Source organism: Anastrepha ludens, chromosome 5 (assembly GCF_028408465.1).
Source record: "Anastrepha ludens isolate Willacy chromosome 5, idAnaLude1.1, whole genome shotgun sequence".
Classification (NCBI taxonomy): Eukaryota; Metazoa; Arthropoda; class Insecta; order Diptera; family Tephritidae; genus Anastrepha; species Anastrepha ludens.
The window spans coordinates 45,917,173-45,989,261 of NC_071501.1; the positions used below are offsets into that span (position 1 = coordinate 45,917,173).

At 36.1% G+C, this 72,089-nt stretch overlaps 3 protein-coding genes across 3 annotated transcripts in view; 1 reads left to right on the forward strand and 2 right to left on the reverse strand.

The window, feature by feature from the left end:
- The window catches only part of LOC128864692 (uncharacterized), a 5,362-nt gene extending 3,112 nt beyond the window's left edge, over window positions 1–2,250 (reverse strand). The window contains exons 1-3 of the mRNA XM_054104444.1: window positions 1,665–2,250; window positions 1,295–1,605; window positions 218–1,222 (exon numbers count right to left, since the gene is read on the reverse strand). Coding sequence (XP_053960419.1) covers window positions 218–1,222; window positions 1,295–1,605; window positions 1,665–2,250 — 1,902 coding nt within the window. The remainder of the gene's footprint in view (window positions 1–217; window positions 1,223–1,294; window positions 1,606–1,664) is intronic.
- Window positions 2,251–17,839: 15,589 nt separating this feature from the next.
- Window positions 17,840–18,330, reverse strand: LOC128863413 (uncharacterized). Its single transcript, XM_054102547.1, has 2 exons — window positions 17,997–18,330; window positions 17,840–17,937 (listed from the first exon to the last, which is right to left on the reverse strand). The coding sequence occupies exons 1-2, from the start codon at window positions 18,321–18,323 to the stop codon at window positions 17,929–17,931; spliced, it is 336 nt and encodes a 111-aa protein (XP_053958522.1). The 5' UTR covers window positions 18,324–18,330; the 3' UTR covers window positions 17,840–17,928.
- A 39,001-nt stretch (window positions 18,331–57,331) lies between these two features.
- LOC128863853 (uncharacterized) lies at window positions 57,332–60,429 on the forward strand. Its single transcript, XM_054103225.1, has 5 exons — window positions 57,332–58,732; window positions 58,797–59,090; window positions 59,145–59,260; window positions 59,323–59,410; window positions 59,501–60,429. Exons 1-5 carry the CDS (start codon window positions 58,627–58,629, stop codon window positions 59,674–59,676), a joined length of 780 nt encoding a protein of 259 aa, XP_053959200.1. The 5' UTR covers window positions 57,332–58,626; the 3' UTR covers window positions 59,677–60,429.
- Window positions 60,430–72,089: the final 11,660 nt, after the last annotated feature.

Here is a 72,089-nt window from a genome sequence, read left to right on the forward strand (position 1 = left end):
CAGCTGTATCATTAACAACAAACAAATTTTGACAAAAAGTCCAACCTTCTTCGTAATCAAATGCCGTTTCCCAAGTCGATGGGTCAAACTCTAAAAACGTTGTTAACAAACCAAAGCGGTTGAAAAATTTCTTCGTATTTTCTGAAACGAAATCTTTCAAAGTGTAATTTTCAAATGTTGATAAATTAGTATATGTTCGACCGTTTTTTAATTTCACAACTGGCTCTTTGGATTGTAATTTTTCAACCATTTGGCGTTTCTCTTCGTGAGACACATCTGAATCGAAGAAGGCTAGGGCTACCAATTCTTCCGACAAATACCATAAATGATGAGTCAATTTTTTTGTAACTGCCTTTGAGATTGCAGAATCAGTTTGATCGTATTGAACAGCAGCCTTAACGAAGTTCAAATCTTGGAGAGGAGCAGCTATAGCATTCGTACATCTGAACCATGGCTTGATATAAAGTTTGATGAGAAAAATGCAAATATCGCGCAAACCATTCGCTTCTCTTTTTGTAAGCTGAAATTGTTGTCGAAATAAGAAAATCTTCAAGCAATAAATAGCTTTTGCCATCCATCGAGCGTTACTCGTTGGTCCTGGTGTACGGAAGTTGAACGGTCCTGCTCCAAGAAATGTAAGAACCAATTCGAGAAACTCTTTATAATCGTCTCGAATTTGATTCTTTGTCAACTGATCAAAACAAAATTTTTTGATGTTCTCTTGTTCAACTTGATCAATTTGCAAAAGAACCATTTTTTCGTTGAGACCACTGCAAAACGAATCCAAATCGTAACTTGTCCAAGACTTGGCAAATCTTTCAAAAATTAGAACTTCTGGTGCCGAGCTAGGTGATAATTTGACCTCAAAAACGCTCGACAGAAGAATCTCGTAAACATGATGTCGACACGATAAATTTAACAACTGACGCTTTAGTTTCTTTTCCAAGAGTACACTAGCTCCTTTTTCTGTGCCGGTATTACTTGAAGTTGTGTCAAAACATTTGCCTTGCACGTACTCCGCAATGTTCCATTTAACTAATGTCTCGTGAACCGCAGCAGCAATGTGTTCTCCACTTGACGATTCAATTTTCGGTGCTCCGAGGAACTTGGATGTCCCATTGTAGCTCACAAGAACTGCTATGCGCTCAACTTTGAGTCTACCAATCAAATCTTGTAGTAGTTTGCCATCCCAATGAACAACTAATGATCCAACGGTATTTATCTAAAAAATTTATTTTAAAATGAAAAATTGAAAACCCAATAAAAATTAAATATAAGCTGAAGTTTTAATTACGTTGTCGGGAAACCGAGCCATCACATCTTTTGTATCTTCCAATCGGTTGATAGCTAACTCTTCAGCCCGTATTCCAAATGCTTCAGCAGCTGCAATGAGGATATGCACGGCCATACCATCCGAAACTTTAGCATTATCAAGTGCAGCAGCCAATCTTGCTGTGATGAATTCTTTTCGGCCTCTTTTTTTGGCGGATGTTGCGTTACCAGCTACTTTCTCTGGTTCCCAGTCATCGTCAATCGGTTCATTTTCTTCATCAATCGTTTCACAAAATGGCATTTCAGCATCTTCATCATCACAATTCACGACATCTGAAAAAATTCACAATCAAATATGATTTTTGAAATTATGACATATTGCAATAAATTACCTGAAGGTCTAGCCATCTCTTCCTCGCGTTTTCTTTTACGCGCTTCTTCTTTTTCTTGTCGTTCTTGCGTACGTTTTTCTCGCCCATATAACTTCATATCGACACCAACCATGCAGCCTGGACGACCTTTTTGTCTTTGCAATTTTAAAAATTCTCTGTCCTCTTCAATTCGAATTTTTTCCAACGCATCACCGATGGCAATATCAAACAAATCATCAAGATTTTGAGTAAATTGTTCGGCAACTTGCTTTTGTGCATTTGACCTTTTATCTGGGACAGTTCTTTGTATGTTTTTCCATTGGTCGTAAACTTTCATCAGCTTTTTCACACACTTATCATCATTAATAATTGGAATGCGAGCTTGTTGCCAAAATATTACAGCTGCACTTATGGTCAATTTTGCACTGTCTTTTGCAGTAAGTCCAACAAATCGCATATTATGGAACATCACTTGTAACACTTGTTTGATGCACGGAAGTTTGGCGCCCGTGATCTGATGTGCAGTGTTGCCGATCAAATCAATGTTATTCAAATTTTTCACAGATCTTCTACTTGAATGACTTGAGGTCGATGGTTTATCCGACATGGTGATATTTTTTTTGCCATATGTTCCAAATAAACTTCGCAGAAAGCACTTGATGTGTGATGCAGCACTTATACGACACAGGGATAAACTTTTTGTCAAAATATCAAAGTTGCTTTGAAGCCGCTGCGCATAATATCATTTATGGGAGAGAAGACTCGCGCGGCCACCTACCGGCGTGGCGCCGAGTCGCACACGACCCTTGCGCGGGGTTGGCTGACATGCATGACGATTTAGTGGAAAAGGGAAAAATACGTATATATTTGAAAAAATGTAGGATTGAAAAAAAAATATAATTACATATATTTAAAAAAAACCCAACAAAAAACGATACGAAATCGACTATATTTTCATTTGACATGCTGTAAATTTAAATGAAAAATGTTCCTGTTAGGTGGTTTTTTTGTAAAATATATTTGAAATGAAATGTAATAATATTTATTCAATGTAATTTAATAAAAAAAAGCAACAACCATGAGCAAAAAAATACAGAATAAAGTAAAAAAGTGAAAAAATCGTCTTTTTTACACCTATTAGTGGATCTTTCAGATATAAGCGATTTCCGGGTCCATCAAATGAAGCCCGATCGGCTTCAAACTTTGCAGTTATTTTTTTTATACCAAAAGGAAAAAAATTAGACCCGGTGAACGATGATCTAGTAACTTTCCCAAAATAAGGACACCCCTAGTGGCGAAAGGAAAAGGATAAAGCGTTGTTCAAGTGGAAGGCCTTGTAAATTAAAAAGGAATGCTTCTATTAGTAACAATATGAAAGGCCGAACTCGTAAAACTGTTTCCTGTCAAGATGTTACAGAAAAAACATTTAGAAGAAGAGCAATTGAAATAGCAAATAATTGCAATAACAATGTTGAGTTGTTAGAATTAGCACTAAAATATGCTAAAAAAGCAGCAAATGCACCTTTTGCTGCTGATCAAAGTATTGAACCTACTTGTGACACATTGCAACATACAAAGGATTCAGGACTAGCATTTTATTTAGAAAATAATTTTACTAAATATCAATACTGCGGATTAAGAGCAGATGCAATGCTACGCAATTGTTTTATTTATCCACCTTATAAGGTTATCGATCATGCAAAAAAGGATTGCTTGGTAGAGTTTTCAGTAATATCAAATAAAGAGATACAAGTATCCTTGCAAACAATTTTAAATAAAACTAGCGAATTAATCACATATGATTGGAACGAAAACAGTTTAGAAATGGAAGTATCTATCGGATTTGATAGCTCTTCTGGCCATTTGAGTCCACACCAAAACTCTGAAAATGGAGATGCCGATTTTACTTGTGCCCAGCAGTCATTGTTCACAAGCTGTTTTAATATAATTCAAGTTAAAAGTAGTTCAGACGAAAATTGTACGTGGATCAATCCTACACCTCAAAGTGTTCGATTTACTAGACCTTTACGAATGTGTTTTGAAAAAGAGGATGATGCAGCTATACATAAAGAATATGAGCGCTTACGAAATGAAATTAAGAACTTAAAAATACACAAATTTAAATTGAATAATCGAAAGCGCGTTTGTGTAAAATACCAAGTTCATTTAACATTATTTGATGGCAAATGCGTGAACAGTATTGTGGATAATCCAGCCTCCTCCAGATGTCCAATATGTTTGTGTGCAGCACACCAATTTGGAAATCTTCAAAACGATTTTACTCCAAACGAAACATCCTTATCTTTCGGCCTAGGCTTGCTACATGCCGAAATCAAATTATTTGAATTTTTAAAAAACTTAAGTTATCGCATGCCATTTAAACAGTGGGATATTGCTTCTAATTTACGAGGTTAGTGTTAATACTAAGATAAATTAATTTTCACACTATTCGTGAATGAATTAACTAATGAATTACAAACTCGATATTTATTATGATATAAATATTCTATCTATAAATGGTATAAAACGCGTATAAATATTTACTTCTTATACATTATTATATGAAATATAATTTTATTTACATTTTAACTTTAATAGATGAATTTAATTTAAGAAAACAAAAAATTCAAAGCATTCTTTTCGATAATTTCGGAGTAAAAGTCGATCTGTGTCTGCAAGGTCACGGTACAAGCAATACAGGAAATGTTGCTCGAAAATGTCTAAGACAACCCGAAAAATTTGGGAAATGTTTGGAGCTCGGTGGAGAATATGTCAAAAAATTAACAAGTATTTTACTGTGCTTTAAAACCAAAAAAAAAATTGACTTGGATAAATTAGAAAAACTTTGCTTTAAAACGTATGAAGACCACTACACAATATATCCATGGGCCAGACTAAGTCCAACAGTACATAAACTTTTAAGGCATGGATGTGAAATTGCCCGTCAATTTAGTCTTCCTATTTCATATTATTCCGAGGATTCAAGCGAGGCGTGGCATAAACACAACCGTAGAAACATGCAAGATCATGCTCGACAAAGCAGCTGCGTAAACAGAATTACCGATGTCTTTAATTACGCAATATACTATTCTGACCCAAAAATATCGCTAACGTTCCTCAATAATCGATTAAAATTTCAAAAGTTAATGGAAATCCCTAATGATCTGGAGGAGTACATTTTAAGGTAACATACCTAAGCTTAAGAATGTAATTTTTTCAAAGATTATAACTTCTAAAGAATTATATAAGATAGTTTTGAGAGAAAATTCAATTTTATGTATATTTTTAATATTTTTTTCAGTAGTACCAGCGAAATAGGGGATTTAGAAGATTAGTCATAACAAAAATTTTGAAGTATTTATAAGAATTTTGTTGATATTTTGATCGCATATTAAGCATTGTGGTTCAGTTTTGGATAATAACGAAAAACAAATTAAAAATGAAAAAATCAACATCTTTAAAGTATCATAACTTTGGGTCTGTAGCACCTACAGACATGAAAAAACTATCAAATTAAAGCTTTTTAACTGAACTTTAAGAAAATGTCATCATTTTTTTCCAGAACTTCCATTTCACTAATACTTTTCTTAAAAAAAGAAAAAAGGGCTAATAAATCGTCACTTTGGGAGAATTTTTTAACTGTTTCTTTATTAGAAACAAAAAATTCTATAATTTTCCATAAAAGTATATTTAATTACCTTTCAAATGATATATCAAACATATCCGTAGCTCTTCTCTAAGAGGCGGAAATTAGATATGTCCCTCGCAACCCCGTTTGAGACTACTGTGCGTCATATAGAGCTGATTGCAAAATTTGTCACACTTTGTAAACTTAATATAGTATAACTCCATAATTTTTTCTAACAATAAAAAACAAATGTATACTTAACAAAACTTAGTTTTAAGAGCCTGGACTTAATATGCCCAGCAGTTATAATGTCCGTTTCTAAATATTTTTATTTCCCAGAAATGTTAATATTTTCTTCTTTAGTTATAAATTCTCTTAACTCATATTAAACGATCTCTATATAGTTATAATAAATATAAATTAATTTTAACTTAAGCCGAAGGCCCTGGCAGCCAGTGCTTTAGTACTTAAGTGGAACAATTATTTATAATTGTTTTTCTTTTAAATAAATAAATAAAAAAAAGTTTGATCTAAATGTACGGAATTAAGAAGTTTCTGTTTGCAAATCTTTTTTTTTTTTTTTTTGAATACTTTCACTATCTAATGGAAGATTAAGCCGTGTCTTAAATACTAAAACATCTGGAACGGATGGTCGTGGAAAAATGGCTGGTTCATCTAGAAAAACAGATGAAGAAAAAATTAAAGTGGTGCGAGAACATATTCTGAGCTTTTCAGCATGTGAGAGCCATTACACGACATCACATCACACTTCAGGTCGAAAGTATCTAAGTGCTGACTTAGATATTCGAAAAATGTACGAGCTGTATCTTATGAAAATAATACATTACGTGTGAAGGAGTGGACTTACATTCAATACGGAGTTCAACTTAAATTTTCATACTCCTCGTAAAGACATGTGCCAAAAGTGTGATTCGCTAAAATTAAAAATGTAAGCATACAGTAATGAAGAGGAGAAGTTGCATCTCATGGAAATTCATGATTCACATCTTAACAGTGTCGAACAGGCTAGAAAAAGTTTAACAGATGACATACAAAAAGCAAAAGGTAGCCCGAGTGAATATTACGGATTCACATTTGATCTACAGCAAGCACTTTCTTACCCAAAACTTTCTGCTTCGGTAGCTTATTATAAGCGCACATATGTACATACATGTTGCGTATGTATCATATACAATTTAGGGTTTCATAATTTTCACTGCATTTTAAAGCACATTCAGGACATTACCACTCAAAAGCATGTCATAGCTTACAGTTATGCCTGCTCAGGACAACATCGTAACATTAACATATGCAGCTTTAATTCTGTTAAAAATTGATCAGTCATCTGATAATAATGTTGAAACAGTTGATCGTAAATTTATGGTATCCGGCCATTCTTTTTTGCCAAATGATTGCGATTTTGGTTTGATAGAAACTAAAATTAAGAAATCGAATTATTTATACATGCCTGAGGCATTATTATAATTTAATAAAGGTATACATACATACAGATGTAAAAAGTAGTAGTACAAATGGCTCAGAAAGATTTCATTTCGACAAAACAACTAAAAGAATCAGCGAATAATATAAAGAAAAATACCAATGGAGAAGCTGTTTTATAAAACTTCCTGGGATGACAATTCCGAATTCAAAGTATAAGATCTCTCACCTAAAAGAGGAAGACCTCGAATATATAAGCAGGTTGATTTGCTTCCATTATACACGACCATTAGACCAATAAACGAAGAAATACGTAAAGATATGATGAATTTATATTTCCCACCACAAACTCTTAATATCCCTCAATACTAATAAATAATTTACTTAGTTACAATGAAATGAGTTTGAATAAAATGTTAATTACTAATAAAGCACAGATCAATGCATGGTTTTTGACACGACTGAAAGAGACAAACAATTATCAAACATAATCCAAGTTGTTGAATGCTTGATACACATTTTTGAGCCTGCAAACGCAAATGCAATTATTGAGAACAACGAAATAAATTTGGATCAAAGCAACGCTTATTCAGATTTTCTTTCTACATTATATACCTATTGGAGGAAAAACAATAACACAGATGTAAATGCGCGCGGAAATGATCATGCAGCTGCTTTATGTTCTTATGGAAATACAACATATAGCGTAAAAGATTGTTCAGATAAGATAAAAGAAATGCGTCCTCAAATAATTTGGGATTTTAAATTGGCAACTCCGTTGATTGACGTCTTAACTGCGTTTAGGATGACATGGGACGAATGTCGATTGTCTGCTGCACGTTTTAGACTGAAGTTAAATGGACAAAATGTTGAAAAGGGTATAACAGCTTTTGGTTTAACGAATGTTCACCTAACACTTTTGACAGGATTGACATATAAACCTGAGCGGAGAGCTAAGCCGTTAACACTAGCTATTGCTTTATCTGCCGAAAAAAAGATGCACGACAAATTGATGAAAGCATTCAAAGAATCAATAAGAATGTTACCGATGGGAGAATCAATAGCAGAATGTTTACGTGACGCTTCGGGACCTGATGAATGTAGAAGTTTGTTCTGTTCGTTAGGGGACTTGTTGCTTTGTTTAGGATCAAGGAGCTCAAACAAAATTTATTTTCCATTGCTCTTCTTTTGCAAAGCTTGGACTCCCGGAAAAGAAGTTGATTTTTCTGGAATAAAGGGATTTAAATTTTATAACAGTACTTTTTTGAAATTTAAATGGTCAAAAAAAGCTGATATTGGCACAACAAAATTATCGCAAATTGTTTTTCACGCAATGTTTGGAACTTCTACTGAAGATTTTGGAATTTTGAATGGAAACCAAAGTGAATGGAATACACGAAAAGAATTGGATGCCGTTTTCACAAAAAAGTTGAATAAGGACGAAATGTTCACTCCAATTCATTTCAAATACATTTCTAAATTGGCTTCAGCATCAATGACAAAAGGAGGGGCCACAGCACAACCAATGCTGATTAACAAGATTGTGTTTGCTGATACTCGAAAACGGAGTTTTTCTAGTGCATTTTTAAACTATTTGGAAAGTGGTTCAAGACATAGTGGTACATACATATGCGCAAATGTATATAAATTCACAAATTTACATTTGCATATGCCATCTTCCTGTACACCTGGTAATGAATCGTTTTCTATAGAGGAATTTGATTCAGTTGAAGGGGTCAACAACGTTTTACAGACGCCAGACAGACAGACATAACATATGTATATAATTTTGGATGATTTGGAAAAATTCAAATATATAGGTCATATTAAAAAGCTACCTAACATTCTTTGCTTCTAATCACCAACAAATTCTTATCGACTGCTGCTAAATTTACAGAATCAGCCCCTTACTGTTAACTTTTGGTGAAAAATGTGGCTGTGGTATACCACGCGCGCAAAACGAGTACCCCTCGAAATTCCATACGTTCCTGTCATTGAGACTTCTCTATATTTAACGTTCTCTGATACTGCTTTGCCAAATAGTCTGACGGCGTTGGAAATAAAGTCCATGTGGAATTTTTCGAAAATAATACAAAGACCGGACACAACGGAAAAATGTGTGGCATTTGCGAAGGAAAACGACCTTGTGTTGCGTTCCAGGCTCTGTCGCACGCACAGGACCCAAATGAAACTACAAGTTAGAGGGAACGATTCTTTGGGTACCTTTAGGTGCACTAAGGGAGAGTGCAAGAGGAAATCAGGAGTGTCCAGAGCTACTGAAATGTGGTTCGAGCAATGCAAGATATCGCTGCCACACATTTTTTATCTTATGTATGCATATGCGCACCGGTGGTCGCACGAAAACGTCCGCTTTGAAAATTATTTGGAAGGATCGTGTTTATCGACAGCCACCATTTGCGACTGGTATAATTACTGCCGTGAGGCGGTAAGTTTATACCAGATTGACAGGCAGGAGTCGGTGGGTAGGATTGGGGGTTCAGGAAAAGAAGTACAAATTGACGAAAGTAAATTTGGCAAGCGGAAGTATAATAAAGATAATAAGGTATATGAATTTGTAATAAAGTATGCACTTTTTTTATAAGTATGTTTAAAGTTAGGAAGAAGAGTGGCGAGCCGCTCGGTCCTTGGCATTATTGAGGATGATAGCGAGGATCTCCGCCTAGAAGTGTGTACAGACAACATATGTATGTACGTTCCGCGGATGTGCTCATACCTTTAATTAGAAAGCACGTCAAAGAAGGCTCTATAATACATACAGACTTCTGGAGAGCGTATGACTGCTTGGCTAATTATGGGTACGAGCACAACAAAGTAAACCACAGCGACCCCGAAGATGGTACTCACACGCAAAGAATTGAGTCCCAATGGCACGTAGTGAAGAGATTTTTCCCATAAAGAAAACTACAACCACCGTTTGTTTTACAGATATTATGGTCGAATTTTTGTGGAGAAAATCTGTAAATAAAAAGCATGAGGACCCATTTGTAAAACTGATCGAAGCAATAAAATACACTTATAAAGCGTAGTTTTTGGTTTTTCATTATTTTATTGTGAGATACCTTTAATATAATTGTTCTTAAGTTTCGACGAGCTAAATACATACATACATATGTATATATGTATTCGCGAGGAAATTGTAAGAGTAGCGAATGAAAGATAGCGTAATGAAGCCAGTTGCAAAATCGCTGGCCGACTCTCAATGCTAAAGGCACGGAACTTCTACTAAGAAGAGATAAGCACAGTCTTAACACACTGATTTTAGTTATTACGGGGCGCTGCCTAATCGGTAGGCACGCCCAAAGAATGAGAATGCAAACACGTGACTCCTGCAGAAGTTGTATAGATGAGGACGAGGAAGAGATGATTCCGCACCTTCTGTGCCACTGTTCTGCTCTATATCCAGACATAGACTCGCCATTTTGGGTGGACAATACTTTAATGAAGGCTTTGTCGAAATCTTTGAAAAGTACACATTAGTTTAAGGAGGGATAAGGGCTAGTTCCCCACGCGGCATCACAATGGGCCATGAGCCTGAGTGTGTGGACATCTGCTCCAACCTAACCTAACAGTGTGGAAATAGTTTGTTATTTGTTTTTGTAACCTATGTATGTAGTAATTTTTCCAAAAAATTGTAAGTTTTTTTTATTAATTCCCTTTAAATGCTGTGAATAAATATGAATCAGTACAAAGAAGAAGTCAAAGATAAACAAAAAGAGTGTTATTTTTTTGCTATTGACGCAAAATAAAATGACGCGCAAATTCAATGAGCAGTCATCGCACTTACGCCGTCAACGAATCACCGATTGCTTCCTTTAAATTCAGTTTGATATTGACAAATTCTTTGCATTTCCTTATTTGTCTTTTTTTCATCAAAAAATAATTATAACGTTACATGAGCCACTTCTCAGCCAAGATATGATCCACCAACAGCCAAGACACAGTCTGCCCTAGCGGTGAATAGTTCAGTCACACTATTTACCATCATCATGCCTTTCTCTTGAGCATTAATTTGCAATAGTGGCGAATAGTAGCGGGTTGCAGGACACACTAAAAATGTACGTTACTTGCAAGCTACTGGAAAAGTGATTTTCTGTCAGCCTTGGTGGAGGCTACAAATTATTGCGTAACTATGAAATTTTATTTATTTATTTATTTTTACAAGAGTTACAATTATAAATAACTGTCACACGTAAGTACTAAAAGAAATCAAATGAACTTTAGTTTGAGAAAATTTTTTGATTGGCGTCGCGTGATTTTCAATTGTTCTCGAGCTTATAAATTTCTTGAAACATTTCCATAATTAAAAATCAGCAGACCGTTCGTCCGTGCGGGTGTAATTTAAAAAATAGTGATGTGAAGCTATTTTCCTTCCCACAGGAGACTATCCAAGCGGAAAAATGGAGGCAGAATTTGCACATTGCCAGGACCGAGAATCTTCCACCCAAATGTTTGTATTAAACATTTTGAGCCGTATGATTCGTTTCAGAATTATGATTCAATGATAAAATTTATTTATTAAATAGGGCATGATGATGACTCTATGTACAGTTGTACAATTCCAAAGAAACAATGGAGCTGTTGCATGGGAGGCTGTTTCGAAGAAAAGCGTCACACATTGTACGCCTTTCCTCGGCGCGGAGAGGCTCGAAATAGTTGGGCCCTGGCTTGCAACGTACAACCAATAGACACAGATAGGCTATATGTTTGTAAGCGCCACTTTAATCAAGACTAAGTAACTAGATTTAAAGTTTTAGATGGGGCTGTTCCTTCTTTAAGATTAGAGCCAGTTAGTAGAAGTCGCTCACCTTGTACTGTATCTGATGGGGTTTGCCCGTCCGTTGCCAAAGTATACATACGTAAATCGTACAGTAGGTGTAGGAGACCATTTTACATTAGAAGAATTCGCACAATATTCCATGCTAGAGGAAACAAGGCAGGTTCCCAAAAACAAAAACATCTGTGAGGACTTAGGAATCACTAGCAGTCGCGAACGGTTTGCTCAGGCTGCTCGGTTTTATCGGAGCAACGAAATTAAATTTAAGAAAAGAATTGAGGAATTAGAAGCTGCAGCAAAAATATAAATATTTGTGTAGTCGTGCAGTACTTGCGGAACTCAAGCAGTGATGCTGAAATGAAAAATCGATATAGTGAGAGGAATAGATATTGGTTCAAAATATTAATTTTATGTCCTCCAAAGCATATGCGTTTATGCGTGACGATCTAGGTTTTGCTTTGCCCCATAAGTCGTCTCTTTCGCGTTGGCGCCCCATCAAATATGTTGTTCCGTGGCTCGATGCCAATGTCTTAAATAATTTAGAGAGAATTGTTTCAACTATGTCCGACACCGAACGCATAAGCGTTCTATTATTCGATGAAATCATCATCAAATCAGGCTTGAGCTATAATAAAGCTAAAGATGTTATCGATGGGTTCGTAGACCATGGGGAAGGCCAAGGCGAAAATAAAATTGGGAATAAATGTTCATCTTCTATGGTAAAGGGATTGTGCTCCAAATGGAAATACGTGTTTTCGTATTATATCCATTTCCATCCGTTGTCCATTTTGGGAAAAATATCGCATAACTAAAAAAAATGGGGTTAAATTTGAAAGGTATAGTTGCGGTCAAGGGACCTCCAACACTAGTATCTTTAACACTTTAGGAATTTCTGAGAAGTGCCCCTTTTTCCTGCACGAAGACACAAAGATTTTTTGCATGTACGATTATTGTCACTTAATAAAGTCCGTCCGAAATACCTTAATGAAATATGACATCTTAACATCAGATGGAGTGACAAGCTTCAAGGTGATAAAAAAATATGTATGTATGTATATATGTACGCCGAGGTGCATGCGTATGGGATTTAATTGGAAATTTAACTTGTAAGCGAATACACGAAAAGTAATAGAGTATTCAGTCTTAAGCTGAACGTGTAAATTTAGAAGTGAAGTCAAGCTAGTGTCTTGCCATTTGTTTCTGTTCGAACTCAGAGAGTTATTGTAAGAGATTTCTTTAAATTTTATTCTAAGAAAATTCGTAATAATATTAAGAAATTTCGCCATTTTGTTTAACACTTGCAGACCCTCAAAATAGCCCAATTATCTATTGTCCTTTTTGTGGATGAACGGCACATACAGTCAGTCACATTTAAAGTCGGGCAGATGCATGCGAAAACTTCTAGTCATAATATCTATGTTTTGATGAAAGAAAACACGTTCTACCTTTTTCTGTTTTTTCACAAAAATTGTTTTATTTAAAAACAACAAAAAAAATATATTCCAAGTTGCTTTATAAAATGTTAATGTATAAAAAACTGAAAAAGGCCACTTCTCTGTCTCACATTTAAAGTCGGGCAAACCATGTTTTGCAAATATGCATACCGTTATTTCTAAATTTTCTATATTTGTATTAAAAGTTATTGTTCATTATTGCCTTGTCAATCATTGGGTGAGTTTATAAAAGTATTTTGCAAAATGCCGCGTATTGTTAAACAGTCTACATTGGAGGAACGCAAAATAGCAATTCAACTGCACTTAGACGGAAAATCTGAGCGAGAAATATCGAAATTGATACAAAAAAGTAAGTCAACAGTGCACGATATTATTGCTAGATACAATGAAAATGGTTTCATTGCAAATAAGCATCGTGGAACCCGTCCAAAGAAGCTTTCCTCCAAAGATGAGAGCATGGTGCTAAGGGAAGTGAAGAAAAATTCCTTCATTTCTGCCCCAAAATAAACTGCGATGGTTAAAAACGCTTCTGGGGTAGAGGTAAATCCCGAAACAATAAGAAGACTTCTTCGAAAAAATGATTTTCACGGCCGAGTTGCGCGGAAGAAGCCCCTAATAAGCAAGAAAACCCAGAATGACCGGCTTGTTTTTGCTCGCCAATATATGGCTAAGGATTTCGATTTTTGGAGCACTGGAAGTGGGGGAAAAAATAACAATTTCATGGTTTTAATTTTCATTCTTTAGGTATTATTTACTGACGAAAGTAAATTTAATTTATTTGGATGTGATGGAAGGGGTAAAGTGTGGCGCAAACCAAACAAAGAGCTGGAAGGCAAGAATTTAAGAAAAACGGTTAAACTCGGTGGTGGATCTGTAATGGTTTGGGGATGCATGGCGGCGTCAGGAGTTGGAAAATTGCATTTCATTGATGGAATAATGAATAAACACGTTTATTTAACAATTTTGAAACAAAATTTGAAAGAAAGCGTGAGAAAACTAGGCATCGAAAGTAATTTTCAATTCTACCAGGACAATGATCCCAAACATTCCGCATATGACGTCAAGAGCTGGTTGTTATATAGCTGTCCAAAGGTAATAAAAACCCCTGCACAAAGTCCCGACCTCAATGCCATTGAGCATTTGTGGGACGAATTAGGTCGCCGGATGCAGGAAAGGCAGTGTACATCAATTCAACTCTTGAAAATTGCTCTGCAGGAAGAATGGAATAAAATAAGCCCTGATGTTTGCAAAAAGTTAGTGGAATCGATGCCAAGCCGGCTACAAGCTGTTGAAAAGCAAAAAGGTGGAGCAACGAAGTATTAATTTTGCGTTGTGTACAAATTTTTTCGATTTTTTATGTCGTGCCCGACTTTGAATGTGAGTCTGAAAAGTGACCTTATTTAAGTTAAGCCTTCGTGTATATTTTATAAGAGACTTTGGAATATATTTTTTTTGTTGCTTTTAAATAAAACACTTTTTGTGAAAAAACAGAAAAAGGTAGAACGTGTTTTCTTTCATCAAAACGTAGATATTATGACTAGAAGTTTTCGTATGCATCTGCCCGACTTTGAATGTGAGTGACTGTATAGGTTAGTATTGTATTTTTGTATATTTTCTTTTTCTTGTGCAGGTGTTTTCAATAAGTTCTTTATTAAGTTTTTTTATTATAAGAAACATTATTGTACTAAAAAATATTTTCATTTTTATGTCGTAATTTTTATCAAAAGCTTGTTCGACAAAATCATTTGTAATGAGTCGGTCATCTTCATTCATTGCTCTGAAAGCTGACTCTAGACTACTTATGTATGTAGGTATGTGCTCCACCGTACTGCTGCTAGGTTTACTTTCATTTATGTAGGTGATTTACCCAGGAATCGTCTGCATCTTTGAGGGAATTGCTGGTCATATCGTCTTCATATATACCCAGCGAAGTTTTCAAGACCATCACATTCGAGGTCATGAAACTCTGCTGACTTTACATCGATCGGTCATTGCTCGCAAATAATGTTTTTCAGCATTAAACCTGTAGAAGTAAAAATTAATTAATATGTTATATGTGAAAAACCAAATATTATTACCTGTAAGTCAGCATAAACAGCAACAACATTTCCAGATTTGATGTAGCATCTTCTTCCACATTTGTTGCATTTGTTATCACACCTTCATTTCGTCCAAGTAAGTATCCTCGAAGACGACACTTGAACTCTTGTTGGTCCGGGTGATCATGCAAGCCACCTTTGACTTGAATGATTCCAATTAAATTTCCCAGCACATCCTGGTTCAAATGGTATGTCAAAATGTACCTTATTTTGTATCGGCTTTGAACTCTTTCGTACAACAACTTCAGCGCACTGATCGACTGCGTGATACCTGGAAGTAATTATGCGTATGTAATTATTATGCAAAATTTGCTGCAGAGTGAAATAAATATGTAATATTTTATTTATTTTAGGTACTGGCATAAATATGTTAGGTTTACCCTTTTTAAATGGCAGTAAAGTATTTCTTCCTATCTTCCACCATGTTTTTCACCATTTCTGCAATGCCATCTAATATCTGAACTTGCTCGATAATCGCTTGGCCGTATGCGTGGCAGCGTGTTCTTGAGTCAACACGTGGTATCCTGACGTTCGTCACATGAAACCAGTCCTTAGTCTAGACCTGATATAATTTTACATATAAATTCATTTTACATATAAAAATATGTATGTAAACCTTACTACTTTCCACACTTTCTTGCTGAAATTTTATGAGTTATTGTCAAATCTTTGGAGGTGTATGACAATAAACCAAAAATTATTTGTTTCTTTACAGCTTTCCTTTTAGCATGAACCTTGGTCCAGAATGTGATTACGCAGTAGTTTCAGCATGTGAGGAACGTCTGTAAACACGAAAATTTGCTGCACATCACAAACAAACCTTTTTGTATTCTCGGCGCAATCGACGCCCCACGATGTCCCAAACGAGTTCGATTCCGGCCCAAACCATGACTGATCCTCCATTAAACAACAGGCTGAGTGAAGCTTTGTACAGAACGCTTTCCCCGACGACACCGAACTCGATTTCTTCGGTTATTACCATGCAGGCAAAATCGAGACTCATCGGAAAGTAAAACGTTATACCATTGCCAACATCGGCACACGGACAGGATTTCTAGCTCGCAAACCGCTCGCATGGAGGCGGTTCAGCACCGTATAGCGAGCGATGTTACGGGGTCGTCGACGCTGCCGCTGATGTTGTTGATGTCGACGGTTTGCAAAAGCCTGAGCAATAACGTTTGCAGGAACACCCGGTTCTCGATGAGCACGTCTAACGATTGCCCGATCGTCTCGTGGAGTCGTCACCCGACGTCGATCTTGTCCTGCTTGTCGTCCGTACCCACTGGTTTCCGAAAAACGCGTATAGGCACGAGACACCACTGATGGGCTAACGCCCAGTCTGTTGCCGATATCCCGATACGAGTATCTTTGTTCCACCAAGGTGGGCACACTGCATTATAAATTTACTGCATTACAAATAGCAGTAATCAGTAAAATTTTACTGACAATGAAGTTTAATTTGCATTACCAGTTAACTTTGACTGATTACTGAAAAAAATTTGCAGTAAAAATATTTTTTTACTGATTACTGAAAAAAATTGCAGTCAAAATATTTTTTTACTGATTACTGAAAAAAATTGCAGCAAAATTACTGATAATATAATTTGATTTGCATTATCAGTATAATATTTACTGTTTATGGGAAGTCAAAATGTAATACACTCTCATCACGAAATTCAATCATTTATGTACTCAATAATTCTTTCTTTTTTTTGGTTTCTCTTATTTTCCTAAATAACAAATAACGTATTTTTAAAATATAATACCCCATTACCGTCATCTGCACCTGCAGAACGGTTGTTTTCATTCGCTGGAATTGTAAATCGGTCCAGAAGGCAAAAACTCAGCGATGCAAATTTTGAAATGCTTGTGTTAAGAAAGGCTAATAGCTAATAGCAAATCAAATTATATTAACAGTATTTTTACTGCAATTTTTTTCAGTAATCAGTAAAAAAATATTTTTACTGCAAATTTTTTTCAGTAATCAGTAAAAGTTTACTGGTAATGAAAATTAAATTGCAATATCAGTAAAATATTATATTATATTTACTGCATTTTTACTGTTACTGCAAAGTGCCCACCTAGTAGACGTCTAGTAGACGAGCGACTTCTGTCTCAAATAAATGCCGTCGAGGCATGATCGGAAATATTTTTGTTTGAAAACCATTTTGAATACATAATTTTATCTTGACAAATGATTGGTTTTGAAAAAAACTATTTTTTGGACGTACATTTAGTCAGTAGAAAATTTAATAAATTTATTGCACGAATTCCGTAGATCGAGTACTGAATAATAGGGTGGTTCGAATTCCAACAAATTTTTCAAATCAAATTCTAGTAGTGCGGAAAAGTTGCTATGGAGTAACACAAGTATTTTGGTAAAAAAAAAATTGAAATCGGTTAATATCTTCTGTTCGCGCAACTCACTTAAAGTTTTGAAAATTTTGTCGAAAAATTTTTTTAGAATTATGTTTTAAATGTCGTTTTCCAAAGTTTTACTTATTATTATGTTTAAATTTAATTATTTATAAGGATTAGTTTGTATTTAAACAGTTTATTCATGCATTCTATAAGGCTTTTCACGCTTAGCTTTCCCCAGGATCAACGACGAGGACGTGGTGAAAAATCTGATCCCACTTTTTTTTTTTGTTTTTTTTTAATATTTTATGTTTTTTTTGTTTTTTTTTATATTTTATAATTTTTTTTGTTTTTTTTAATATTTTATGTTTTTTTTGTTTTTTTAAATATTTGTTTTTTGTTTTTTTTAATTTTTTGTTTGCTACTATCATTAAAAAAATTTACGATCGTGAAGATTTGTACAGTGAACTCTCTTTATGCGTTAATTACAAACTGGGATTTGTGATCAAATTTAGGCAAACTAGAACGAGAAAATAAAGTTGACCGTATGTGACCATCCCTATTTTGATAACCACATACCTTGTTCGACGCTTCAGTGACAAGCTTAACAGTTCGCTCTACCGCTTGAGTGTGGCATGGAAAGCTTGACAAGTTCCATTGAGAGATAGATGGTTGGTTATCAATGGAAGATAACAGATCTGCATTTAAGACATTTCTTAGTACTGGAGGAGGTGATAGTATTGTAGAAGACCAGTCGATCATTTCATAGTAATTAGTGGCATTAAAGTTCAGTTTTGGCAAAATGAATGAGTGCACCGAATTCTTCGCAGTAGAAGTTGTCTCTCTGGCTTTTAAAATCCTTTGTACCCCAATCTTACGTACATTCCGATTTTCATCTGTGACCATAGATAAAAGCAAATTTTCGGGATGCGCGAAATAAGCATTGTGTTGTATCACAGGATCAACTACTCTCAGAAGATGTTCTGGTAAGTACCGAGAATTTTTAATCATAGTGAAGACATGTCTCGCACCATCTGCAATTGAATCGTTCAGTTTTATTTGAAACCACATAGGTAAATACACTTTCTTTATAAATGTAACTATGTGAACTAAGTTTTCAGAAGGCTCTTCACTTGATATGTATAATCTCAACGTTCTGTTTCCTAGAGTGAGCCAACGGGCGTGGGAGAGTTTTCCTGGATCTCGCAGAGACAGATCAGATGAACAATTACCTAAATGAATAGCTTGCCCAATGTCGTAAAGATATTTTTGATCTTTACTCAAATTGTCTCTGCATGTGACTTGTACTAAATCACACTCAATTTTATTGAAATTAACAACAGGCAAGTGTTCAACGCCCTGAAGTTGTTTTCCGATTGTACCTGAAAATGAATTCGGTCCACTTGTTTTTCCATCAAAATGTTGAAATACGTGTCGCAAAGGTAATTCATTTGCATGAAGCAAGCATATATTCCACTGAATTGGTCTGTTCAAGTATAATTCAATACGCCTAATAATACCACCTCTCCAGCCTGTATTAGTTGCTGTGCCATCACAACCAACTAGGAGAAGTTCACTAAAATCAAATTCCATTTCATTTAAGTGAGATATCATACTTTCAGTGATACCTTTGCTTGTACCAGAAATAGGCGTTACATGAGTTATATATTGAGAACCAGGTTCCATTATAATAGAGACATGTTCTTCCTTGCGTGTTTTGCGATAACGCTTGGAGCCTACTTCCTCCTAGTATAAGGTCTCATCTTTTCTCCCATCAAAATAAAGGGATGTAAGGGCTTCGGACATAGTTTTAGGTTCCTGTTGCAAGGCTTTTCTGATTTTAGATTTCTCCCTTCTGATTTTATTTTTATCTATAACAAAAGTCAAGTCTGTATCAGTAACGATTTGTAGGTCTTTCAGAACTGACGTCGCAATTGCAGCGGTTGCTCTTTCCGAAACACCAAATCGGTCACTAATTACTGCAGTTTCAGGAAGATTAATGCGCATTTGTGAGGTAGAAGGCTTTTGAAGGTATGATGTTGATGGGCTGAGAGCGAATGTTGGATCTTTGACATGTTCTTGTACTTCAGGCGAACGATTCTCAACGAACTCTTCAATGTTGTCATCCAAATCATCTGAAAAACTTTTGGCATTGTCAACAGAAGAAGTGTAAGTACTAGAGGATGTCATTTTATGTTTCGTTTTTTTCATTTCTTTCAGCTCGACGAGTAAGTTTTGCAGTTTCAAGTACATCTATAGAACCAATCTTTCCGACTCTGGCAGTTCTTTGATCGAAAAGAAATTTACGTTCTATGACAGGAATTTTACGATCTTTTTCACATCCACAGTCAATAGAAATAGGGTTTGGACAAATACATAATGACAAAGGTTTACCGCAGTTACAGTCATTTGACATCTGACATTTGCATGAAGAAATGTCAAAAATTTTCTCTGCTTCGGTCTTGAATATTTCATGAGCTTTCTGAAACTTAGGATTTTCTTTATCTCTTTTGTAAGACTTTCTTTTTTTCCAATATTTTGCATGATATGCAGTGATCATTTGTTCAACCCTGGTTTGAGAAACTGTAGGGATAGATGCTGTCATATAAAGCATCTTAATTTTCTGAGCTACCACATTCGCTATTTCTGAAAAAGCAATTTTCTGTGAAGGTAAATCTGTTGATGATGACATTACGTATCTTTGTTCAAAACAACAAAGAATAACGTCAGCATAAGAGGGCAGATTTCTTAAAGAAAAATCCTTAGGAGCGCCAAATATTGGACAAACATGATCTTTCCGAGAAATATGAAACCGGGGTTTTTTTGTTTTTTCACTCATTTTAAGCAAAAGTAAATATACTACAACTACTGAATAACAAATAAAGAAAGTGATATAGCTTGGTAATAATTCGTAAAAAGTGCCAGTAAAAGTCAATATTATTTGACTTTTGAATATCGCGTACAAGAGTCACAGTCTCACTCTTTCACCTCCACTGGATCTTAAAAAATAATTGTCTCAAACAACATAAAGTTAATTATTATGAAAAAACTAACAATCTGACAGCATAAGTAACAAAATATTAATAAAAAATAACAATTAAATCTTACTTTCAAAAAGTTCAGAAAATGCACTATTTTCGACAAAATTTTCAAAACTTTAAGTGAGTTGCGCGAACAGAAGATATTAACCGATTTCAATTTCTTTTTTACCAAAATACTTGTGTTACTCCATAGCAACTTTTCCGCACTATTAGAATTTGATTTGAAAAATTTGTTGGAATTCGAACCACCCTACTGAATAATGTCTTGGGGGGTATCAATTCAAAAAAATTAAAAATAAGTTCGCAGCGGTTAAATAGTCTCAATAATGGTTAATGGTTAATGGTTGTAAAGGGTTAAGGTATGGCCCTTTAGCACTGCGACCATATTGATCTATTGTGCACCCTATGCTGTCTATTGACTGTTAAGTATGCTTATGAATTGTACCAGCTCCTTCTGAGGGAGTGATTGAAGGTCTTCATCTGTAAGCATGAACTTGCTTAAAAACCTTTTCTTTCTATGCATCAACACCGGACATTCGATGATGAGATGTTCTATAGACTCCTCATCTTCGCAGCAAAATCTGCAGGTGCTGGTGTTAGTTGTGCCTAATTTATGTAGGTGTTTGTTGCAGGTTAAGTGACCCGTGAGGGCGCCTGTGAGAGTGCGAATGCTCTTTTTGTTTAACGTAGTCTCAATAAGTACTCAGTATTGTTGCTGAACAAAATGTTTTTGCTAATTTGAAAAAAAAAGTAATAAAAAAAATTGCATTGGTTGTATTTCATCCCGTAGTGTGAGTGGGACTATATTTCCACGAATTCTGCTCACCACTCATTTGTTAGCTCATTTTGTAGCAAATCGTTTAACTAAATATTTACATTACAATTTTTTTTAAATTGCGACTATTTTTCATTCTGCAATAATTTAAATCATAAACTGAAACTGCATGAAATAGCTGAGAGCCACTGTAGATCAAATGAATCCCCATTTTAAAATTTGTGAGAAACTCACGTAGGCCCATATATGTATGTATATCCCAGTTTTTTGGAAAAAATTAGCGTTTCACGCGCAACTCAGGTCCTGGTATCGACATGGCCTTGACCCAAAATTTATTAGGCAGTGACGACTACGTGATAAAATGCGCTAAGCCCTCACAGATGTTGGTAAAAATAATGAATGATCTATTTGACGAATTGGATGCAAAAAATTTCCAGCTGAAAAATCCTTTAAAGTGTCCGATTAGGCGGGGTGACACACGGAAAATTGATAGATTGAATAAACATCTAGATTTTTTGCGGTGATTCCAGTTGCCGGAAAACGAACGCGTGAAGTGCATCGAAGGTTTCCGCATAACGATTTTAGTTATGCTAGGAACTTTTTTATCGAACAAAGCTCCTTCAAATTTATTTTCACCGGGAAAATAAATCAAGATGCGTTAGAAAACTTTTTCTATCGCATACGAGCTAGTCAGGGTATGAATACCCATCCAATAGCTCACGAAATTCAATACATAGTTGCGCGATTAATCTCAATGAAAATTTTACGCCAGAGATTTGAAAGAAAAGGTTCTAACTGTGCAGATGATGACGATATAAATTTAGATTGGAATGTAGGCCCCGAGGATCGTCATCTTGAGACAGAAGTAGGAGACCAGCGAAATGAGGATCTTGTTTTAGAAGAGATTGATGTGGAAGACGTAAATTTTGCTGAAGAAAGTAATGAAGCCGAGGTACAAGTGCAGTGTTACTTCACTGGTTAGATCCAGAAACCTTCCGGATGACAGCGAATTAAGGCTTGTCAATCCTGAAGACAGGGTTTTCGAAGTGTGTCGACTCCAAACGGTTTGGTACCGTCAGTTCGTCGCTAAATATACCCAAATTGCAGGTGTTAGAATTTTTATGCTGACCGTTATAAAAAAAAAAAAAACGAAAAAACAGTTGCCCAACTGATTTGCAGGATTTGGCGATTCAATTTTTTTTAACATTTTTTCTATTCCAAATACAAAGTAGCTCTTGCGAAATGAGGTTAAATTAACAAACAACTGTAGTAGGGCCCCACGAAAAGAGATGCGCCGTTTACATAGGTAATTAATAATCGCATAAGCTACATTTTTTTTTTAATTTTTTCCAGTCTTGTTTATTTCAGGTTTTTTTATATGTACATATATAATATTTCACATTTCACAGGTCTTTCCATTTCCTTTTTTTTCTACTTTGTAGTATATTTCACACGTTTATTTTTTACTTTTTATTCTTTTTCAGTTAGCACCTGAGCAAGATTTTTAGAGCACTACAGTTTTCTCTTCATCATGGTGAATTGAGAGTAGTGTCTTAAGAATCAGGTAATCGCAATGACTTAATCGATGTCAATATCGAAGTCGTGAGAGAAATTCTTGTAATATGAGAACAATTTCGTAATTCGTGCTTTCACAACTCTATATGTACAAATGTTAATTTTTTTTTAACTTTAGGAAATTTAATTACTTTACATACAGGTAGTATTGTATTGTATAGTATTGTACACATACATATATACATTTATATTTAACTTACTTCTTGATCAAAATATAAAAAAACCATATTTCAATTCGCTTAAGGTTAATAAAATTAATTTGGTACGAGGAACTTACATACATACATATATATCTAAACATATACCAACAATATAATCCGACAGACTCTCGTTAAAAAATCAATATACATACAAACAATTCAAGAGTAAATAGACAAACATATGCAAACAAATTCCTAACATATGCGAAAAAACTCATCTAAACCGTATGCGTTTATATTGTACATACATATGGATTCCCCAGTCTCAAATCGGTGTCAGTTTTTAGACCTTATCAGGGCCTCAGAATGTAATTTCAAGACTGCTTGTTGTGTTTTTATCATAATGTGGGTACATATCTTGCATTTTAGTTTATTTTAGCTTTAGTAAATACCATAGCCAGTATAATAACGCTGCACCTGTACCTTAGATGTATTTGGTTCTTCGGCAAAATTCTCTTCTGCTACCTCTATATTTTCTAATACGAGTTGCTCATTTAGCGGTTAGTCGTATGCAGGAATCATTTTGAGGACTACGCTGTTGGGAAAAAACTTTTAAAACGCAATGCAGTTTCAACCATAAATCTCGGTAAGTTCAGCATTCATTCGAATATGTGCGAATATATTGCACTATACATTTTTATATCTACGTATATGTATGTATGCATATAAATATGAATAACGTACACATACGTAAGTCTAATAACACAAAAGTGTATACGAGTAGTAATGACAAAAGAATATTAATACCAAGTGTGCCAACCAATGAATTTTCATTATTTTCGTTTTTGAAAATATTTTTTTTTTAAATTAAGCAGAATTAAGACAAAAGGAAAAATACACAGTGTAAACAGTGGACCAGCCATTAACAACATGCTTATGTCATAATTTGTATGGGAAGTGATTTGATATGCAATAGTTGTTCGCTTTCAGTAATCAAAATTTTGTCATTGCACTTAATGAAAATTTTCAATCAATCCATTGAAACGAAATATCAAATAAGCATAAATAAAAATGTTGCTTTGGCTACTTGGTTCACTATATAAAGGGTGGTTAAATTTCAAGGGCCGATGTTGAATGTGAACCACGCTTAAACGTCAACGACACCGTTGGACTTCATTCTTTGGGGTTATTTGAAAGAAAAGGTGTGCGTCGATAAGCCAGCAACAATTCAAAAGCTAAAAGATGAGATACTTCGACACATTAACAGCATTGAACCTCAATTATGCCTCAGCGTCATCGAAAATTTGGACCATCGGATGGAGGTGTGCCACGAGGCCGCGACGGCCATTTGGCCGATATTTTGCTCCATACGTAATTGAGCCATACCAATATCACCAATATTATCATAATAGAGAGAAATTACAATAATTTTCCAAAAAAATTGTATTTTATTCAAAATCAACACCGGCTCTTGAAACTTAAACACCCTTTACATTGAAAAAACAATTTTCATTGTCAAGTGCGCATACTGAAAACGAAAGTTTATGCTGTATGGCAATATGTATTACCAGAGAATGTTAATGCAATGAGAAGGAGCAAATGTTAAACGAGCTTTTTTCGAGTTCTAATTTGTAGATTCATAATAAGGTCATTTCAAATTCAACTTTGCTCACGAGTGGCGAATTGCAGATATTTACCACGCGAGTGACGCGAGTGGAGGGTTTCTATATTTACTTACCACGCTAGGACAAGAATTCAGATATTTTCTGCGTTTACCAGACTACTGAGGAAGTTCATAAGATTTTTCGGCACACTACTAAGGAAATCGAAGCGAATAAATTTGCGATTAAGAAGGCCGCGCGCCAGTTAGTTTGTGGTGCAGAAGCTAAAGTCGGCGGAATTATTCGTTTTGTTTTTTGGCACGTATATAATCAGGTTCAAGTCCTGAAGTCATATTTTTTTTCTTGCACATTTTTTTTTACAATTCAAACCAGGAAAGTTTGGTAAAATTTTTGAGTTTATTTTAATTAAAATTTCTTTAAAATACTGTTTTTTTTGTATTTTATAAATGGAAATTTCTTTTCGGTATAAAATAGTTCATACTGGATATGACCTGACTTTTATATAAATCAATCAAAACAGAAAATATGTACATATATCTACACATGGTAGAAAAAGTCTGCGTTCACCCACTGTTATAAAGTATTAAAATATTTTAACGTGTTTATCTTAAAACTCTCAGTTATTTCTTTTCACTTATTTCAAAGAAAATTATTCGTAGAAGAGGGTATGACCAAACTTTTTTGGAGTTTGAGCTGCGTCGTGTTCAGATAACGGGATTGTAGTACAGTTTCTTAAATAGGCTGAGCAGAAAAAGTGTGCGTTCATTTCGAATAGTGACGATTATTTGCATGGCAATTACGTTAAATTTAATTTTAAATCATTCATGTAGTTGACGCGGTTAAGAACAAATCTAAAGAGGGAAAAATTGATATTAGAAATACATTTTTTGCTACTGTGGACCAAAGGCGAAAAGAAATAGATATTGGTGAAAGGAAAATCATTGTAAGTTTGTGGCAAAATAGTAAGAGCTATCGGGAAATCGCGAAAATTGTTGGGAGGCAATACTCCTCGGTCCAAAGAGTGATAAACAACTTCAAGCAAACGAATTGTTTGGAGTCTAAGCCTCGTTCTGGGCGTCCAAAAAAACTGACGGAAAGAGAAGAACGCAACATAACTATTCTTGTGAAGTCGAATCCACGACTAACAGCAAGCCAAATTTCAAAAGACATAGAAGTAAAATACCAAAAGAAAGTACATCCAGATACAGTAAGAAAAATTCTAAAAAGAATCGGATTTCACGGCAGAGTGGCCCGAAAAAAACCCTTCATATCGCGAGTAAATCGACTTAAGCGAATGGCTTTCGCCAAGGAATACGTAAACAAGCCACCAGAGTGTTGGAATAGTGTGATTTTTTCAGATGAGAGCAAGTTTTGCATTTTCGTGATAAAAGGTCGTAAAATTATTTGGAGGAAAAACGGAACGGCACTTGGAAAGCAAAATCTGGTACCTACGGTAAAGCATGGGGGAGGAGGTGCCATGATATGGGGGTGTATGGCTAGTTCGGGCGTTGGAAATATACAGTTTATTGAGTCGATAATGAACAGATATGATTATCTCGATATTTTAAAAACGAATTTGAAAGAAAGTGCAATCAAACTGGGACTCGGTGAAAGATTTGTTTTCCAACAGGACAACGACCCGAAACACACAGCAGAGATTGTTGGGTTGTGGTTGTTGTATAATGTGCCAAAACAACTTCGCACACCCCCACAATCACCTGACCTTAACCCCATTGAGCACTTATGGGACGTTCTAGAAAAAAAAAAACGAGAGCGTATAATAACTAGCAAGGAAATGCTTAAGAACGCGCTTAAAGAGGAATGGGAAGCCATAAGTCCAGAAATAACAGCCAAACTAGTTGGATCAATGAAAAGACGCCTTCTAGAAGTCATAAAAAGCCGGGGATATCCAACTAGCTATTAATTTTAAAACATTCCTATGATCTTAAGCCTTTTATTTTATTATTATTGAGGTGAACGCAAACTTTTTCCGTTTAGTTTGAATGGCCTTTTTAATTTTATGTGATCTCATTTTAAATTTGATTTTGTTATTGGTAGCGAAATATGTGTGATAGTTACGTTTAAGTGAACTAAATAAAACTCATTAAAAAAAATGTCTGAAATATTTATTGTTTTGAACTTTTTCTAATGCAAAGAATATTTGCATAGGTGAACGCAGACTTTTTCTACTATGTGTATAATCTATTTCATCAAATCCAAATTACAGTGCACTCGCGATAACTCGAACTAATTAAAACAGGCGCTGTTCGATTTATCGAATTTGTTCGACTTATCAATTGAGTGTGCTATGTTAAAAAAACAGTCATCGATATCGATTTTTCGATCGATTGTTGAAAATGGAAGCCAGTAGAAAATTTCTGTAGTATAGTTTCGTTATACGAATTACATTTTGGTCCATTGGCTGGATCAATGGTGTCACATTCGGCGGCATAAACATAGTTAAAATTAAACCATCCTCGGACTTTAATTCGATTTCGTTGGGATGTGATGGGGCATTATCAATTAGAAGAAGAGCCTTCTCAGGTAGTCCCCATCTTTCAAATTTTTTCTTACCTAAATATTAAAGTCATTTAACTTGGTTAAAAAATTTGTTTTAATGAATCTGGATTTTACCTGCGGCACGAACGAATTATGAAACCAGTCTTTGAAAATCGCCGAAGTCATCCAGGCTGATTTGGAATTTTTGTACTCCACCGGACAGTTAAAATTTTTGAAAACACGAGGATTTCTTGCTTTGTCAATAACGAGAAGTTTAAGCTTATGGTTGCCGGTAGCGTTAGTGCAAGCCATAAATTGCCTTATCTTTCTTTTTTATAAGACTTATGGTGGACTTGGCTACCCCATATTCCTTCGCTAGAGAAGTAACACTACGTCCACGTTTAATTTTGTTAAGGACTTCAGCCCTCTCTTTTAATGTTAAACACTTCAACCTTTTACGATCCATTACTCACGTGCTCTGATATACTACAAATGACAAATTTAAAGCAATTTGGTCAATGCAAGATGTTGTTCCCAGAAAACTAACGGGATATTAACGCCGAAATATTCATATGGACAATACACTAGTATACATATAATTTATATACATATACTATTACATATGTATCTATGTACAAAATGTACATGTTTGAAAAGAATGTGTGTACAAATAAATTTGTTTTTTTGTTCGAGTTATAGCGCTTGAGTGCACTGTATATTGATGAGAAAATATCATTCTAATATCCGTCCAGAAAGCCAAACGCGCATACACACATGCATATTCATATAATTACGCATACAAACTTTCAACTAACGCAGAATATGTGCATATAAAACTGCGAATCGAATAAATGAGTGATTTAGAAAAGATCATTAATAATTGTAGATTAGCGCAATCGTGAAAGACGTGTCGTGTATGCAATACATTGTCTCATATTTGACTCAGGTTCAAATCCTGTACACAGTTTTTCGTTCGATATTTTTATTTCATTTTTTATATTTGGTTTAATTAGAATTGATTTAAAATAGTGTATTCAGGTTTTTCTAATACCTGTTATTTAGAAATTTATTTTCTATATAACATTATTCATACTTCATTTGAAATAATTTATATGTAAAACAGCCATAAAGCCAATCATATGAATATGCATTCCTATATTTAATCTCTTCAGTCAAATCTGAACTACTTACATACACATATTGATGAGAAAATATTCTAATATCCATCCAGGAAGCCTAACGCGCATACTCACATATGTGTATAAATATATGTACAAACTACCACCATTCTAACAAACCCAGAACACAAGCTTCTGCGCACACTTGACACATGGGATATGTATACCCTATGAGCAAAAAGAACCGGGAAGGTGATGTTGACTGCTTCCTTCGATTGCCAAGGCATAGTCCACCATGAGTACCTTCCATCGGGCCAGACAGTCAATAGAGAATATTATTTATCCGTTTTGAAACCTTAGAGAGATGCTGTGTGTTGCAAACCGCCGGAAATGTGAGCAACCAATCCTCAGATTTTGCATGATGATAACGCGCCATCGCACTGATCAAAGAGAATACAAATCGGCCTGCCGGGGGTGTTTGGAGGACTGGGTTAAACGTTGGCACATGTGTGTTGCTTCAGACGGGTCAAATTTTGAAGGAGATAATATAAATTTGCCTTAAATTTAACTCTGTTTTGTTTAATTTAAACATTCCCGGTACTTTCTGATCATAAGGTACATATATGCGGCTTTGCGGACAGCAATGTGTGATTCGCTGGAAGTCGCATTAACTCGCGACTGTCGCACAGTTAGAAGACATATTTACATACATATAAGGGTGCATACATACATACGGAGCCGCGGCCACTCGACATGACAAAAATTTAAGATTTATCAAATATTGGCAAATAATTCCACGCGAAATATTCCAATATTGACTATTTTCGAATGGTCGCGAAAATTAGCATATGGACGGCTCGTTTTATGAATGAAATTGAAATATGAGCTCGAACTTTAATATGAAGTTTTTTGTTTTTGTACGATATAATATTCTAAATTGTTCAGCACCGTCGCGACTAAAAGAATCATGGCCGCTGCGACTGCGTCTACGAATGTATTTTGTTTTTGTAGTCGCTAGGCTTAGACTTTAGCTTTGGGCGACATGCGCATGTGAGGTATGTATGTGTTTTTGTTGTGTTCTAGAACATTTTAGAATGTGTGGTGGCAAAGCGGCCATCGCGTTGCGCTTGCTGTTGCTTTTGCGTCTATCAAAGTATTGTGTTTTTGTAAGTACAATATTAGGAATATCGACTGGTGAAAGACAAAAGTACACGGAAGCAAAGAACTCTTCAAGAAATTTGCTCATGTGCACGGACTTCGGGGTTTAATGACGAAAGCAATAGCCAAAAAGACAGAGGAGGTGTTCCCGGAATGGTTTTCAGAAGCTGGAGAATGTCTGAATCACCGAAAAGAATTAATGGAGTCATTAATTCCTGTTTTGCTGTTTAAGAACGCAAAATGGTTAGCCCAGGAGGGTTATGAACAAAATCAGGCCCGGCTGAAAGCTAATAAGCTTAAAAAGTGAACCTATTAAATTCAGTTTTGTCTAATTCAGATCTAATTTACATTTAAATTTAATTTAATGAATTCAGTGAAAAAATGTTATTTATGTTACATATACCAATGCTAATAATCGTTATTATGAATTATTATTTTTTTCAGATTTTCTTTTTCTATTTACAGATTTTTCCTTTCTCTTCTATTTTCAGTTAAAAAAAAAAACACAATAGAGTGATACCTTATATTTAAATATGTTAGGCATGTACTTAATTTAATTCGTTTAGTTTCAAAGTTTAGTTTCTAGATTCCTAATAAAATAGACTAATTTTATTTACATATGCATGAAATTGCTTTAGTTGCTAAGCAAAAACGCAAAAAAATTAAATTAGTAAGTTGATAGTTTATATTTATGCATGTAATTAATTTGTATACATGAGCCTAGTTCTTGAAAATATGATTTGGTCAAAGTTAAGTAATGTTTTACAAAACAAGTGAATACTTAATGCAAACAGATAGATCGTGTGAGAATTTGCCTTTAGATGGAAGGTAAATTCACAAATCGTGTACACATTTTTTAAATTTTTTTTTATCGAATTTTTGTCTCTAATTTCTAATTTTTCTCATTTAATTTCATTGCAGAATTTTCTCTTATTTCATTCTATTTCAGGATTTTGCATATCGCTTTATACATCTTTTATTTTAAATAAATTAAAAATGTAAATAAACAAACCATTTTTTTATTTGTAAATTTTTTCATTTTGCCGACGGCATTTCGCATTTTGTATGTGCATGTATGTAGACGCAGTCGCAGCGTGATTTTTTAGTCGCGACGGAGTTAATATCGCTTACACGATATAAGAAAAAAGAAATATCTTTTTTATATTTTAACGCCGAAGTGCGTGTTTATTTTCGATATTCTTGTGTTTATGGTTTGTTTTGGTGATACCGAATTTCTATTGTTGTTTATTTGATAATGTTTGTGAAAACAAGTCCTATCGGCTTGATGTCGTTGAGCAGGTAAGCAAGAGAATACTTACCTCTGTCTTTCGTCATTTGGCAATCAAAATTTTAAAACATGCGCTGCTTCCATGATTTTGTAAGCCACCTGTCATTACTACTTCAACGTAGTTTGCAGGCTTTCGCACGTGGTCTCGTGATAAATAGTATTCATATGATTCGACGACTTTCATTTCATCAAAAGCCAGAACACAAATTTTGTCATAATCACAAAGCTCAGACTTTTGTTTCATTGTTGCGATACCAGCGCTGCAGTGTAGCCTCGTGAGGAAGCGGAAATCCCTTGTCAGACAAATGGCTGTATGCCCGGGGTCCCGCTGTGTTCAAACATATGGCGCTTGATATGTCTTTCGATGACCACATCACCTTTCGATCTATAATAAATGGATTGTTATAAAACGTTTTTTGTCAATTAAAAATAAGAGATATCGGGGAAAACTACTTTTTGAATTTAACCGGCGGTAAATTTTTTTTTTTTTTAATTATTTACGACTGTGTTCGCTTCCTCCAATTGAATATTTAAATCTTTCTTCTCTATTTTCAACCGGCGCACTTCCTTTTTCAGCTCAGAGAATTCTAGTTTCATTGACTGGAAGCACGATTGAAAATTGTTATGTTTGAAATAGACCACGAATAAATGCTGTTTTTATTCCCTTACTCCGTTGGAACTTTACTGTCTTTAACCGGCACTTTGCTTACGATTAAAGAAAAGGGCAACCTAATCTAATTGCACTAATAAATATATAATATTTCGTTGTAAAATTAATTGCTTGCATTTTCGGCATGACTTTTGGGACTTAATTATAATTGAATCAGTCGTTGTTAGGATAAGCAGTCGTTGTTTAGACGGCAACGAAGTGAGATGGGTGGAGTAGAATGTGTTGATGTTTTTTACTTGTTTTAGTTTTTTGTCTTTTTGTTTTCACTTTATATAAAAACATCACTTTTATGCAAAGCCTTATAATTTATATAAATATTTGAAAAGGAAAATTGTTGCGCCTAAGAGCCTGAAATGTGCAGTATGTGGTTTATATTGGTGGATGTCAGCGAAATGTTTCGTACGTCAGCCCTAGTGTGTATTCCTAAATTACATATTATTTCAGTTATCAATGTCACGACCCCTGGGTAATTACTCGCTAGGTGCCTGTCACTGATACGTCATAGGTGTATTTGGAAATCAACAGATCATTTTTCTTTGCTTTTAATTACACAGGTCGACACTGAAAATGATTCAAGCATCGGACCCGGCCTATCTTATAGATTTTTCATCGCTGAATACGAATCTGACCTTAAAAAGTTTCCATCACGTCAAGATTTTGAAAAAAATTAGTTCAAAAAGTCAAAAAAAACGTGTTTTTGACCATTTTTGACCAAATGTAGTGGATGAACCTGAGGTGATGGAATGTCAGATTATAAAACTTTATTACTACTGTCAAAAATTAGTCTAATATAACTATATAAATTCATCTTTCAATAGTTGTTCGTGAAGTAAAAAGTAATTTAGATCACCATATTGGTTTTGCCTTTTTAAATTATGATGTCATATTTGTCTTCAGCGCATCATAAAACCAAACATTGAAAGAAATTTTAACTAACTAAAACATGATAGGTAAAAGGTACAAGTCAGCGCACCACTATGATAAGGCCTGCATGGCTGCACCTATGAAAATCGTGCGCGAGCAGTTAAAAAAATTGTGCTACATCAAAATTTACAATTGATTCAGGGTATTTTCGATTTGGATCTTATAACTGAAGGTTCAGGCTTCAGTTTAAGGCTAGGTAGAAGCTTCCATCACCTCAGGTTCATCCACTACATTTGGTCAAAAATGGTCAAAAACACGTTTTTTTTGACTTTTTGAACTAATTTTTTTCAAAATCTTGACGTGATGGAAACTTTTTAAGGTCAGATTCGTATTCAGCGATGAAAAATCTATAAGATAGGCCGGGTCCGATGCTTGAATCAGAAAAATAATCATTTTTTGTCGACCAGTGTTATTGGAAAAAATTAGTGATTTTGCTCAAATAGGCAACGAAATGAATATTGCATATTCTGAGGCGCAACGGGTTTTTATTTTTTTCTTTTCTTCAAATATATAATTTATGTGGCTTTACGCAGTAAATTAAAGTAATGTTAATGTTCTCTGCATATTCTACCAGCAACAAGTGGAAGAACAAGTTGAATAAAAGGGTAATGTATAAAAAAATATACAATTATGTGTAATTAGTGCAATTTTGCGATTCATGAATTTCATAATTAATTATGCATATTATAGGTAGCGTTCTTGTGCAATCAAAACCAGCTAATAGTTCAAATTCTGAGTGAGGTGGAAGTAGAAATCAGTTTGACTAGTGGTCTAGTCACCTGCCCCTTTTGTGTCGTGATGTCCACTACGCATACTTGATTGTCGGGTCCAGGATGTAGTTTTACCACTCGTCCCATTCTCCATACGTTTGGTGGTAGGATGTCCTCCTTAATGACGACAAGGTCCCCTACCTTGATGTTAGGTTTTTGATATTTCCACTTCGTGCGTTTTTGTAATTCGATGAGGAAGTCGCTTTTCCATCGTTTGCCAAAGGTTTGATGAAGGGCCTTCAATTTCTGCCACCGATTCACAATAGAGGCAGGATTCTCTCTGGTTTCTATTTCTGGCGGGGCTAGGAGATGCCCATCAACCAGAAAGTGACCAGGAGTGAGAGGCTCTAGATCGGATGGCTCATTGGAAGAGGGACTTAAGGGTCGCGAATTGAGACGGGACTCAATTTGGCATAAGAGGGTATTAAACTGCTCAAAAGTGTATTTCAGGCCAGAGGCAATCTTTTTGAAGTGGGCTTTGAAGCTTTTCACACCTGCTTCCCTCAGTCCGCCCGTATGAGGGGCTGCTGCAGGTATGAAGTGCCATGTTAATGATTGGTGGGCATATTTTGAAAACGTGTTATTGCGTGCATCCGCTTTGAAATTCTGATCGTAGAGATCGCGAAGCTCCTACAAAGTTGGTACCATTGTCAGAGTAAACATTTTTTGGACATCCTCGTCTAGCAACGAATTTCGAGAAGGCTGCTAGAAAGGATGGGGTACTTAGGTCATTGGTGGCCTCTAAATGGATGGCTTTGGTGGCGAAACAAATGAATAGGTAGACGTAGCCTTAGGAAATGCGACATCCTCTGCCGCGAAAGCTTTTGAAGTCAATTGGACCTGCAAAATCTATACCTGTATTGGTGAAAGCACGCGAAAAGGTGGTGCGTACCTGAGGGAGGATTCCCATAACATTGGTTTGCGATCGTTTTTTATAGATCGTGCAGTTCTTACAATTATGGATGATGGATCGGATCATATTTTTAACTCGCGGAATCCAGTACTGTGTTCGAATTAAACGCAACATAAGCTGACAGGACAGTCATATCAGCTTGCAATACCGGACATGGAAAAAGGACGTCGTTGAGGCTCATTCCATTGGCAGTCGAGCATGAGGCGTTAAATACCACGCGACTTGGTGGAGGTGCTCTCTTCCTTCATGCCGGTATGATGAGGTAAACAATAATGGTCAGATGCATCTGCAGGTATGTTGGTTGTAATTTTGTCCATATGACCTAGCGTTTCATATTCTGCCACCACTCTAGTATATTCCTTTAGTAGGGACGGATTTTTCGCGAGACGCGTCTCATTCCGGAAGAATTGAGAGCAGGCGTTCAGCTTGATGCTTGATGGAAAATCCTGTTTGAAGAGTAAGGTAACGACATACTTTCCATCTTGGTTGCGCTTCGTATAGGTCCGGTATAACTCCTCGCAATACACGTCATTTTCAGTCTGTCTTTCTTTTCTTGGGATGTCTTCCAATTCCCAAAAGGCAGCTGGTTGTTTGTCCAGTGTGACTTCGCTGAAAAAAGAAACCATCTTGTTTGGTGGACTGACTGTTTCGGCTCGCCCAGGTAGTATCCACCCGAATACAGTCTCTTGGGCAAGAAGTGTACTTAGTAAATTTTTCTTCAAGCCGCTTAAAATAATTTGGGGATAAATGTCTCCGCCAAGGACAAGGTTAACTGGTTCATTGACGAAGAACCTCTTATCCGCCAAAGTGAGATCTGGAAATGCTTGCCTTGTCATTGGGCTTACTAGGCAAGTTGGCAGATTTCCAGTTAATTGCGACAAAACTAGCGCAATTGGGTCGATAGGCGACCGCAGTTGTATTGAGCACGCTTGTCTTACCTGCGCAGGTATTGAGTTTTTGATGCCCGAGACTTGGGCATGCAAGCGTTTAGATGGCAGATTGATTCTACGTTTGAGTCGTTCAGTGATGAACGAACACTCAGAATCAGAATCGATCAAAGCTCGAGCTGCAAAATTTTCATTATTGTGAAATATTTATGTTTACAATGGCTGTTCCAAGTAAAACCCCTTTGCCCGTATTGGAATAGCACGATTTAAAATTATGTATTCTGCTATCCCTTGGCCTATTGGAATCGTGCCATTTTTGGGTCTCCTTGGATGTTGAGGGCAGGTCATCAGCGGAATCTCTGGTTTCCTTACGAGCTGCTGCTTTTGGTTCAACTGCTGGAATGTGAAGGAGCGTGTTGTGTCTTGAGTGACATGTGCTGCAATTATACGACCTCGTACATCTTGACACCGTATGTCCTGACGATAAGCAGTTCAAGCAACAGTTGTTGCTCTTGACGCACGCGATTCTATCGGTGTCCTTTAACTTGCAGAACTTTGGGCAACTTTGCAATTTGTGGTCATCATTTACACATAGTTAGCATCTATTTTTTTGAGACACTTACTGGAAAGTTACCCATCCTTTTTGGTGTAGTTTCTGTGAACTGTTGTAAGCTTTGCGCCTTGGGCGCTTTGTAGGCTTTGATTCCTTTTAAGCCTGACACCGTTTCAAGTGTCTGAAACCTGTTGGAAAGAAATTTGTCCATTTCAGTCCACTTTGAAATTTCAGATTTATTCTCTATCGTTTGTTCCCAAAGTGATAGAGTACTTTCTGGCAATTTCGTGAAGCATAAGTATGTGATAATTGCATCCCAGTTTGAAATGTCAATTTGGTGATTCTGTAGGGAGGAAATGCAATTATTAATATCTCTTTGTAGTTTTTTAATCGAACTGCCACATTCAGTTTCGATTGACTGTAGGTTAAACAGGATCTTGAGCTGCGTATTCACTGAATCCATTTATTCTCGTATCTTTCGCAAAGATTTCTCTACGCCGTAGAAAAACCGTCATTAGTGAGCGGGCACTTCCTCACGATGTCTCTGGCTTCACCCTGCGTTTTCTGGTTGAGGTGGAACAGCTTTTCGACCGGGGTAAGGCGCTTATTCAAAATGTAAATGGCCGTGAACATATCGCGGAATGTTGGCCAAGATACGTAATCGCCTTTGAATACCTCCGTATCGCACGGTGGAAGGTTAATATTTTGTTCTCGCACTGCTAATTCTTCGCCTTCCCGGTCTGCCTTTTCCAGCCTCGCAAAGAGGTCAGCCATCGTCGACATGCCGCGTAAATATGTGTGGTAACACATTTTGTTCTTTTTCTTTGTCGCGGCAAGATCCTTAGCAGATAGAGTTTCTGTTGAAAGCAAGTTGTCGTAAGCTGCTTTGGCCTTTTCCCACATTGCTTTCAACTCCTCCTGTTGGATCCGTAGTGAAAATTTTGAATGTTAACTTGATGAAGTGCCATTAAAGTCAGCTTCGAACTCCGTCACGGCGTCGACTATACGAATATAAGTATCCATATTGTATGTATGGGATACGAAACTTACGCGGTGTTAAGAAAATGCTCCTTCGCGAAATGGGTGCTTGGTGCTGGTTTGTATTTGCTTTCCTTGAGAAAATTGCTGATTAATTTGAATTGTCAATATCCGGCTCGAAGGACCATGTTATCATCGAAGGGCGACGCAATGAGCGGTTTAAAATGTGGGGCCTCCACGGTCGCTCCGATGATATATTTTAAAGGAAAATAGAAAAGCGTGTCAATGGTCAAGTTATTATCCTTTATTCTTAGTATATATTGCTATAAGCTTTTGCAATATGTACATATGTATACAGTAATACGTTACTTACGTATTGTATTAATATAATAAAATGGTATTGATGGATATTTACCTGAGTCGGCTGACACGTCCTGATGGTAGGATTTAAGAAATCGCAGTGCCAATTAAATTTAAAATTAAGGCGAAAAATGCCTGGGTTAACGGCCTTAACGTTGCAGCGACTGGAACCGGTAGTTGGCAACAGTCGGAACGGTAGGCGCAGTTAACATTAGGGTGGGTAAATATTTATTAGATATTAGGGTGTGGCCTAAATATAGTTTCACCCTTTGTACAAAATTTCAAAAATATTAAAAAAAAAATTCCACAAAAGTTTAAACTTGTGAGACCGAATTTTTACAAAAATACGAGATATGCAGTTTTATAGTACATTAAATTTAATATCTTATTATTTTTTTCTATAATTTTTGTTAATTTTTTTAACTACGCTCGTAATTGTTTTATATATCCGGTGTTTTTTAGCTGAATGGGAACTACCAATATCTATGGTTTGACACCTGAGAATGGGAAACTGTGTTAACATTTCTGTTCAGTAAGGTTTGGCAAATCGTCATGAATCGTTGTACATCAAAGCAACATTTCCAAATTGTTGAAATTTACTTTGAAAAAAAAAATATATATATATGTTCGCAAAGGCGCCGAAAGGTCGATTCGTCGTCGTTCTCAACTTATTAGTCTTTGTCATTTGAGTAGGTAGAAAATTTTACGTAAGGATCTTGTCTTATATGCCTATACAATACAGCTTGTACAAGAATTGAAGCCTTATGACCATCGTTTGCGTTGCATTTTTGCTGATAGAGCTCATTGAGATTTATTACTCAGATTTATTGGAAAAAGTAGTCAAAATTGGATTAATCGAATGGGCCATGTAATATAACAGCCGCGGCGGAGATATGCCGGATATCTGTAAAAAGTAAATGCCATGAAATTATCTACCAGATTGTAATAAAAAAATCATTGTAACAATATTTTTGTTTTCTATTATCATTTTTAGTTCTCAAGCTCTTAAAAAAACACCCGATATTATACTAAAAGTTTGAAAAGTATGAGATTTTAAATTATATGGCTTTTTGTGTTGTATAACTTATATTTTTATACAGAAAAATGAATAAATAATCAAAACTTTGCAAAATGCCACTGTCCTATTTTTTTGAGCACCTCTTTTATATGAACGTGAGAACATTGTGCTTGCTGTATTTTTCTTACTAATTATGATTTGCTTTTTCTTTTAGTATATTAACAACACGATGACTAACATGGGCTCTATGCCGCTGAAACCCTATCATTATAGCTCACACTACTCAAACTCCGGCACGGTGCTGCATTTCCTCGAGCGTGTACCACCCTTTACGAGTTATTTCTTGAGATACCAAAGTAAATATATTTTTCGATGTTTACAAGTACAAGAGTAGTCGTATTCCTTTCCATCTACCTAGCCGAACTAGGTGTTAATTTTTTAATATGAAGGGAATGTCATTATCTACAAACTTTGGATATGGATTTAATATTTGAGTTGTCTCTTTATATTTGTATTGAGTTATTTCCATATATCTTTGCTTGCAAAAATCCGAGAGCTTCAAATCACATAATCTTGCTGATCAATTTCGCGACGCAAGATAACGTAATTTTCGAAGCGCTTCCGCAAAACGCACAATAATTTCTAAGAATGAATTATAAAGCAACAAACTCTACGACCGACATAAAATAACTACGCTGAATTCAAAAAAGACGGTCTAAATGGTACACCCTTTAACGAGCACCTGCCAAGCATTTTATAGCTATTAAATTCTTCAACGAACTGTTCTTTTTGTATTATTGTTTTTAATTTTTTTTTTTTATTTTTTTTTTATTTTTTTTTTTTAATTTTTTTTTTTTTAATTTTTTTTTTTAATTTTTTTTTTTTAATTTGCTCACACGTACGGCTTGTCAGAAATCACTTGAAGTGGCAGCTATGGTGTATGCTGCAAGCAAATTGATAAGCAATTTAATTGTCGCCATGCCAATCACCGAGGAGAGAACGGAAAATCCTTGCTGCGTGCCTGGGGTGTTTGGCAAAGTTGTACTCAACTGTTAAAATTTAACTAAACATTTCCTATCGACTTGAAAGAAGAATTGTGGTCAAGCTGATAGTCACTTTGAAAAGGTTTGAGTGTAATTATACACCAATTCCTAAAAAAGTTTGAGCGAGTTTTAAATAACAAAAGCAACTGCAGCACAATTTACTCCTGTAGACCTCAAGCTAGGCAACATTTAAATGACAACTCCATTTCTCCTTAGGAGTAAACGCTAAACTCCTTAAGACCATATATGTATCCATCTCTGGATATTCTGACATGCATGTATGTATATCAATATATACATATGTATATTATGTTAGTTATGTTTGTGCAAAAGTTCAATTGCATCTTCAATTCTTATAGTGTTACATGTGTGCTTATGTATGTATGTGCATATACACTGCAGGAACCATGACCTACCTACCGAGCATCGCCTTATCATAATATAGATGGGACATGTAAAATCTGCCTTTTGAATCGGCTATAAAACAAAAAACTAATCAATATTTTTTCAAACTTTTTTTTTATTTTGAAGATTGAACATTGTCATTTATGAAAGAAAAATAATATCGTTCAAATGACTGCCATGACTGGCTTTTCGGCCATTTGATCAACCCAATTTTGAAGCACATTTTCGATTGTTTGGGCTCCAATTTCATGAATGGCAACTTCGATTTTGTGTTTTAAAGCATCAATCGTCTCTGGATGGTTCGCATAGCATTTGTCCTTAACGGCTCCCCACAAAACATAATCCAACGGGCTTAAATCACAGCTCCGAGGCGGCCAATTGATATCGGAATTTCGGCTGATTATTCGGTTTTCAAAAACGGTGGCCAAAAGTTCGAGTGTAACTTTGGTAGTGTGACAAGTTGCACCGTCCGGTTGAAACCAAATGCCGTCCATGTCATCCTCTTCAATTTTTGGAAACAACTCGTTGAGCATGTCATGGTAACGCTCGCTATTTACTGTAACCCCGGCTCCTCGCTCATTTTCGACAAAAAATGGCCCGACGATGCCGCCAGACTAGAAACCGCAATAAAAAGTGACTCGTTGTGGATGAATTTGCTTCTCTACAGTAACGTGTGGATTTTCTGAGCCCCAAATCCGACAATTTTGCTTATTGACGTAGCCACCGATGTGAAAATTAGCTTCATCAGAAAAGAAGAAGAAGACTCACCACTTTGGAAATAGGTTTTAAATATTTCCCAATTTTGTTCAAGCGTAAAGCGTCCCATTTCGTAAATGTCAAACCTTTAAGTAAATTATGAACACATTTGACATGTGATTTGTGTTACCATTCTCAAAAAAAAATAGGTGGTTCAAAAAGCAACGCTATTTGGCCCACCCTGAATAAGTTACAGCCTGTTGAAAATCCCCCAAAATTTTGGAATTTTTTTCTTGCTCCCCCTTAATTTACATTTTTGTAAGAAGTGTATTATAAAGCGAATTAATTAGTAATTGATGTAAGTGTAGTGCGTTGATTAAAAAAATTAGTCCACATGAAAAAAGAAAAGTGTCGAAATTTATGTGTGGGCGAAGGAGATTACACCTAATTCTGCTTTTACACGGTAGATTGGTTCCAGAAAAAACCGTGTAAAAAAAGACATTGTTCATATGCAAAAATAGGTGATTGGTTCCTAATCTCTAAAACCTATTAAAATTAGTGAAAAGAAAGGATTTTTTAAGAACAAGTATTCATGTTTATTTATTTAAATCGCGTATACAATGTTTATTTTTACAAACATAGTTATTAAAGATAAAAAAGGTATGCACTCTAATCCTTAAAATAATATGAACTAAATGTATGGCAAGTTCGGGAACTATAAAAAATTATGTTAAACAGTTATATTGTTAACGAAAATAATTGGTTATTCAATTTTTAAGGTAAAAAAATTAAAAAAAAAAGTGATAATCATAAATTTAATTGCTGTCATCATCAGTTACTCGCATTCGCTTGCTTCGAACGCGTATACAATAACTATCTTCGCTGGAATAATTTTGAACTGGACTTTCTCTTGCTCATTCAGCATCTACATTTTTAACAATGAACTCTGTTATGAGCCGTTGTTCGCCAATTCTTGCTACCTCTTTGTATAATTCTTTCTAACGAGCCATACAAGAATTCAGCTCACGGTAGAATTGGGCAGCAGCTCTTTCGACATTGGGATCATTTGTGATGAAATGGTGTCCTAATTTATTTGCAAGTTGAAGTCCTTCTTGAATTAAATTTGCAGTTAATTTCACTATCACTGCTTTCTATATCATCAGTTCAACAATGTCATCGAATACCAAGTCATCAAAACCCTCCCCACCATTTGCGCAGGAATAATGGATGTCTTTTCCCCCAAACTAATATTATGCTATGATCCCCCTTGTTTTTGAGACAATGAAATTGGGGTGCTTTTAGTAAGAAATCAAACACTAACAGCATTGAAAACTGCTTCATTCAATATATTTCGACTTCATTACAATACATACACATATGTATACATATTTATTTTCGCATTGTTCTATTCTTAGCCGGAAATAACACAAAAATATTTGGAAATATGTACATAAAAAGAGCAAAAAAACGGAAACCAAACATATCAAAACGCTATACTCAAAGGGTGACTCTGAAGTCGAGGATACAGAACCCGCAGTCAATGTGTCATCCGAGAGGGAGAATTGCCCTTCTACGACAATAAAGCCACTATCGTCATCACCTACTGTTTCATCAATATGTGGTTTGCATATATCGTCAACTCCTCCGCCATTTCATATTTCACCGACACCAAGTAGAGCGCCATCACCAAACCTATCACCCGTTGTTTCACCCATACCGCCACCACATATTTTTATTTCATCGACATCAACATTGCCAAAGGAAGAATGCATATCACCGCCAGCGCCGTTTTTCTACAATTGTTCCGGACTCCTCGGTAAAAAAAACTGCAACACTGCTTGAAGTTTCTTCCGCAAGTACTGCACGACTACACAAACATTTATATTTTTGCTGCAGCTTCTCATTCTCTGCTTCTAACTCTTGAATTCTTTTTTTTAATTGTATTTCATTGCTCCGATAAAAACGAGCACCCACAGCAAATCGTTCGCGACTGCTAGTGATTTCTAAGTCCTCACAGATGTTTTTGTTTTTGGGAACCTGCCTTGTTTCCTCTAGCATGGAATATTTTGCGAACTTTTCTAATGTAAGATCGACTCCTACACCTACTGTACGATTTACATACCTTGTATACCTTGGTAACGGGCGGGCAAACCCAATCAGAGCCAGTACTAGGTGAGCGACTTCTACTAACTGGCTGTAATCTTAAAGATGGAACAGCCCCATCTCAAACTTTAAAACGAGTTACTTGCTCTGGACTAAAGTGACGCTTACAAACATATAGCCTATCAGTATCTGCTGGTTGTACGTTGCAAGCCAGGGCCAAACTATTTCGAGCCTCTCGGCGTCGAGGAAACGCGTACAAAGTATGACCCTTTTCCACAAAGCATCCTACCACAGCTTCGTTGCTTCTTTGGCATTGCACAGCTGTACGTAGGGTCATCGTCATGCCCTATTAAAAAGAATTATTTTATAACATAATAATTTATAAATATTTAATAATTCATAAACATATAATTGCCAATTCAAAAATTATGTTCAAATGAATCTTTATATTCCACTTATGCAAATTGAAAGAAAAGAAAAACAAAACGCGATACATTTTCTGAATTATTTTTTGTACTCAGTAGAAGTATGCAAGTTTTTATATGGCTTACTTTTATATACCGTCAAAGCACAACTATCGGTCGTATAACATACGATATATGTACGTAAAAAAATGGAAGTGGAAGTGGGAATATTATTAAATACATGAAGTTTCAAAAAGCCATAATATTATCAAAAATTATCAAATGAAGTTTAGAAGGAAAATCTTTCGAACAATTGATACCACCAGTAATTTTGACCGCTCGGTAATTTTATCACACTTGGTAATTCCCATTTCTATTTATTTATACATATACATATTTATACATGCACATACATACATCTGTCAAATAAATTTGCACAATATATGCACATACATATGTATATGAAATATCATTTACATTCAAAAGATAATTTAAATTTATTAACTTGCTCCACTTTCCTCCACCCTAATATTGTATCAAATGTATGCATATGTAGGTATGTGTGCTTGATATTCTTGTAGGCTCGCTTTAGCGAAATATGAAAACACACATACCTACTTATTATTGCGCAAAAACTTACCTAAACGAAGGGTGGGGATGGCACCCTTTCTTAAACATTTTCCACCCACAACATATGGCTCAAAATGCTTTACGCACACATAGGAGTTGTGGGGTGGAAGATGCACCGCCGTCGGGATTTTCAAATTGTCCCTCCACTTTGCCACTTCCACGGGATCCTTCGGGAACGAAAACAGGCGTTTTTCGTCCTGTGAGCAACCGCGTACGCGACACGACCTATCGTTGCTCGTTCTTGCACAAAATTAAAATTTTTTTATTGTCACAAATTTAAATTTTTTACAACACACCGCGCTTTTAAAAAAAACGCTAAATTACTACCGCACTTTAAACACTCGAAACCCGAAATTTCCGTTTTTGTTAAACGTAAACGCTCTTAAAACCCGAATATACTTTCGCCCTTTGATATTTGCAAGTTTGTGCAACATAAATGCAAAAAGCCGCGAGTCGCTTTGGAAATTTCAGAAAACTGAAATCCTGTTAACTTCTTGCGATTGACATTTATTATTCTGACGCAATTTTCCAAATCCCAAAGCCAAATAATTTATGTATTTGAAAATGAAAATCGTTGCGCCTAAGTGTATGTAATGCTCATTATGTAGTTTATATGTATAGATTTCACACAGAGAATTTATTTTTTTTTAATTATTGAATTATTGAAAAAAAGTAGTGATAAGCACCGGTAGGACAATTTGCTTATATAGGTTGATGTCTGCCAATATATCCAACAGAAATGAGCATTGCATATTCTAAAGCGCTGCACGTTTTTTTTTTTTTAATATATAACACTGCGTAGCAACACAAAAAAAAAAAGAAAAAAAAATATACATATACTTTTATGGAGACCTAGCACAACTTCTGGGTATAGAAAAACTGAAAAAAAAAAATGGTATAGGAGAAATTTCCAATACACCCCCAAACAAAATCTCATTTTGTGGCCAAAAAACCGTTTTTCAGCAGGTTGATGTGAACAATCACTCCTAACTTCGGCAATTTCCATCCGATTTCTAATTTTTTTTTTAGTTTGAAAGAGCAAACACAACAGTGTGTTCATAATACTACATATATTTTTAAATTGAAAACTGACGAGACTGTAGTAGCAAGTTTTTGTAATTTTTTTGTTTTTTCTCCATTTTTTCAACTTTGACAGCATTTTTACGATATTATCCGATATTGAGGATTTTTTAGTATACTATTATTATTAGTTAATTTAGTTTTGCGTCGAATAAGCAATATACATACATATATTATTGTAATTGGATAAAAATTCATTGAGCTGTGTGCCACTCACAAAGATAGCAAGGGTACTTGGTGTATCCACCTTGCATATCGAACAAAATTGTCACTACTTTTAGGTCGCTTACTATTTGCCATTTATATGCACTGTAATTGATAAGGCGAAGTATTTTTTTTCCAAATCTTCATATGTTTCCATCATGTCAGTTTCGTATGCTAATGGAACTTATGGTAATATATTTTCGTTGTGTAATAACACAGCTTTCAAACCTAGAATAATAATAATTATCACTATTATACAAATTTTAGTCTCAAGATTCAAGTGAGAGAGCACTTACTCATGCATGAAGCATCAATGAAAAGTCGCCACTAATTTGATTCGTGATAATAGTCTAAGAGGTAGAATAATTCGTTTACATACATTCGAGCAATAAACAAGTTTGTCATTCTCTTCATCAGTTTTGAATACTTCTCTGTGAGAAATTCGATCATCATCTTTTCGGGAATACGTAATTCTGAAGTCGTCATCAACTAAATTCCATTGTTTAAATCGTGAAGCGAGCGTTTCAGATTGTCTTCTCGATAGAAGTAAATCACGAGAAAGATCCTGAAAATCTGAATTTGATACAATGTGTCGTTCTGAAGACTTAGAACCAGACGGAAAGTATTTTTCATCATCAGGATTATTGTTATCAGTTTGATCATCATCTGCAATGAGTTGAACTTCCTTCAGTTCCTGCAGTTGAGTCAATCATACCGTCCAAGACTACGGGTTTCTTAACAGTTGCAACATCAGCATACTTTATGTGCTTTCGAGTTTTATAATGATGACCTTTTACGTCCGTTTTACAAAGATAACAGTCACCTGGTTTATGATAAGGCTGATGATGCCATATCATCTTAGTATATAAGCAAATTCGACTTTTCTGGTAACGTTTTGATTTATATCTCTTGAATTTCAATGAACACTTAGTATAAGCAAATTCCGGTTCATACCAGCGTTCAGAAGTATTTGGAAATATTGAACTTGGATTTCTTACAAAAATTGTGAATTTGGAAATGCATGTTATGTATTTCCAAGTTCTTTATTGAGTCACTGTAAATATAAATAATTATCAAAAATGTTTTAACTTAAACCCAGAATTACATTTTGTGAATTAATTTTTAAATTGAAGTGATCGCGAAGTTTCGCCAATATGACTTTGTTATGTTGCCTAAGTATACTGAATTCTTTTATAGAAGAAGCGGATACAACAAAAATTTGGTTGAAAAACAAAAACAAACATTGAACATTCTCGTGCTTTAAAATTGAACTGAAAATTGAAAAAGACGAGCCGAGAAGCACCGAGAGATTTGGCAACTCCTAAAATACTCAGGTTAAAAGCCCACAAGCTCTGGACAGTAAAAAGATTGAGGTTGGAACAGAGAGAAAAATATAGTATAGAATACAGACAGAGATACCTCGTTCTGTGAGAATTTTCTACATTCCCTGGCAAATCTAAAAATATCCTCCAGTTTGAGAGAACGAATTTTACTCATTCTCATGACACCGGAACTCAAAATTCGTAGTCTTGTTCTAGCAAACGCCCCACACTCACAAAGAAAGTGCTCAGTGCTATCCTCTAAGCAATATGGGCAAATCGGATCCCCAATGATTCCAATGGTGGTCAATGCTGACCCCATGTGTTGTGTCCCTTAATAATACCGAACGTCTTCTACCAAGTTTTAGAAGAATCTCGCAGTCGCAGTGTTCCCGAGCAGAACTTGTCAAAACAGTTTGCAGTTCTGCGGCGTTCTAGACCGGACCATCGCTCTTTATGTACATATATTGCCTACATAATCGTTGATCCAATGCATGATTCCTGTATAACTAATTCGGATTATTGGCTATGGCTCCTGTGGGGGTAACCGCTGAGCCGCAGTTGGCTAATTCATCGGCACTTTCATTTTGTTGAACACTGCAGTGTCCTGGAACCCATATATATAAGTACAAGCTTATTCCATTTTGCAACATAATTAAGCTTCTTCTTACATTATTGAACAATTTATGATGTTTGCTTTGCGTTCTCAATTGCCTTCAGTGCAGTCTGACTGTCACCTAAGACTCCAATCTGTTTTCTGCTCTATCTCCTCTTAATTATCCATTCTGCTACTTTTACAATGGCAAAAATTTCGGTTTGAAAAACCTCCCATAGCGTAATGATAATTACTACTCTCGCTTAAGTACCATCCGGTTCCAGACCCTATTTCATTCTTGGAGCCATCGGTAAATAAAATATCCGTAAAATTTCTTTGAATGAATTCTGGATTACTGCATTGCTCACGCAATGGAAATTTGATGTCAAATTTCCTCCCAAATGAAACTATGGGCATAAGATCGTCCTTAGATGTCAAACAGTGGGTACTGCTCAGATAGCATCTTAAGGATTTCTCTGTGTCCCGAAGTTCTATATTTATGGAGTTTACATATTGCTTCCTGGTGTATCTTAAGATCCAAGGGGATCAAATCAAGCATAGAAACCTATATTTGAAAGGCATCGGGCTCAAATTGTCAAAATGTCCATATTTCACTCTTTGCCCCAGAAATACTCTATGATATCCGAATTTAAGCGGCATGTAAGGATGTACTCCACATTGTTTTTGGACAGACCCATGATTCAATTATAGAAGGTTAGGTAAGTAAGCAGCTTTCTCGCTCCCTTTTGACAAATCTGCTCCCTTATCTGAAACGGTGTTGCTTCTTTACAAACAAAGTACATGTTTCAAAAAAAAACTTTTGAATTGTAGTAGAAACTAAACTTTTGTTGCAAATTATATGGTCGGCAACACTGTTTCCATTTTGACACGTTGCTTTATTCATATTCGTTAAAAATCACATCCTCCAGAGAACGCTAAATATAGAGAAGTCTCAATGATAGGAACGTATGGAATTTTCAGGGGTACTCGTTTTGCGCGCGAGGTACACCACAGCCACATTTTTCACCAAGGTTAACAGAAATTTGCTCAACTGCTGAAATTTAACAGCCTTTGTGAATTAAGAGCATTTTTTTTGGAAACTTTCCCTTTTGTACCAAAGTTAGGTTACAGGTGCTTTTTGTCTCTTTATTTGCATGGAAATTCATTTTTGAATTTGAATTGATTTTGCGTAACTTGCGCCAAAATATCAATGTCAAACTAAAAGAGTCAAATGAACTTTAGTTTGAGAAAAACTTTTGAATGACGTCGCGCAATTTTCATTCGTAGTCGATTTTCCGAATTTTTTTTAAACTTTTTTTAATTCAAAATGAGCAGAACGTGTCGTGTGCGCGGGCGCAATTTGAAAAATAGTGAAGTGAAGTTATTTTCTTTTCCACAGGACCCCATGTAGCAGAAAAATGGAGGCAGAACCTGCATATTGCCAGGACGGAACATCTTCCACCCCACAACTCATTTGTGTGTGTAAAACATTTTAAGGCATGTGTTGTGGGGGGGCAATGTTTAAAAAAGGATGCCATCCAGTGTTGCCAATTTAGCGACTTTGTCTCTAGAACTGACGACTTTTGCTTGAGTCTTGGCGACAAAAAAAAGCTTTGACAACAAAAATGATTTAGCGACTTATCTGGCGACTTTTGGAGAGCAAATCAAAACCGTTTGCGGCAATAGATACTTTTCTGTCAACTTGATTACCCGTGAATGCCCTTTACCTTCCATACTCTAGAGTAACAATTTACTGGCTGTAGGTAAAATAATGCACCACCTATTGGTGTGTTATCGTTGATAAATTATCGATCTATAATTAAAATTTGTTTTTATCTGAAAATTTTTTATAAAATTAACAAACATCATACGTTGTATTAAGAAATAATAAAATATATCCAATTCAATTACAGCTTGTTTCACACAATTGTAATGAGTAACCAAATTATTTTTACCATTGATCACATATGTATGTAAGAGCAATGCGGTCGGGGAGTCCTCGGATTTTACTATGTTCTGTTCGTGAAACAATTGAATTGATACCGGCTCAGTTGATTGTTTACTATCCTCTAGCTTACTTACTTTTTAATTCATTTTAAGTAAATATAAAATATTTAAATCTATCTCTCAGAATGAAATTTAGGATCCGCCCCTGATGGAGTTAGCGACTTTCTAGCGACATTTAATATTGGCCCTAGCGACTCAGATTTATTGGCGTTGGCAACACTGATGCCATCCCCACCCTTCGTTTAGGTAAGTTTTTGCGCAATAATAAGTAGGTATATGTGTTTTTATATTTTGCTAAAGCGAACCTACAAGAATATCAAACACACATACCTACATACATATGTATTGCATACATTTGATATAATATTAGGGTGGATAGGTTTTATTGAGGGTGAGGTTTGCTAACTGGTAACATTAGTGTTTTGAGGCAGGAAAGTGGAGGAAGTTAAGAAATTTAAATTATTTTTGAATGTGTATGTGCATATATTTCATAGAAAATAATTTTTTATTAATAACCATAATATTACAATACCCGGCATCCGTTACTTTGCCTTGTTGAATAAAATCAAAAATATCAAGCAAAATTATTTTTATTAAGTTTCTATCTCAAACCGGTTTTGAACTTTGCATTTGCGTCATAGTTGAACAGCTTATGCGGATTATGAAGTCTAGAGTGTGATTTTTTAGATTAAATTTAAGCAAATACAGGTATCCCTTGTATAACGCGGCCTTATACAACGCGGTTTCGATATAACGCGATTAGGAAAATTCAATTAACAACTGAATCTCCATCCGTCTCAAATCTCGCACAAGATGACGTCACTTCGGTAGAAGATATCTGTGAATCAATTCCCAGTTTCACTCTGAAGCGCATACGAGAGGGTTTAAGTTTGGTTGAGAAAATGAAATCTTTCTTTACAACTAATGATCCTTCGCTGGAGAGATCCAGCAAAATAATAAGGGAAATAGATATTAATCTAGCACCTTATTACGAAATTGAAAAGGACCTTAAAAAAACCACCCACCAAAAACTGATAACAGATTTTGCAATTATAAAACCAGTAGAAGAACCACAAGGTCCCACAACTAGTTTCTTATCCAATAGCGAAAACTATGTTGAAGAAATATCTTCTGATGAAGCTATTGCTCCCCCAAAACGCCCACGTGCAAAGATCTTTGAAGGCAGTGGAACAGATTAATTACCATATGAAGTTTGAAGAATAACAATAAAGTTTCTAATAAACCTTTAATTTGTTTTAGTTTGTTTTTAAATTTTTTAATGTGCACATAATTATTTAAATTTTGTTTTTTGAAATTGTACATATGTACATATGTATTTTTATTCATATCTTGTGCTTTTAATTGTATAAGAAAGTCTGAACTTTAGTATTGAGTTGAAATATATGTGCATCTGTTATTTTGTATCTATTTCATTAAAAAAAAAAACCTATTGGAACATAACCCCCAAATTTATATGATATGTTTTAGATAACGCGGAATTACATAACGCGCAATTCTTCTGGAACGTAACTATCGCGTTATACGAGGGATACCTGTATTCGATTATTTGTGACGAATGAGAGAATTGGCGCGGCCTGGAGACTGTGGAAAGGGAGTTCCATCATAAAAACTTGCCTATAACCTTCATTGGGTGAAAATATGAATGTAGAAAAATGTTTACGTCATTTGGTGTTGTCGTTTCGTAGTGATGCGTTATATGTAGTTTGATGAATTATTATATGTTTATGAGTTCTTATACGTTTATAAATTATTAAATATTTATAACGAGGATGACCCTACATACAGCTGTACAATTCCAAAGAAGCAACGGAGCTGTTGCGTGGTAGGATGCGTGGTGGAAAAGGGTCATACGTTGTACGAATTTCCTCGACGCGAAGAGGCTCGAAATAGTTGGGCCCTGACTTGCAACGTGCAACCAGCAGATTCTGACAGGCTATATGTTTGTAAGCGCCACTTTAGTCCAGAGCAAGTAAGTCGTTTTAGAGTTTTAGATGGGGCTGTTCCATCTTTAAGATTAAGAAGTCGCTCACCTAGTACTGGCTCTGGTTGGGTTTTCCCGCCCGTTACTAAGGTGTACGGAAATCGTACAGTAGGTGTAGGAAACGATCTTACATTAGAAGAATTCGCAAAATATTCCATGCTAGAGGAAACAAGGCAGATACCCAAAAACAAAAACATCTGTGAGGACTTAGAAATCACTAGCAGTCGTGAACGATTTGCTGAGGGTGCTCGTTTTTATCGGAGCAATGAAATACAATTAAAAAAAAGAATTCAAGAATTCAAGAGTTAGAAGCAGAGAATGAGAAGATGCAGCAAAAATATAAATATTTGTATAGTCGTGCAGTACTTGCGGAAGAAACTTCAAGCAGTGATGCTATAACTTTCGCAAGAATGATCGTCAGTTGCCAAAAAAATCGTTATAGCGAGGAAGAAAAGACATTGGCTCAAAACATCAATTATATGTCCTCCAAAGCATATACGTTTATGCGTGACGATCTAGGTTTTGCTTTGCCCCATAAGTCATCCCTTTCTCCTTGGCGCCGCATCGAATATGTTGTTCCGGGGTTCGATGCCAATGTCTGTAATAATTTAGAAAAAATTGTTTCAACTATGTCCGACACCGAACGCATAAGTGTTCTATTATTCGATGAAATCATCATCAAATCGGACTTGAGCTATAATAAAGCTAAAGATGTTATCGATGGGTTTGTAGACCATGGGGAAGGTCAACGCGAAAACAAAATTGGGAATAAATGTTTATTTTTTATGGTTAAGGGATTGTGCTCCAAATGGAAAAACGTGTTTTCGTATTATATCTGCAGTGGTGGTATACGTACGGAGACAGTATTGTCCATTTTGGGGAAAAATATAGCACAACTAAAAAAAAGGGGTTAAATTTGAAAGGTATAGTTTGCGATCAAGGGTCCACAGTAGTATGTTTAACACTTTAGGGATTTCTGAGAAGTGCCCCTTTTTCCTGCACGAAGGCACAAAGATTTTTTGCATGTTCGATTATTGTCACTTAATAAAGTCCGTCCGAAATACCTTGATGAAATATGACATCTTAACATCAGATGGAATGACAAAAAGGTGATCAAAAAATTTTTGATATATGTAGATCAAATGAATCCCGATTTTAAAATTTGTCCGAAACTAACGGAAGCGGTTTCACGCGCGACTCAGGTCCTGAGCAATTCGGTAGCCTCTGGTATCGACATGACCTTGACCCAAAATTTATTAGGCAGTGACGACTACGTGATCAAATGCGCTAAGCCCACACAGATGTTGGTTAAAAAAAATGAACGATCTGTTTGACGAATTGGATGCAAAAAATTTTCAGTCGAAAAATCCTTTAAAGTGTGCGATTAGGCGGGGTGACACAAGAAAAATTGATAAATTGAATAAACAACTAGATTTTTTGCGGTCATTCAAGTAGCCGGGAAGCGCACGCGTGAAGTGCATCGAAGGTTTCCGCATAACGATTTTAGCGATGCAAAAGTTATGGGAGGAACTTTTTATCGAGCAAAGCTCCCTCAAATTTATTTTCACCGGGAAAATAAACCAAGATGCGTTAGAAAACTTTTTCTATCGCATAAGAGCTAGTCAGGGTATGAATACCCATCCAACAGCTCACGAAATCCAATACATAGTTGCGCGACTGATCTCAATTAAAATTTTACGCCAGAGATTTGAGAGAAGAGGTTCTAACTGTGCAGATGATGACGATATAAATTTAGATTGAAGCTCGTTTTAGAAGAGATTGATGTGGAAGACGTAAATTTTGCTGAAGAAAGTAATGAAGCTGAGGTACAAGTGCAACGTTACTTCACAGGCTATGGTATTTACCAGAAAATGCTGTGCAAGTTAAAATGTGAAAAGTGCACCCACGCCATGACGAAAACAAAAGGGGAGCTGAAATTACATTCTTTTCGAAGTGTGTCGACTCCAAATGGTGTGGTACCGCCAGCTCTTCGCAAAATATGCCCACATTGCAGGTCTTAGATGTTTTATTTTGTCCGCTTTAAAAGAAAAAACACAAAAATATTTCCCCGACTGATTTGTAGGATCTACTTCTTCTTGCTGAACTACCCAAACATAAGCTGCAGTGACTGGCGCGCAATCCCAATCAGAGCCAACACCAGGCGAGCGACTCTTATTAATTAAATTAAATAAATAAATAATAAATTCATATGCATGCATGGCTGTATATAAACAGATTTTCAATAGGCACGCAAGTATTGAGAATTCATTTACTTACTCAAGTTTAGAGTTGAAACATTCTCCATTCTTGAAATGTTTTGCGAAATGCAAAAGAACGAACGTTTTGTTCCCTCTTACACTCCCGAACACGACATTTTGAAGCTTTAGGCATTTTTTGTGTTATTAATTAATGATTAATAATTTCAAAATATTTACTCCACCGCGCACGTGCACTCACAATGGCCTTCCTTTTCGAATTAAAATTCAAACCAAAGTTCAATTGGTCACACGCAGTCATAAGAGCATTTCATATTTGCCGCAATTTTCATATAAACCTAACGGCAACGAAGTGAGATGAGTGGAGTAGGTTGTGTTGATTTTTTCTTTTTTTTTTTTGTGTTCATGTTTTTGTAAATATTATACTTTACTTAAAATATCACTTTTGCGCAAAGCCAAATAATTTATGTATTTGAAAAGGAAATCGTTGCGCCTAAGAGTATGTAATGCTTATTATGTAGTTTATATGTACAGATTTCAGCCAAATGTGTCCATTCCAAAATTACATACTATTTCGTTTTACGCTAGCAATGACACGACCCGTGGGTAAGTAGTCGCTAGGTGCCAGTAATGCGCCATCGGTGTATTTGAGAAATCAACATAGAGATTTTTTGCTTTTTTTTTTATTATTGGAAAAAAAGTAGTGAAAAGCACCGGTGGGACATTTTGCTCGTATAGGTTGACGTTTGGCAATATAGCCAACATAAATGAGCATTGCATATTCTGTGGCGCAGCAAGTTTTTTTTTCTTCAAATATATAATTTATGTAGCTTTACGCAGTAAAGTTAAGTATAATATAACGGACTAAATATGCAAGTTCTTGCTCCAAATTTGGAGGAAAAGTGAAATTTTTAGGAAAAGTAAATTCCCTTTTCCTCGACTTTTATTCAGTAAGGAGGTGATTTGTTAAAAGGAAACGAGAAAGCTGCAAGCAGAGCAAACCTTTTATTATTAAATCATGCTTAGGCAGCTTGGACTGCTAGTTGATTACCGATAATGCCGGAGAGTCTCGGTATCCAGATAAGTTTCATTTTTGGATTAAGTTTCATCAAGAGTGATCTGATATTGAAGGCGTAAGTTTGAAAGTTACTTACTATATTAACACAGCCAATGTTCATGCTTTGGCATTCGTATATCACTAGCAGAAGCTAAATTTCGTTAAACATATCCCAAGTGACGTGGCAGCCAAAGTTATCTTAAAAAAAAAAATTATTTTCGTCAAAGCTATCAAGCAAGCCTGGAAAGATATCATGCTTGGCTTCAAGTAAAACTCATGTGTGCAGCGGAGACGGTGTTATTTGTTTGAAGCGCGCCTACGCAGAAGAAAGTTTTACGCAAAAATACTGTGGACAGCATATACGGTCTAGTATCCGGTTATTTTATTTATTTTTTTTAAGCGCCGTCGAAGGCCGCCTACGCAGAAAGGAGTTTTACACAAAAACAATAAAGTTTCTCCCATCCTACTCGAATTTCTCCTATCGTACCTACTGGGAATGCATCCCTGCATCTTCCAAAAACGGTAGTTTTTACTTTCATTTTGTTTTGCATTTTCGTGTTTTCGATTTACCGTTGCCATTTAAAATGCGTTGAAAGTTTGCAATTCAGTGATTTAGATTATATTTAATAATACAAAATGAGTCAAATGGAAGCAGGTAATTTATTTCTTATAAAACATATATATATTGAATTATATTAATATACTTTTTAGATGATAATATACCTTCCACAAGCAGTGGAAGTACTTTGCAAGAAGCAGCAATTTCCAAAAGCAATGCTCTCACTGCTGCTGAAATAAAGCAGCGCTGGAATTTTGCAAAAATGATAAGGAGATTGGGGACAGCAGAGCAGTGCGTCCAATTTGCTGAGGATAACGGCCTCATTCTTATGTAAAAAGCATAAGACACAGATGTCACTGCATATGAGAAGCGACAGCTCACTGGGCATTTTTCGGTGCTGCAGAAAAGCGTCATGCCGAGCTAATTCTGGGGTGTCTAGAGCGAGCGGGATTTGGTTTGAAAAGGCCAAGATTTCGCTCATGGGTATGCACATCACTGGTCGAATGCCATGACTAGAGAAGAAAATTTCGTCGAGGGCTCCTGCTTGTCTAACGAAACAATAACTGACTGGTAGTTATTGCCGTGAGGCTGTGGTAACATATCAGGTTGACAAGCAGGAGTCCAAAGAAAAAATAGGAGGACCGGGCAAAATCGTACAAATAGATGAGAGCAAATTCGGCAAAAGAAAATATAATAAAGAGAAATTTTGTATGCCTGCAATATAAAACATTTTATTAATTAAAATATTTCTGTTGTTAATTTAGGGAGAAGAGTGGAAGGCCATTGGGTTCTCGGTATGATAGAGAAAGGCAGCGAAGACTTAAGGCTGGAGGTATGTCCGGACAACATGCGTTCGGCGGAGGTGCTCATACCTTTGATTAAAAAGCATGTTGCGGAAGGTACAACAATCCACACGGATTATTGGGAAGCGTACGACTGCCTGCGCGATCATGGGTATGAGCACCTGAAAGTAAACCACAGCGACCCGGACAATCCGTTTGTGACGAGCGATGGTATACATACGCAGAGGATAGAATCTCAATGGAGGGTGGTAAAACGGTTCTTTCAAAAGGATAACTATAATAATCCAAGCAACTTCGCGGATCTCATTCTAGAGTATCTTTGGCGCAAGTCAATAATTAAAAATCGCTATGATCCTTTTGAAAAGCTGATTGATGTCATGAAATACAGTTACAAACCATAACATTCAGTATATTTATTCATTTATTATTTTACAGTATTTACATATTTCTTGCTTCTCAGGTTTCGTTTAAAAAAAGAAAATTTTTTAATTATTCTTTTTTATATATAGATTTTTAATAAATAAAAAAGAATATATGTATATCATAGTATATTCATAATATAGAGGAAATTTGGAGTTAAAAATCGCGCAATTTTTTATTCCAAATTTTCCCGTTAATACTTTTCAATGCATATGCATTAGAGACTAATGAAATAATTGCAAATTTGTTAGATTTTATTGCCGAAAATGCGCACCGTTGTCTTGTAAGGTTCATTTAAGAATGAAAACATAGTCTTCATCGGCATTAAGAAAATATTGCTTTAGCGATATTAAAAAATAACGAATTCCAGTAAACTAAAGGTATGGCTTTTCAGCAAGAATTCGCTATTTTGAAGACTAATTATTGCATATAAATTGGCGTCTTATTACACTGTGGCGATTCAGTATCACCTGCCGGTCGATAGCTGAGATGGTTCGTGTCAATGGTGGTGTGAAACTGAAATAGTGAGTTCGCTTTGAAGGCTAACAAGTAACGGTAATTTGAAAAACCAGAAAATCATATTTCGCAGGCCTAATGAACGCTTAGAATTTCTTTGCCAAATATCAAAAATTAATTGAAATGCACAATAAATGTGTGCATAAATCTTTCTTCTGTTTAAACTGCGAGTCGTTTTTGTCTAGCCGGTGGTTTTAGTTGAATTAATGCATTTCTTTCATTATTTAAATTGAACATCAGAAAAAAGGGGGAAATCCACCAATCAAAAAAAGCGCCGCAAGCGAAAATTTGGACTAAAAATCGCGCGATTTTTATTCCAAATTTTCAGTATTTTTATTATTATTTTTTTTAATATTGTTTCTTGAGAAACGGTTCGCGTTCTTTACTTATACCTGAAAATATTAATTTACATAAAATAAAAACAATTTTGTAACAATTTATTATATTTTATATAAATATTATATTGCTTCAATTAAACTTTTAAATGGGTCTAGTTTTTTCGACTTAATGTCGCGTCTCCACATGAATTCTACAATGACATCGGAGAAGTTGCCAGTGTTGTTGTAGTTATCTTTGCAGAAAAATCATTAGAACCTCGGCAGATCTTACATTGTCTGGGCACACCTCCAATCGAAGGTCTTCTTTTCCATCCTCTATCATTCCAAGTACCCAGTGTCCTTCAACTCTCTTCCCTGGAAAATATAAGTCAAGTTACAGATAATGCTGTTACAAATTTTGTGCATTATTAACCAAATTACCTTTGTTGTACTTCCTTGTTCCAAATTTACTTGCATCAATTTGGACGATTTTTCCAATGCAGCCAATTCTCCTTTGAACTGCTTGATGATCTAAATGGTATATTACCACAACCTGCCTGCAGTAGCTATACCAGTCAGATATCGTTCTTGATGATAGGACGGTCCTATCCCTTATAAAATCTTCGCGCTGCACCGTTTCGAGAGGCGTGCGGTATGCGAAAAAAAGCATTAAGTAAAAAATACGTGGAAGATCTAGCCGCGCGTTCTCAAACCAAGTGCCTTTGGCACGAGAGATATTTTTCTTGGACCTGCACTGGCCGCGGGAGCACATGAAGAACCCAACTTTGTTGTTGCCCATTTTTAACCGCATTTGTGTCTTATGTACAGCACACAATATGGTTTTTCTCAAGAGCCCAGCTTCTTCCGCGAATTGAAGGCATTTTTCGTGGGTTCCCAATTCTGTAACCAGGTCTGTCAAGCTCCACATTGATTTGATTTCCCTCGCGCTTATCCTTTTTTTCACACCTGCACTGATGGACGGTTCATCGTCATCTATTAAATTATCAATGTTATTGAACTCTTTGTTTGTTAATTTATTTATATTTGCCAGAATAATTATTCATATTGCACAAAATTATTTCAGCAAAAATATCAGCAGCCGTTTCACAGGATAGAGAAAGGAAATTTGAATACCGTTTGGACAGTACCGTTATTGTTAGCCCAACCAACATTTACGCAGGGTTATAAAATTCATAAGTCAGAATAAGTATACTTTGAACATATTGAAAAAAGTGCAGAATATCAACTCGATATCTCTGAAAAAATTAAAAGTTGTCGTGGCTCCCTCGCATGGGGGCGTTGACGTCCGGCGACCTCCGGCCCAAGAACACGCTCATGATCATATAACCCTCAATCAATAGAATTCGTCTTCCTGTTACTGTAGTGTAATGGAACAGAATTCTTTCCCTAACCACAGTATTATCTACTGTGGTTCTCATAATGTTTATGTTTTTTATATTTTCTAAAATAAATAATATAAGAAGCAGTGTGGTCATTAAGTTCGTTTATATTGCGTATATCCCCTACAAATGATATAAGAATTCTTCTCTTTTGGTTGACTCTTATTTCGCTTTGTTCTTCTCTCTCTCTCATCGTTCGTTTAACAAACGTTTAGAAGAACATTTGTAATGGAAATTTGTAGAAATGGAAAGCCAACCCGAATAATGAGATGGCGGCTATCGTTGTACCGTTACTTTGCTCTCAGCAAATTTGACAATGAGTGACTTCGTATTAGCACCAGTATGGCCAGATTACCATTGTCGTAACATGATTTAGCATTTTTTTTTTGTTATTTAGTCTCGGAGTTTTAATTCTTTCTTCATGACATTTTGTTAGCATCATTTAATTAAAATGTAATAATGATAATTTTGTAAAATATACATTTTAAAAAATTAATTCTCCCAGTTTTATTAAGCTTTACTTTTTTTAAAATCTGGTCGCATTGCCCGCGATTGCAGTTGTTGTTGGTGTTTTTCTCCTTTCAGCAGTCAAATCTTTCACTCGCTAAGAAAGAACATAAAATAGCAAATTTTTATTGAATTACTTAAAGAATTTTGTATGCGTGACAAATTGTCTTATAGTAGAATGTGCGTTTTTTTTAAATAAATGTGTGCTTATGTACAATTTAATTTATGAGTTATTTTTTGTTAAGGGAGACTCTTTTGTTAAGGGAACGACTTATTTGCTATATTTGAAGTTATGTAACTAGATAAGGAACTATTTTTGTAAAAATGTCAGTATGGTTTCTTCAGTATTTTTTGGTATTTGTGGCTTATTTTTACTATGATTACACCTCTTGATTACCTATGTCCCACTAAGGATTGAGGACCGGTAGAAACGATTACACCTCTATGACCCGATTTACACGAGGAGACATCTGGAAGGGAGACACTGGAAATTCTCTTTTGATGTTTCATTCGCTTTCACACGGGCAAAAATGTTTCCGCGACATTTTTGACATTTTGCATATTTTGACATTTCTCTAATTTGTGCAGCGATTATTATTCTCAATTTTATAAAGTGAAGGAAATATTTTCCAAAAATATGGATAAAAAACAAAAGTGCGAATTAATTACAAGCATATTTCAATCCATTAGAGAAGCTATGCAATTGGACTCCGATGACAGCGATAAAGAGGAAATACTTTTAGGTATGTTACTAACTGCTTGTAAAATGTGCACATACGATTTTTAATTACTATATATTCCTAATAGGATTGGCCAGATTGGGCGAGAAAGCTGCATCGTTGCCTATCAAGAGAGCCAAGCGGGAATGGATAAAGGAATGGAGGAAAAATAGGTGCGATCGCGGCTCGTTCGCCTTTTTAAACAAAGAATTGCTGGTACACGATGAGCAAAGCTACAGGAACTTCCTACGAGTATCAAAATCTCAATTTGATTATTTGCTGTCGCTAATAGCGAATGAAATACAACGCTCTGATTCGACTATGAGAGCCGCGATTCCCGCAGCAGAAAAATTGGCATTGACGCTGCGATTTCTCAGCACTGGTAAGTTAAAAGAAATGGTAATGTAGCATTGTTATGAGCGGGTGTTTTTTTCAGGAGAGTCTTACGTGAGTTTGGATTACCAGACCCGTTTATCCAAATCTTCAATTTCCTGTATAGTTCCTGGGGTATGCAGTGCCCTTTATAACAAATTGAAATCGTCGTATTTAAAGGTATGCACTATTTTTAGTATAAAAATTGTTATATTTTGCAATTAATGACAATTTTTACGTAGTTTCCAAACAGCAATTCAGAATGGGAGGCCATTGCAAAAGAATTTGCAGTTAAATGGCAATTCCCCAACTGCATTGGCGCGTTAGATGGTAAGCATATAACTTTTCGTCCATCACGTGCAAGGCATGTGGTGGAACATGTATTTGGAATTTTATCCAATAGATTTCGCGTCCTTCTAGCACCGATAAATCTGAAAGTGGCCACTGTAGAGGAAATTGTATTGACGTGTTGTGCTTTACACAATTATTTAATCGAAAATGGCGAAATGTTCACTGATGAGAGAGTAAACGCAGAAACTGTAAATAATAACCACTCAACTGATTCCGATGTATTCTACAATCTAAACAAAAAATAGTAAAAAATGAAATATATAAATAAATATACAATAAACGGTCAAAATAAATATATCAAACATGTAAAAGTATACAACTAACCTCATTTTCACAATTTCAGCCTTGCATAATTCCTGATCTGGCGCGTGAGGATGATCTGCTATGTTTTTGAATATGACAACTGGTTCCCATGGCATTGTATCCGCGGTAATTGTACGAACTGTACATTCTCCATTCCGAAGTTTCACGCAATCCCAATAAGCTTTTCCTTTACTTCTTTTTGATCGCTGATATACATGACCGTCCAATATTAATTTCGTCCCTAATATTTCTCGTGCTGGTTCCATTGTGATACGAATATATGTATGTAGAATTAAAATATAAAAATGTTCAAACACTAAAAATTTTATACAAAAATGTCGAGAACAAACAGAAGTTAAAAAGTAGAATGACAGTTGCATTCGTTTCTATGGAAACATTATTCTTCTGTTGGAACCATTTATGCGTCAATTATTTAAAAATATTCGGTAAATTAGTTATTCGGGAAATTGGTTTTCGGGAAACTGGCATTCGGGAAAATGGCATTCGGGATTTTGGTTATTCGGAATTTTAGACATTCGGGCCAGCGGCATTCGGGAAATTCGATTCGGGAAAATGACCGGATACCAAAAAAAATAAATAAATAAAAATTCACTTCATGTGTAAACGCTTAACTGAAACAAAGTTACAAAAAAATAATTGGCTTTCAATTCAGTATTTTCTTTAAGGCCCTTTGGTGTACACATTTCTTAAACATATTCTTATTATTACTTATTTACTAAAATATTACTTATTTACTAAAATATTACTTATTTACATAATATTTGGCACGGAGTATAATTATCACTTTTTTTGGTGCTTCAGTATCTAGAAATGAAACAAAAAAACAATTGTAATTCAACATCAACATGTTCCATAAGTTTTTTAAGCCATACCTACTTTATTCGCAAAAATCTTCTCCGTCAAAAACTCCCTCCATGGATAGCTGCAACAGATCCTTGTCTGACGATGAAGACGTTCTGTTTGATGTTGGAGTGCTACGCTTCTGTTGAGATTCTCCTATATATTTTTTTATCACTGATTGGATTTCCCAAGCGGCGTCCTGCTGTTTATCAGGATCAATCTCATCCATTTGATTGGAAACCAAAGCTCCCAACCATGCGTATTTTCTGCCATTTTGTTGTTTATTTTCGATCATAGACCTAAATTCTGACAGCTCCTGTTGCACATCAGCGAACTGGTTGCTTTTCTATAAAAAACAAAATTTGATTTTTTTTGTATATTTATCGTCAAGTTTTGTACCTTTTTTTTCGTTTTTTCAGTGGCTCATCATTTACACTCGAGCTGTGCTGTTTGCTGTACTTAAATTACTTGAGTTACTCGAAGAAGGCATCTGAAAAACAAATTTGTGAAACATGTTAAATTATGTCAGTTATGTATTGAAATACATTTTATTATTACCTCAGTATTGTCTTGGCTCTGCCTAGTTGCAACATGGCCTTCAAGGAACGATAACTGGTCAAAGCACCAAAGCTTTGCTTCGTATAAATCGTTTACTCCACTTCCACTTTTTTTGGAGTTTTTTTTGTATACGTAGCTTCCTCATATATTGGCTACGGAGGTTTTTCCATTTTTTTTTAACATCGTCCAGTGTGACGCCAAACATTTCCGTTTCCAATTTTTTATGGATATCGGTAAATGCTGACGCTTTTTTGCCTCGATCCATATACTCACTAGAGCGAACATTATATAAGCAAGTATTTTCTTGCAAATATATTATAAGCTTTTCCACTGCTTCTCTTTCCCACTTGTATTCCACTTTTACTTTCCGATATACGTTTTAAAACACAGGACTTTATCTCACAAATGACGAAAACGAATGAAGCAAGCGTCAAAAAAATAGCTTGCAGCCAACTTCAACATTGAAAATACGGATAAGCACAAAGCGTGTCGCCGAGTACGGGAGACAAAATCCCTTCTCTCTTCCCCGACCGTCCTTCGCCCCCGAACAAAATGTTTCCCTTCCAGATGGTCTCCTCGTGTAAATCGGGTCTATGGTTTTAATTCGTATTCAGTAAATTCAAACGCTTTTTTAAATGTGTAAAAAGGTTTTCAATGTTAAGAAGAGTTGAGAGAAGAAGATTTAAGATTCTAACATAACCTTAAAAGGACCAACAAATCCTCGGTTCGGGATAAGGTGTCGCCTTGTTTGACACCACTTTCGATGGCAAAGTGTTCCGAGGTTGACTTTTGCACAAGGACTTTTCCTTTGGTGTTGTAAGTTAAGCGTAATAGTTTTTTGCTTATGCCGAGTTCCGTGAATGCTTGAGGGATTTTGATTCTAAGCACGCTATCAAAAGCTTGTTTGAAATCGATGAAGAGTATACATATGTATGTATGTATATATGTACATCGCTGTTGTATTTGTAACATCTTTCAAGGCTTTGCATTAGATTGAAGACCTGGTCTGTTGTTGAGCGACTGGGGCGAAAACCACACTGATACTCCGTCGCGCATCACATTTTTTCGAAGAACCGTTATATGAACAAAGTTGCCATATCCCAATTTACTTGTATTGTGACAGATATACTTGTAAGAATAGCAACGTATATAAGTTTAGCAGCCATCTAAGTGTTACACTTTAAACCGAGGAATTAACCTAATTACAGACATGTGAAATGTGAAAATAATTACTGGAAGACAAAATCGCCAATTATTGATCGGTGATGGTGAGAAAAAAAATTTAGCAACACGAAAAACATATGCTCGTATAGGTATAAACATATGTATGTATGCTGTTGCAAGATACAGGTTGCCTGTAAATTAATTGTGACGAAATCTTTACTCTGCCTATGACATTTCTTTATTTGCTTTTTTATGCACATGCAAGCCTAGGTACACAAGTATGTATGCATGTATTTTCATTCATTATAATTTTTTTTGCTGCATGCACCCGATATTTGTTACAGCGGAAGAGGCAGTCACCTGTAAAGTGCCAACCAACTTTGAAGAAGTCAATGGAAAATAGAGAATCAAAGCAAATATTCTATATTGAGAACACAAATGATGCATGCCAAGCTACAATGCGTTGTCCCAGTAATCAACTAACAACAACAACAACAACGCAGAGTTTTAAATATAATAATATACATATGTATGTATGTAGTTGTTGGCATGAAGTAAAAAACTGTGACAACAACAAACAAGTTGAGCAGAGAAAATTTTGAATAAGCCAGACAGGTAGTTAAAAAGATGGCGAAATGGTAGTCAATACTCGCGCAAAGAGGAAGGCCGCCACTGCATGCGAAAAGGCGGGTAGGAGTTTGGGAAAACATGTGTTCAATGCTCAGTGGCACAGTACTCCACTTGACCAGCTGAGCATTGATTGCTGTGGAATTTGCAACAGGAACATGCAACGTGCTGCATGCAAAAAATAGTAGCAAGTTGGCTTGTTGCAGGTAGTTAGTCGTAAGAATATTATGTGTAGTTGTTTTTATTTCTATTTTTATTGAGATTATAATACCAAGTAAAAGTCTGAATGTATGAGAGTAGCAGCATCGCGGAAATACTAATAAGCACGAAAAAGAATTGGAGACGAAGGTGTAGAACTACACCAATCGGCTACCGCAAATTTATGTCAGCAGAAATATGCTTTTGTATTTGAGAAAAACCTTGACCACTGATCGTCGTATAGAGTTTTTCAGTAAGAGCGCTTCAACTTTTGAACTTTTTTGAATAAAACACAAACGGTTTGACTTTTTTAACTAATTTTTTTTTTATTATCGAGTTTGAACATTACATTTAAGTATGAAATTCGATTTCTTTTGCATGACCACCGCGTGCACGTTTTACGAAGTCCAATCGTTGAACCCAATTTTCGACCACACTTTTGCGTAAATCGGCCGAAATTCCAGCAATTTCGCGTTCAATATTGGCTCTGAGCTCACAAATCGTCGCCGGCTTGTTACTGTAGACCAATGACTTCACATAACCTCAAAACGGGAAGGCTTGTTAAATGGACCGTAAAATGGCCGTAATGCTCTTAAAGCAGCAGCAACAGAACGATTATTTTCATAAAAAATTTGCACGATTTGCAATCGTTGCTCAAGTGTGTAGCGTTCCATGATGAAATGTATACTAATGAAGTTTACAAATGACAAGCGAAAAATAAAAAAATATTGCGTCGTTCGCCCTCCCTATCGGAAAAAAGTTGAAGCGCACCTATTGAACAACCCTATACATATGTACATCTACAGGGTCCCGCACTTGAAGTGGAACCAATTAAAAAGGCCATAAATTAAGTTTGGGAAATTACTTTTATTCAATTCAAAGTAAAAATTGTGTGAAAATAATACAAAATTAAGAATCAATTTACTTTTACTCGATATGACCACCTTTTGCCCTGACGACGTCCAGAAACGAGTCGCAAGCTGCCCCAATGTGACTTGCAAATATTTTGGTCCACTCGCGGACAATGTTTTTTTTCAGCGCCACGAGACTGGTGAATCTTTTAGTTCGGACCTTGCTCTCCAAAGTGGCCCAAAGAGAATAATCCATCGGATTCGCGTCTGGTAAATTTGAGAGCCATTGTGTGGACGGAATCATTCGGAACGTTGATTTTTAGCCATTCTTGGTTCGCTCGAGTTTTGAGAAACGGTGCCGAGTCCAGTTGAAACGTCCATGGTCTGCCACCGAAATGTTTGTTTGCCCACGGCTTCAAAGCAACCTCCAGAATACTTTCCCAATAATATTTCGCATTTGCCTTGATACCAGGAGCGCTGAAAACGATTGGAGAACGCCAATTTGCCGTTAAAGCGGCCCAAACCATTTCCTGTGACTCCCCTGTTATATAGCGCAGCGGCAATGGGTGGCAATACAATCTAATTAGGCGGCTCGTGGAGTGATCAAAAAAATTATAGACTCGAAGACTTTTTTTTATTTCACATGAGTTGTAAATCGGTATAATTTTCGAAAAGTAAATATTTTTAGAACAAACTTACATATAAAGAATTCACTTGGATGACTCAAACTCTCGTATGAACGGTCAGTCAAATAAGCAACGTTCGGAAATTGACCGCTTTTGGCCAAGCGAAGCAACTCCTTCGCTCTCTCAACTCTGACTTGTTGTTGCTTTGTTGTAAGATCATGCGACTTTTGGATCTTCTAAGGCTTGATCTTGAGATCATTTTTCAGTATGCGGCGGATGCTACGGTTAGATATTTTCAGTTCTTTCACCATACGATTGGCACTTCGTCAGGGATTTCGCTCAAGTCGCTTCTTCACTTTTTGAACCATTTCACGTGACGCTGCAGTCTTTTGATGACCACCTCTATGACATTTCACGATGTTACCAGTATCGTTGTAACGAGTAATGGTGTGATATACGAAAGCTTTATTTATGCCTGTGTGTGCGCGAGCGGTCTGAAGTTGGTTACACTTCGAATGCCGGACCCTGTAGTTTTTCACAATGAACTTCTTAATATGCTGCTTTCATTGCTTTGAGTACAGATACTTTTTCTGGCAAGTGTATATACGAGGTGCGTTCAAAAAGTATCGCGAATTTTAAATTTTCACAGGTCACGCATATTCGAATTTCGATTTTTTTGTGGCGATATGTTGGTACTCATGCCGACGAGTTCGGCCATTTTGAATGTTCAGTTAATTGTTGACAGCTGCTTTGCTTGCACTTGTTTCGGCTCGTCCTTGATTTTTACCAATCCAAAAAGATGGGTTAAAGAACCTGTAACAAATTTTGTGAGAAAAACGAAATTAAATTCCGAATGTTTACTGTGTCATACGGAGAAGCTACTTTGGACCAAAGCAACGTTTATCGGTGGTACAAAATGTTTTCAGAAGGCCGAGAAGATGCGAATGACGAAAAGCGTGCCGGACACTCGAGCACTTCAACAACAGACAAAAAATTGATGAAGTTAAGAAAATGGAGTTGGCCAATCGTCGAATCACCGTTTGAGAAGTTACTGAGGACCTAGACATAACGATTGGCTCGTGGCATTCGATTTTTTTTGCAATGATTTGGGCATGAGACGGGTCGCCGCAAAATTCGTACCAAAACCGCTCAATTTCGACCAAAAGTAGCATCGCATGAACATTGCCAATGAGATGTTGGACTCTGTCCGCGACGATCCAAATTTGCTCCAGAGGGTCATAACTGGTGATGAATCGTGGGGTTTATGGTTATGACGTGGAAACCAAAGCTCAATCATCTCAATGGCCAGGCCTATTATCGAAAATTGAAGTTGCGTGAGTTAGCTGATATCGTAAAGATATCACAAGAACGTGTTGGCTTTATATTGCATGAGCATTTGACTATGAGGAAGCTCTGTTCAAAGTGGGTGCCACGTTTGCGCACTGTTGACCAAAAAGAAGAACCTGTTGATGATGGCTAAACAATGGCAAAACTTCATGAATTGAACTTCGAATTGCTTCCACATCCATCGTATTCGCCACATTTGGCTCCTAGCGACTACTGGCTAATCGCAGACGTAAAAAATGTTCACTGGGAAGAAATTTCGCTCAAATGAAGAGATTATCGCTGAAACTGGGCCTATTTTGAGCCAAAAGGTAAATCGTTCTAAAAAAAGAGGTACTGAAATGTTAGAGCGGCGCAGAAATGATTGCGTTGCTCTTGATAGAAATTAATAAAGCTACATAATTGTTTTACTTTTCAGCCCATGTGTTAAAACCTACCTCGATTTTTTACAGTTTTAAAAATGGGTTTGAATTTGCAACCTCGAGTTTGTATTCAATGGTGAGAAAACTTTACTTTATAAATGTTGAGAAACTGATTCGATAATGATACTCTAAAGAAAACAGCTGTTTAGGAGTGGCAGGAACGCTTCAGGCCATCGATATCGAAAATTGATGAGAATAACAATAAAGTGATAAGTAAAAGAAAAGTTGATCAATAGCCGCAAATGAGTTGGCAGAGGACTCGAACATTACTTATGGATCCAATCAGGACATTGTAGTTGATGATTTGGTTTTACGCCATATTGCTAAAAAGTCGGTCCCAAAGGACCTCTATTTCCGCGGAGGACAGCGTTGATATCGCCAAAGACATGATTTCTAAAACTGAATCCGACCTAATATTCATCCAACGCACCATTACTGAAGACGAGACGTGGGCTTATGAGTACGACACGCCACTCAGACGTTCAGGTGGACCGAATGAATCAAAACAAAGAAACACGTAATTTTCAGTCGAAGAAGAAAACGATGTAACGGTTTTTATGGACTAAAACGACATCGTACACCACGAATTTTTTCCAGAAGTTCAGACAGTTACTAAGGACTATTTGGGCGTTATGAGACGTTTACGTGAAGTCAAAGAGAAAGGATTTGTGGGAAAACCAGTCGTGGATTTTGCACCATGATAACTCACAGTCGCACAGTGCCATCATTTTCCGTGAATTTTTGTACCAAGAACGAAACGAATACCATCCAGCAACCATCGAACTCACCTGACTTGGCTCCTAGCGATTATTTCTGTTTGATCAAGTCAAAAAATCACTACTGGGAATGCGTTTCACCAGCCGAAAGAAGGTAATGAAAACATCGGAGACGGCTCTGATGCCTATACCTAAAATACTGTTTCAGAAGTGTTTCGAGAGCTGGATTGAACGCTGGCGTAAATACGTTGCAGTTGATGGAGAGTACTTTGAAGGCGATAATATCACTTCTGAGGAATAAGTTTGTATTTTCAATTTTCTGAATATACTCCGGGAACTTTTTGATCAAGTCGTTATTTCAGTTGGTTGTTGTTTTTGCTAAATTGATGCGCATTGTTGTTGTATTGAACTTGGAACAGTAGCAGCCACCGCAACACCCAATTGGTTTCTGCTGCTAGCAGTGATTCAGTAATTAGAGCAGCAATTTTTAATACAGGCGCATTGATCAACAGGCGCCTCAGCACATTTCGCATACCTTAATCTCTTTCTATTCTCCACTGATGCGCATGCGCATGCGCCACTGCCAATGCCAAATTAGCGAGAGAAGTAGGTTAAATCGAAAGATTGCTAGAAACAAAAATTAAAAGTATTTATATTTATTATTGAATGTTTGCTACATACATACATACGCGTATGTGGGCATGTTTGCCTGCAGATGCAGGTGGCAGTGGTATGTCGCCCAACATCACGTACAATGTGCAGTTGAGTGTATTGAGCAATTTGATTTCAATATTTGTTGTTATTACTTGTTACCACGCTCCGTGCTACTCTCTCATTATATCTTGCAGCAGGCATTAATCATACTTTTATAAACATACTTCCAATTAACTATACCTGTTGCAACAAATTTATTAAAAAGCACTCACTCCTAAATTTTGTATCGAACGCAAAACTTCAAAGTGATAGAAGGAAAGTTTACGCTCGTCGAATATAGTTGTTAAGGATGTTTGAGTCGAACTATTATTTTCATTGGATACTGTTATTATCAATACAGTGGCTCAATAAAGAACTCGGACATACATAGCATGCAGCTTCAAATTCAAAACCCAAAAACCTGCGTCTTCATCTACACCGTTAATCCCGCTGAGCGACAGGCGGCCGCTTCTTCTCTGTCTGTGGCACTTTCCAAAGCGTATTAGCCTTCCTTAGTTGTTTAAATTTCTTGAGTTGTTTATTAATAAATCTAACGTTTATTGGAACTATTGGGTTGGAGAATAAGTTCATAGCGTTTTTATATTTAATTTTTTATTTATTTTTTTTTAATTTTAATCTTTTTTTCTTTTATTTTTCAACGATTTGTTTACTGTTCGGCAAATGGTAAGTATTGTATAATACTTATTTCTGCAGAATTCTTTCTGCTCTACAAAACTATGTTAATTGTATTTTTGAGTTACTTAATTTTTTATTAGTTTTGAGGCTTATAAATGGAATACTTCGGAGGTAAAAATCAATATTTTCCACACCTGCTCTTCTTTGCTTTTCGTCGAGGTCAAAAAGTTGCCGAAGCAGAAGAAAAAGGTTTCATAGACGAGTCTACAGCACGGAAATGGTTTGCAAAGTTCAAAAATGGCGACTTTGACGGCGATGACACGTCCCACAGCGAAAGACCTTCTGAATTTAATGAAGAGCGTCACAAATCATTTCGGAAAAGAACGGTCCCCAAACCAATTGTGAATTGGCGGAAAAAAGGAACTGCGATAATAAAACAATTCTCAATCCACCTTCATTCAATGTGATTTAACGAATAATTGGGAGCCTAGGCGCCTCACGAGCTCAACGAAAAAATTAAAGTAAGTCGACTTTATATTGTAACTCAGCATCTCGCCCGTTATCGAGCAACACGTGGTCATGAATAGCGCTTTTTGTACCAAATTGCCAAGGGATATGAGATATGATGCAAATCAAAATTAAGCAAACAAAGGAGTTTGTGACTCCAGGAGATAGGCCAAAGCCACGAGTCAAGCCGGGTCTTCATCCAAAGAAGATCATAAAGTGTGTTTGGGGGAACTGGGAGGGCATCGTGCAACGAGAAATGATCGAAAAGAATGCCACGGTCAACAAGGAGCAAACATTGCCTAGGTACACCTCGTGAATGAGGCTTTTCGACTGAAAAGATCTGATACCACATGATCAAACTATACTCCTTCATGACAACGCCAGACTCCATGTTGCAGAATCGTTTAAGCCGCACTCTGAGAGCTCGAATGTCAGGTCCCTCAGCATCCGCTGTATTCTCCGGAGCTTGCATCGGCTGATTACCATCTTTTTCGCTCTCTGTCAAGCCATATAAAAGGCGTTACATACGATAACAAAGAGGTCCTTAAAAACTGGCTCAACAACAACTTCTTGCACACCAGACCAGGCGAACTGCATCTACAAATTAATCGAGTAGGGAAGAGGTTGTAAACAGCAACGGCGAACATGTAATTGATTAACTTATTGATATAATTATTGGTTGTTGTTTGAATAGAAGTCTTCGGTAAAAACGCTACGAACTTATTCCCCGACCACGGCTCTGGGGTCTACGTGGAATCCAGCGGGACAAAACTGCACTTTGCTCTTGGAATGCATGCATCTGTGTTTCAAACGGAGGTGTATGCTGCTCAAGAAGCGATGAACTTTGTTGAGGAAAACAGATGGAGAGGCAGATCTATATGTGTCTGCAGCGACAGCCAAGCTGCGCTCATAGCCTTAGGCAACCCCCCAACCACATCAACGTTAGTGGAGTCCCGTAAATCCAGGCTGAACTATGTCGATAGACATACTAGCCTGATGCTAATATGGGTCTCGGGACACGTGGGTATCGTGGGTAACGAGATCTCTGACTTCTTAGCTAAGATAGGCTCTGAGGCCAACTTCTTTGGTCCGGAGCCCGTTCTGCCACTCCCTTCTGCGGCCATCACAGCCACGGTTAGCAAATGGGTAACTATCACCCACAAGCGAGCTTGGCAGACTGAGAGAGGCTGCAGATGGACAAAACTGATGTTACCTGCCATGTCCGATCGACTGTCGCAAACCCTTCTGTCACTAAGCAGCAGGGAGTGCAGACGGCTGGTTGGACTGATGACGGGCCACTTTCTGTGGGTGAAACACATGGAAAAAGTAGGTATCTCAGACAGTGTACTCTGCCTGGCTTGTGAAGAGGAGGATGGGACGGCGGACCACTTTCTGTGCGTCTGCCCCGCCTTCGCTCGAATCAGGCTTGAGGTTTTTGGCACTGATGTGTTAAGAAGCGACCACATTGGCTTCTTGCCACCACAAGATCTACTCAGATTTCTTCGTAGGTCGGGTAGATTTAAAGAAAATTAAAAGGGAATCCGAGTGCAGTGCAATGGACTTAATGGGGCTGAGTGCTGTACTTGCTAGTTGCACAGTAACAACAACAAAAAAAAAAGCGTAAGTAGAGGGTTTGAAAGTCTGCCTTTGGCATTTCTGAATAAAAACTTTACAGCTGAATATCGAAATATACAATTTTTTTTCAAACTACAGGTAAGGGGTAGACGTTGGTTTGTCTGGAAATACCAGTGAAGGTTTTTGCCGATTTACTGTATATCCATGTTATTTCTAATTTTTTATCTCAGTACACATTATTTAAAGTTTTCCCATGACGAAAAGATGGATCATCCTAATAAGCCAGTATAAAATGTAATAATAAACTTCACCTGCAAATGTTCATATGTTTTGCCGTATTAATATGCATTCTATGAAAATTATGTGTTATGCCTCTTATCTATATACTTCCTTTTTTTTGGTGAAACTGTTTAACAGAGCGTAGTGTGAATTATTTACTTGTATAAAACTCAACAAAAGCAGAGAGAAGTGCAATAAAAGTAAAACATCAGCAATAAACGCCATGCACGAGAAATGTGAGCGCTTAAATTGTAAATGCAATTTGTATGTATGTACATATATATATATATAAAAAATGTATGTATATACTCACATAAATATATAATATAGAAGCACATAGATATATGCATCCATGACTACTGCTATGTGCAACTACAAATGCAATATTAGCAATTAACTGTAATTATTATTATAATTGCTAGTGCAGGTACTGTAAAATGCATTTATTACCGTAAAAATTGATGCAGTTTTGTTTTTGCAGAATTTTTTACAAACAAAAAATTTCTAACGGTGAAAGTTCGTTACTAAAATGCCTCAAGTGAGGCTAGATACGCACGGCTCGTCGCACCTTTCGCCTCTCGCTCCATGACGTGAGATGCGGTGAAATGCGAAAAATCCAAGTTTTGATTTACCTACAATAATTATTTTTATATTACGACTTACGAGAGACGCTTTGAGAAATTTTATGCTTTTCCTAAGATTTTTACTTTCTAATAAAAACTCATTAGGGAGGAAATTTTTAAAGTTTTTATATCCCACTTAGAACTGACAGCTTGCGGAAAAATTTGTATAACAAGAAGCTCGGCCCCACTTCGTTTTAATCTATAAATGTTAGCGTTCGTCTGGCTATTTGTTTGCCCTTAGACTCCTTATGACACTAAATACAAGGTGGCGCAAAAGTAACCTTGCGGTGTTTTTTGGCTGTAATTTAAAAAAAAAAAGAAAAACTTTGATTCTTCTTGTGGATTATTTTTATTTGGCCTTTTAATTTTTTTACATCAAGTTGAGAAATTGAGCCCTTTTTATGGCATTTTCCATCACTTTGGCTAAAACTTTCGGCGATAGGTCCTCACATTCTTGACGGATATTGTCTTTAAGAGCTGCAAGAGTCTGAGGCTTCGAAAAGAAGTCTGGAGCGGTCAAATCAGGCGATCTTGCTGGCTAGCGCAAATCGCCAAAACGGGAGATTAGGCGCCCGTGAAATGCATTCTTCAGTATATCGGTTGTGGCACGTGCAGTGTGTGCCGTTGCACCGTCCTGTTGGAACCACATGTCTTCCAATCCCAATTCATCAAATT

Excerpts from the sequence above, each read along its gene's own strand:
- LOC128863853 (XM_054103225.1), top strand. The coding sequence starts at position 58,627 with ATGGATAAAAAACAAAAGTGCGAATTAATTACAAGCATATTTCAATCC. Across the intron at positions 58,733-58,796 it reads TAAAGAGGAAATACTTTTAG|GATTGGCCAGATTGGGCGAG; the intron begins GTATGTTACTAA and ends TATTCCTAATAG. Across the intron at positions 59,411-59,500 it reads CTGCATTGGCGCGTTAGATG|CACCGATAAATCTGAAAGTG; the intron begins GTAAGCATATAA and ends GCGTCCTTCTAG.
- LOC128863413 (XM_054102547.1), bottom strand. The coding sequence starts at position 18,323 with ATGGTCACAGATGAAAATCGGAATGTACGTAAGATTGGGGTACAAAGG.